Genomic DNA, 72,089 nt, shown 5'->3' with positions numbered 1-72,089 from the left:
TTGTACTCTCGTGACTCGTCCTGGTCTTCGTTACTATTTTTGCAAAAAAATATTTGCACCAAGGAGTTTCGATTTGTCTGTTGTGCTGGCCAGACGTATAAGACAGTCTAGCGTAAACAATCTGTTTAACAGTTAGCCAAATCTTAAAACAGCTCAATCTTGCCGATTTAAATGAACAAACATAAAAAGAAAGATTTTCAAGCGCCAGGGCCCCCTGGTGGAGAAACGGAATGTGAAAATTTCACTGACTCTCAACTCATACCGGTGGAATGAGAGAAGAGAGGATATTTGTTTCATGTGTGACAGAGGTGAGAGGGAAACTGTGGAGCATCTGATGATGGAATGTGAACTGTGACGCATATGAGCGGGAGAGACTGGAAATGATGAGAGTGATACTGGATGAGAGAGGTGAGGGTGACGGAGTGGTATATGAGAGAACAGGAGATGAATGGATGGCAATGATAGCGGGCTTGTCAACGGGGGTGACAGCCGCTATGACTGAGAGTGGAAAGCGTTTTCTGGAAAGTGCATGGAGAGTGAGGGAGAGAAGGAGGCTGGCAAGAGTGGAGGCTGGGGGACAGTAGAGAGCACAGAGCAGCAGTATAATAAAGATAGAATAAATAACCATAATAATCCAATATAACGCAGATGAACTTTATATATGAACTTTTTTGTTAACATAAGAGTGTGAACTTTTAATTTTTTTAATGCTAGTAAAAGTTTTTTTTAGGCAGCGTGTATGACCGATTTAAAGGTCATGACCATAATTCACCACGCACCCCAATTCCAATTCCTAGTCACTTAGGGCGTTAGAGGCCATATAACTAACACAATTGTAAAGTTACATAGGGCAAAAACTGAGATATAGCAATAATAAACCATATGAATTTCCTCTTGAGTCTTGATTCCCTTTCACCTAGCTCTCATCTTACCCTAACACAAACTTTCACACCCTCCTTGCTCTTATAGTTTCCCTTTCTACTAACAAATGAAAATGTGATGCGTGGCTGATGGCCGTTGCAAAGGCCTGACTCTGAAATGTTTTTCTTCCCTTCAGAGTCACCACGCCCCAAATCCAAATTTTCGATTTGTCACTTGTGCTGGAAAGACGTATAAGACAGTCTAGCGTAAACAATCTGTTTAACAGTTAGCCAAATCTTAAAACAGCTCAATCTTGCCGATTTAAATGAACAAACATAAAAAGAAAGATTTTCAAGCGCCAGGCCCCCCTGGTGGAGAAACGGAATGTGAAAATTTCACCGATTCTCAACTGAACTGCTTTGTATCTGCCGGTGACGAGTGGGCCGAGGCCGAAATGGAGACAGCAGTCACCATTGCCACTGGCCACTTCTGATGTTGCCCCCTGCCTAACTATTAGCAGACTGCCAGATGTGGGCAGCGATCATTTCCCACTTTTAGTCACCTCCCAGCTCTCACTCAAGAACTTGAACTATGCTCCGGTCCCCAGATGGAAGCTTAGCCCAGATGGGCTAAAAAGCATCTCATCATGTATTTGTCCAAAAACCTTGACAACCCCAGCAGCAGTGGATGAGCAGATAGCAGACTTCTCCACAAGAGTGATTGATGCAGCCTCCCAGACTCTCAGTTCCACATCTGGCCTGAAGCCTACTCGACCTACCTCCCCATGGTGGAGTGAGGCTTGCCGAGTGGCAGTACTCGCCAGACGAAGGGCCCAAAGAACAGTCATCCGTCACCCATCTGTAATTAATTTCATTGATTATAAGAGGAAAACTGCAGAAGCTCGTAACTGTATACTAAAACACAAACGCGAATACAAACGGCGCTTCCTTCAAGAAATTAACTACACGGTTCCACTTTCAGTTGCATGGCGAAAGATTAGAATACTCCGAGCACACCTCCCAGCTCCAGAGTATCCCCTTGTTGTAAATTGCCAACCAATTACAAACACTCAAGACCAAGCTAACTTGCTGTGCCAGGCAATAAGCGCCTGTGGTCAGACTGGCAGGACATGCCCCACCATAGCTATAACAAACCCTCCTTCAGATGGAAGAAACCTGGACACTGAGTACAATAGGAACTTCACTATGGCTGAAATANGCACCAAAGCCATCCAAGCATGCTGACAGTCCACCAGAAGAACCAAAAGGTGACCACAGTTCAACTCTTACATTACTGAACAACCTCAGCAGTGTACTTAATGATTTGTTCTCTTTAAACCTTTCACTAGAATCAGAAAATAAAAGAAGATCCATTATTGCTGGTGCTCTCGCAAAACATTTCAATTTACCCTCTGAATTGGTGACCAAGACTATGAGATGCCCTCCGGAGCATGGTGAAGCCATAGATAGTGAACCCTTACCTCAACCAGCCTCCCCCAGTGCAGGGGCTGTATGTTCTGGTGATGATCTTGCTGATGTCCTGAGTGTGCATGATTTTGAACTTGTTCAGTCCTCAGATTCTTCAGATACAGACTTTATAGCACCTCAAAGCCACTTGCAGAAGGAAAGCTGGCCAACAATCTCCACTGGAAAAGGGAAAAAGAAAACCGGAATTAGTACACAGAGTAGCCCTAAAAATTGCCAAGCCTTATCATCCACAGCAGCTGGTGAATCGAGGAGATCAACTCGGCAACTCCGGAGCACTTCCCAACTTACACAATAATAAATGGCCTCACCTTCATCACCGTTCTCCATCATTTTACTAAACTGTAATAGTTTATACACCCATTTAGCAGAAATCAAGCTGATGCTGTATACACAGAAACCCAGTGTTCTGTGCCTCACTGAGACTTGGGCAAATGACAAGTACTTGCCTACTTTTGTGGGTTACACTCCCTATTGGTGTAACAGGAATGGTAGGGGTGGGGGTCTCTGTATGATAGTGCATAGCTCACTGTGCTTTAGGCGCCTAGACCTGCTCCCTCATGCAATGGGAGTACTGGAAGCACAGGCTATAAGCCTGACGCTCCTGAATACAACAGCATTGTCCATTCTGAATATATACAACCCCAATGGCTCAGTAACTCACCAGGAATTTACTCACTACATTCAACAGCTTCCCTCGCCACACCTGGTGGTAGGAGACTTTAATGCCCATTCACCCATTTTGTCTACAAGAACAAACGAATCAGATGCTACTGGACGGGCTCTTGAGGAGCTGCTGCTGATGGAGCCGCTGATCTTGATCAACCCAATAGATCTATACACCTACTTAGATTGTCGCACCGGGAGACCGGGCTGCTTAGACCTGGTACTGGCCACTTCTGATGTTGCCCCCTGCCTCACTATTAGCAGACTGCCGGATGTGGGTAGTGATCATTTCCCACTTTTAGTCACCTCCCAGCTCTCACTCAAGAACTTGAACTATGCTCCGGTCCCCAGATGGAAGCTTAGCCCAGATGGGCTAAAAAGCATCTCATCATGTATTTGTCCAAAAACCTTGACAACCCCAGCAGCAGTGGATGAGCAGATAGCAGACTTCTCCACAAGAGTGATTGATGCAGCTTCCCAGACTCTCAGTTCCACATCTGGCCTGAAGCCTACTAGACCTACCTCCCCATGGTGGAGTGAGGCTTGCCGAGTGGCAGTACTCGCCAGACGAAGGGCCCAAAGAGCAGTCATTCGCCACCCATCTGTAATTAATCTCATTGATTATAAGAGGAAAACTGCAGAAGCTCGTAACTGTATACTAAAACACAAACACGAATACAAACGGCGCTTCCTTCAAGAAATTAACTACACTGTTCCACTTTCAGTTGCATGGCAAAAGCTTAGAATACTCCAAGCACACCTCCCGGCTCCAGAGTATCCCCTTGTTGTAAATGGCCAACCAATGACAAACACTCAAGACCAAGCTAACTTGCTGTGCCAGGCAATAAGTGCCTGCGGTCAGACTGGCAGGACATGCCCCACCATAGCTATAACAAATCCTCCTTCAGATGGAAGAAATCTGGACACTGAGTACAATAGGAACTTCATCATGGCTGAAATACATCAAGCTGTGCAGAGACTATGTCCCACTACCCCTGGTGCAGATAGAATCCATAATGCCTTCTTAAAATCTTTAAGCAATGAACAACTCTACGAACTGCTACTGATCTTCAATCAGAGCTACTGCACAGCAGGGTTGGTGATTTTTTTTTATTTTTTTAAAAGAATAAAAAAAATCAAAAATCAATGATTTTTTTTATTTTTTCATGATTTTTTTTATTTATTTGATTTATTTGATTTTTTCAACTTTTTTGTCTTTTTGAAGTATTATTTTTATGTTGCAATTAGCCTACTAACAATAACAGTATATGGATCATAATGGATAGCTAAAAAGGGCACTTATTGCCTTCAATAATGGCCAACAGGCAAAGGTGGTGTTTACCACTTACTTAGGGATTTTTGGGTAAACAATTATTGATAAGTCTATTCATTAGCTTTGTAAAGTTTGTATGGAGCAAGGAAATGAGCTAAATATTGACCATTTAATTGGCTTCAATATACAAAATAAAATACTTTAAAAAAAACTTAAAAAAACACGTTTTTCTTGTGGACTAAAAAATAGAAAATAAATTATGGCTCGCCCCAAAAAACGTGTGTCGGGCAGATTTATGAAAAGCGAAAAGCACACAACACACGAATTTTGGAAATTTGATGGTGAACGTACAGCCCGACCCACGTTTTTTGGGGCGAGCCATAATTTATTTTCTATTTTTTAGTCCACAAGAAAAACGTGTTTTTTTAAGTTTTTTTTAAAGTATTTTATTTTCTCCTTTTTAGTCCGTTACTAAACATGAAAAACGTTGTTGCGAGCCCATTTGCTTGCCTAGACGTACGTATCGATGATACGCAGCGTAAGCGCCTCCTCGTCTATAACGTCAGCGCCCGCACGTCATACTATATATATACTATTTATATATACTTTACTCAATTAAGCTAATTTAGGTCTCTAATTGCTAGTTTTTATGATTTTATCTGAAATTGTTAGGCGAAAATAGCCTGCATGCCGAATTTCAGATCTCTAGAGCAATCAGAAGTGGGCTAATTTTTGTTGTCAACGTTAACAACAAACAAACAAACAAACAAACGTGAAGCTAAGCTAAGAAAAACGTGTTAGAAATAGAAAAAGCCACTGTCTAATGACACTTCAATTCAATGGTAGAAGATTATTGACACCACTTAAAGTAAATAAGAGGATGCAACTCGATGATCGAGTTCTCTTGAAAAAAATTGGAAATGATTTTTCATGTGAGAATTACATTGTTCTATTAAATTTTTCAATAATTTCATAAGATTTTTGATATAATGATAGTAATTAATTAATGGCTACTTCTCAATACCATCAACTGGGGTGAATTCGGCCACCGGGGTGACTTTGGCCAACGTTTATGATTTTGTTTTGCGGCCATCTGTTTCTGTTGTAGTTGTGTTGTGTGATTGGAACAAAATGGTATCCAATGTAGTTTTTTCTTATCTATTGATTGGAAACTGTTTTGTTTCAATAATTTTATATCCTGCTTAACCAACACAATCTGAATGCCACAGTACTGTAAAGAAAAAAAAAAGCCGAGTGCAAACTTTAATATTTTGAGATACGAAAAGAAATTTGGAATCAGATTTGTTTCACTTATTTTGGTATCTTGTATAATGATTATTTCACTGGCTATACATTTTTTACCAAATGTAATATATATGCTAGAAAAATTGGCTGACCAAAGTCACCCCATAGTATATGGGCTAAATGGGGTGACTTCGGCCAGCCAATAAATGTTTAGAATAATAGATTTTCCTTCTTTTTTTCAGACAATATGCACAGCTATAAACGTAAATTAGATTCTGTGCCATATAGGATATATTATGTGGAGTCATTTAAGAAAGCATTGCAATTGATGAAAGATGGTGTTAGGCTGTCAGCTTAAGAGAAGCTGCTAATATTTGCAAAGTCCCTCGTTCACCTTCGAGCGACCGATGTGCTGGCCGTAATGCGAAAAAATTTAGGACAGTCTATGGTACTCTTTCACCTAGCGAGGAGTCAGATTTAGTATCCTACATTATTCTGCTTTCAGACTGGGGCTTCCCATTAGATGGTATGGATCTGCCTTTTATGGTTAAAAATTACCTTGACAAACAGTCGCACTTTACGTAAGTTCAAGGGTTGCACCTCTATCAAGCATCATTGGTTTTTTGAAGAATGCTCAAGATCCCATGGGGACTAGATTTTTTTAAACTTTCACATCCAGCTGCCATTGAAATTGACAGAAAGCAGCTTTAATGAAGCATATGATTCGCAAATGTGAGTTTTACCTTTGAGTTACAATTTTTATAATACACAGTGGTATTGATTATCATTTTTTAAAACACCCTACATGGCCGATGTCACCCCGCTAATGGTTGAATTTGTCCATGAAATCATTTTACTATGTTTTTTTTTACTTTGTTTTAACACATGTGGCAGAAGTCACCCCATCGCGGGGGTGACATTGGCCAACCAGCTAATTAAAAAAATAAATTTATTTTTTGATAAGAGTGACATCATTTAGACATGACATAGGTATTTAAAGAAGAACCTTTCAGTAATATATTTACAAATTTACAATCACCAGCAACGCTTCATTCCTATTTTGTAGGAATTTGATCAGCAGAAACTAGTGTAATTTGGCTACTACTACTAGTGTGTAACTAAACTAGTGTGTAACTTATTTAGATGTTAATAAATAGCTTTGTTTTTAATTGGCTTCTCATCTGTAAGGGGGCTAAAAATTAACTTTCAACGTGCTGAATGAAATCAAATGATAAAATAATGATGACAACGCATGAAAAATGATAACGTCAATACATAATTTAGTTGTTAATTATCTTCTTGTTGTTGTTGTAATTTGACAAACTCATGCGTGTGCATATGGTAAAAAGTAGCATTAATTTGCTAAATAATATCAAAGGGAACTACTGTAAAATGGGGTAACTTTGACCACTTTTTTTTCAAAACAATGCCATTTTTTTACTAGATAAGTTAAACTTGAATTGAAACATGCAAAATACAGGTCTATACTCTAGCTTTACTCACCATAAATTGCTGGCTCCTGCCTCTCATAGTTTTGATGTAATTTCAAAAAAAGTGATGATCTTTGTTACCCCAGCTCTTGGGGTTTCTTTGACCGGGTGGTAAAATCAATTTTATTTTTTGGTAAAATAACTCCAAATAACTCTAGGTTGTGGTGCATTGTAGTAGAACTCTTCTAGTTACATATGCAAAAGACAGATTTTAGGAAAGTGTCATAGTTTGCAAATGGGGGCCCCGCCCCCCAATGGGCAAAATGTGACCACCTAATGGCAGCCATGACGGGGTAACATTGACCCGTTTGGAAATTAGGTTAAAATTACCATATATAAGACTCTGTAGAGTCTGAAACATAAAGAAAAAAACATTAATAGGTGTATAGGTCAATGTTACCCCGTCACGGCTGCCATCAGGTGGTCAAAGGGGGTGGCGCCTCCCTTAACTGGGGGTGGCGCCTCCCATTTGCAAACTATGACACTTTCCTAAAATCTGTCTTTTGCATATGTAACTAGAAGAGTTCTACTACTAAGCATCAAAACCTAGAGTTCTTTTACCAAAAAATGAAAAAATTGGAGGGGGTACTCTGACAGGCTTTAAATAATAGCTCTTTTTCGTGGGTCACATTATTAATTTTTTGACCTATTAGATATGCAAACTTTTTAAATCTTTCTATTGTGTTACGTAGCCTCAGTATTAGGCCTTTGATGGCCATTGACAGAATGTTTCTATGTCAAATTGTTTTTGAGTTTTGGGGGTTTTTATTAAAAAAACAAAAAGTGGTCAAACCCTGCCGGTCAAAGTAACTCCATTTTATGGTACTTTGAATAATATTGAAAAAAATATCCATAATTTTATTAGGTCAAGATTGGTTTCGATTTAACAAAAGTAGGTATACATGGAACATTTTCAGTAGAAATTTGTCTCAGAACTGTCGATTCGGTCTATTAAAATTCAAGGATATAATCATTGTGATAAAATTATTAAATGAGAGAATTATGAATAAATAAATATTAGGAAGGAAAAAAAAACACTTGAATTGCTTTAATTCAATAGTTTTTAATTTAAATAGCAATGAGTTGTTGGGCTTAGGTTATAATTTTGGTATCTATATATTTTCACCCTATCGTTGTATGTGCCATGACTATTTACATTGATTGACACATTATTTTGTTACAGATTGGCAGCCGATAATTGATATACATAGGAGATAAAATGTATATTTTGAAAGCAAAAATATGAATATAAATTTAAGGCTTGCTACTGAATTTCAGGACAAAAACACTTTCAAGTGTTGTCTACCTTATCATCCTTTGTTTATATTCCGTTACATCTATAGTCCACAACTGGCGCGTAATTAATTCATGTAACAGTTTTGATGTCTTTTGACTGCTAAGTGCTGTTCTTACTCTGATCTCAAGTTTCTCCTCAAGTGGATTACTGATAACTGAGTAAAATAGTCTTCATTTGCTGAGCATTGTAACTTAGTAAGTAATATTCATTCGTGATCATTCCTGATTCCATGTATAAGTAGTTTATAATTGATTTATTTTCTTGATCAAACTGATTGGAAATTTGTAGTTACCGGTACTAGTCAACTAGTCATTCAGACTCATTCTACTGCAACTGCATAGCAACTACTTATACTTTTGTCTAGTCAGCCACTTTACTGACACCTAAATTTTTTAAGCGGTAACCAACTATTTCCCAAGTTACCACTTACGGTTACGAGAATACCACCACCAGTGTCAGTGACTATTTATTAAAAACCTAGATTATACTTAAAAAAGCCTAGAATTGAATGAAAAAAAACCTAGGTTTGTCCTAACATGTAATTCATAGTATTAAATCCTTGTTGTTCACATATGAATGAGCAGTATGGATATATAGAGATGAAAATAAATTACAATTAAACATATTTCCAATATTTTTGACCAATGAACAGGGATTTAACATATTATAATTATCATTCCTCCTCATCCCCCTCATAAATAACAGCTTTATCAGCATGTCTCGCATCCAGTAATCTACTTTCATATCTGCTGTAAATGGCTTCATAGCGTAAGTCTTGTAGCAGTTCTTCCTTTCTTGACAATAATTATTTATTGGTTTCTGCTTTCAATGCACCATTCTGAAAAAAGTAGATTAAGATCAGTTTGTTAATTAAAAACGTAGAAACCTAGCAGGAAGAAAAAACCTAGATTTTTTTTTTTTTTTGCTTTGCAGTGTCACAGTGTGCCTGCTAGAGCCCTGGGGGGGGGGGGGCTAAATGCCCAAGGATTTCCTTAAATTCCACTCTGATCCAGTGTATCCTTAGTATTTGTTTCTGATGTAACAGTTACTCCCAGCCTTGCCCCAGGTGACAATGCCAGGGTGCAGAGGGTGCTAGGCTGCAAGCAGCATTGCCAATATATGGATTTTTAGTCCAAAGCATCGCCAGCCATTTTCAAGATGCGTTGCAGGGTAATTTTTAATAAGAAAATGCTACTAGTAACTTTGATAGTATAGTATCCCTTACTCTCCACACACTGCATCCTGATCCATCCAACATACCAGAAACCTTACTGTGTGTGCTTCTGGTCATCCAGAATTGCAATAATTTTAAAGTACCTTCTAAAATGCAATAATTTTAATCCTAATGTGTCTGCAAAATCTTCTAAAGGCGTAAATTTTGCTGCTGATGCGTTGCCAAAGGTCTTTTGATATTCACTGACTGACTTCCTGCACCCAGCAACAATGGATGGCAAACTAATTTTTTGCCAACTCACTTTCAGATGTGTTCATAACTTCATAATTCACATTCACTTTTTGTCAATTTACTACAACATGATGGCAAGACCAGTATGGCATGTGTTATACATTTTCAAATTCTGTTTTGTTTGGTTGTTCTACTTTTGATTTGATTAATATTTTGTTTCACATTGGCAATTCAAGTGGCTTCTGCCTTCTGATTGCGTTTTCTACAACAAGAAGTAAACAATAGTGTTAAATGATAATACAGCAATCCCTTGATTAGCACGGTTTTGAATATTGCAGTTTTGATTAACGCGGAAAAAAAATTTGCAACCTACCTTTAATCTACGTGGTGCCAGTTTTGATTAGCGCGACTTTTTTTTCACAACGCATCATTTTCACAACGCACCATATATATATATACCGTCAACCGGGGCTACTTGGGACAGTTTTGAGCGTTTTTTGTTAATAACTTCTTACGATGAAACATTTCATAAACAAGTTTAGGCTCATTTTATAGCTCTCTGCGAGGGATATCGAATGGCATCGTAAAAAAAATCCATATGCTATTCGTAAGGTGCCAGAAGCAAAAAAAGAGTGTCCCGAGTAGCCCCGTTGAACGGGGCTACTCGGGACACTGGGAATAAAACTTCATTTTAAAACACTTGAAGCATGCAGAGCGTACTCATCCATTACTAACAGTACTCTGAAGTCCGCCTCTTTCATTGTAGATGATGTAGAGGTAGAATAAATGACATTTTCTGTGATTTTTACTTGTTTTTCCTTTATTGATATGATATTGCCATATACATTAATTACCGTATTATTGATGTGCAATTATCGTATTATTGATGTGATATTACCGTATCCATGAACATGCCATTGAGCATTTACAACAACCTTGTCCACTGCAAGCTTCGTATCAGCAGCCTTATAGCATTTTTTTGTATCTGTAAGCTTACAGGACAGCTCGTAATTTCACATCATTTTAATTGGGTTAAGTGAATTTACTATAGTAAAAAAGATTGTGAAAAACATACCTGAAACAGAAAGGAATGTTTTAGTGACAACCAACGTATCTTTTGGAGAAATAAATCGTAGTTTAGGTCAATTACTTTTCATTCTATGATGCCTGGTGCACAATTCTATACATGACATGCTATGCACAATTTTGTGATGACTGATGATGCACTAATTTTTCGATAAGTGAAATTTTTTTCGCTGAGCAAGGAAAATGTGATCAATATTCTTTGTTTTTAATCAATTTTTTTCGCAATTGGAGCTTTAGCTAACTGAGGTTCTACCGTAAATGCGTTTTTGGAGGTGTCTCGACTAGCCCCGGGGGGGTGGCCCGAGTAGCCCTGCCGTGCGGAAATGGCCGCCATTTTTTTTTGGAATGAGATAGGCAAAATCTGTCAATTACGTTTTCAAGCCGACACCTGGGTGCAACTTTTATGTAAGTAAAATTTTTTAATATGGCGAATATTTTTTTTGCTACAGACCTTAGCAGAAGTAACTTTTCAAAACAGCGTTTTTCACCATTTTTTCAGGAATTTTTCAAAGCTAGTAAATGTCGTATTTTTTGACTTCCTTTATACTACATAGATAGGAAAAATGTTGACGTTTACGCCACTATATTTAGTTTTGCAATATTCCAATTAGTTTCGCTACTATAACAGTTTTACGCCGTGTCGGAGGTGCGTCCCGAGTTGCCCCGCCAGTCCCGAGTTGCCCCGGTTGACGGTATATGTATGGGGTGGAGCTTTTGGGCACAACCAATTGCAGATTACCTTACAATTCCATCAGCCAATCACAGCTGGAAAAGAGATAACCATACAATCCTATCTACCAATTTCAGCTGTAAAGGGACAGGATAATGTAATGAACTGAAAGTGGAAAGTTCCTGGTCTTTCCAAGCTTTTAGATTCTGTTTTCTAATATGCTATCTGTACTGGTTAATTTAATATCCCTTTAGAAATCCACACTGGTGTACAGTATTGAAATCTATCTGTGATGTGAAAAGTTTTCTATGAGTTACAGCCATAAGAGAAAATTAATAGCAAATTAAATTAATGTGCCACAATTTTCTTTGTTGATGTTCAACAATAACAATCAGTTTTCCAATTTTATTAAATTTAATAATAAATGAAGCACATTTAAAGTCTAGAATGGCCTACAAAAAATTTCTAAAAATACTTGCTTTATGACGTATCATTTGTGACGTCTCCCATGCATTACATGTTGCATGCATTAATGTTTATGTTTAATTACTTATAGTACCGTATATACATAATATCAGATTGTTTTGGAACATTAATACTAGCATGCATTTATTAAGTACTGAATGAAAATTCAAGTAAAAATTCAAGCTTGTGGTCTGTACTTTTCCATTGGTTTAACCAAATGAAACTTTTCCATTAGTTAAACCAAGAGATGTGTTATAATCAAGTATTTGTCCAATGGCCTTTTCTATTTTTATCAGTTGAATTGTGTCACAGTGTTGTTTAATTATTTTCTGGTAAAATTTAATTATATCATTTGCCTTTTGTTCAAGTATTTTTGAATATTACTGAGTATTTTGTTCTAAAACCTACATAAAAAATCTTCAGGAAGTGCAAGCAGTTTACCATGTTACCTTATCAGTCATTTACTGATTAATGGCACAAAGAACCATATCTTTGAAAAATATGTGTAACTAAGGTCAAAATAATTTTAAACTGATGTTTTCCTATGCATATCAGTATCTGTTGCACAGCTACTATGCATACCAGTATCATGTGCATGTGCATCTTTATTGTTGGTGCATGAGCATCTTCATCATTGGTTTCTTTCTCAAAGGTAATTTGTTCCAATATTAATTTAGCTTTTTGATCTCATTGTCAATGAGTTCATTGTCTGTCATTTCAAAAACTACATGAAGTTAGGAAGTTAGATGTCTGGCACAGTAAAAAACAAAAAAAAATGATGTGCTTTGGAAACTAGCAGATGTTGCTGCCAACATGCAGAACAGCTCTCAGTGGTAACAATTTATATGATGTTTGCTTTATGGCCTACCTAATTATTCTAGATCAAAACAGATAAAATATTATTGATCAACACCAAGAATAGATCTAAGTTGGAGAATATCTTGACACACAAGGCTTTGAGATTTGCAGTTATTTTTTTACAGAGGGTATTAGAAATGGAGGGCATTTTCCTGTTTACCCAATATGATTAGGGTTAAACCTCTCTCTCCTCTTTGCAGCTCTTATCAAACCCCTCCCTCTTCTTTACTGCCATCTTTTCTCAAAGTTAACTTTTCCTTATCTCCTCCACATAAGATGCACTCTCCCAAGCATGCATGAACATGGCTGTCACAGATTGTTGAAACAATTTAATAAATTCTAGAATATAAAAATGGTATATCAATCTGAATAATGCATGAAAAACTCTAAGTATTTAATATTTTGATAAATTAAATGAGAAACCTTAATGTTTGAAATTTTTAAAACCTACATTATAATCTTCTTGAATTTAATCATTATCTCATCTTGTGAACTACTTTTGCAAATTCAGCAGAATTAGAACTTGAGTCTGAGAACCAAAAACTAGCATTCAAGAATCAGTACCAATCAAGTATTTAGAAAGAAGTTTTTTTAATAATAGCTCATTGCATGTCCAATTCTAAATTTTTGTCAAAAACTGTGAGGTTTATTGCATAAGATGGCACCTAAGAAACGTTCTAGAGCTGCAACTCGCTGCAAGCCAGTGTTGACAAACATCACAAACAAACTCACAGTGGATGATGAGAAGGAGAGGCTAAGAAGAGCATTAATTATTGATGACTTCAAACGCAATGGTAAGTGGTTGATAAGTTTAATGTTTACGGTACTACAAACATATTTCAACATGAATATCCATTTGGTCAGCAAGATTTTTGTAATTATTGAAATTCAGCATGGTGTCATCATGAATTATTTTCTTATACCTTTAAATTGAAATGTTGAACTGGGTAGGAAAAATTTAAACCTTGTCAAAACATGGTGTGTTAAGTATTTTGTTTTCTGGGCTAAGAGAAAAAATGGACATCTGAATTTTAGAAAATACCAATTTTCAAGGCTAAAGAGTTTCATTAATAAGTTTCACACTATATATTTACAATCCAATTTTATTTTAAGACTATATAGTTCCAAGTGTTGTGTTACAAAAAAATTGAATATGATTTTGAAACGCTCTAGCATTGGTAATTAGTTTTTGAAATTATAATTAAGAATGATTGGTGTGCATTGAGACTAAATATATATAAGGATACAGCTATTGGTAATTTGCTGAAATTTGAAAAACTAGCATGAACATTAAATGCAGAATGATAAGGAATAAATCCATTTCAAGGCACATAGCAGGGAATCAAAAACTGGTACATAAATTTCTTCTTCAGTTAAATGAAATTCATGCTTCATACATTAGAGTTCTTATTGTTGTTGTTGACTTACTTATTTTTGATTAAAATCCTCCATCAAGATTTTAAATTATCAATTTTTCTACTGCTCCAAAATTTGAAAAGGGTTTTCATTATCTTTTCATGCTTGTGCAGTTATGTTGAGAGTTGAGACCCTCAAAGAAGAGCAGACACAATTGGAAGTTTCTCTAATGAAAAGTTATGAGATATTCCGACAACGATTACTTCCCTGGCAAAACGTGACTGTAAAGCAGCTGCTTGAGGTAACTATTTTTTTCTTGCTTCATTATAAGATAACTTCTTGGTATTCATTTATTACAAACTTCATCACTTGTGTAAATTTTGTATTTGATTTGCATGAATGAGATTTTAATTCATTTTAGTCATGTTAACATGTCCATTGTTTGACTGATTTTCTAAATATTCATGTTCTGCAAAGTAATCTCATCTTGGGTTTTGAAATAACCTATAACTATTACTAGCGAGCCAAGTCATTTTTGTCTTCTTTAGAACTTTTGTTTTATTTTCGTTTCTTTTCTGTTTTGGTTTAAAAGATTTCTTGAGAGTTTTACCAAGAAATGGCATTATATGATGTCTCCAATTACATACCTTCATTTGTTGCATTTTTTACATAGTTCTGAACTACATTCATTTATATGTGGTATGGTATCAGCAAACTTATTTCCTATAACAATTATGAAGACCTGTATAAAGAAATTATACCGTAACTACTGTTCAGATAATAGTTTCATGTCATTGATTTATGAATTTTTCTGTATCAATCTAATTTATTTGAGATTAATTTGTATATATTAATTGATCTGAATATGAAATATTTCCATCAGTCAGAAAAGAGTGACACTGTAGATGGTCGACCAGCACCAACACCACAGGCCTCAAAGCGAGGTGCTGTAATGCAGCCCCAACAGGAAGGCTTGACCTCAACTGCTGGCCTCAGGGGTGATGGTGTTGGTACATCAGCTGCAGACAGCAATCCTCAAAATATAGATCTTTCAAAGAATTCCAATATATCTGAAAGCCAGCAACATGAAATGGCAACTTTTGCAATACCTGAAGCAGTTCTTCCTAAAGCTGCTCGAATGTCTGATATCTCAGCATTGATAGCAGAAACAGGCACTAAATTTGCCACTGCAAAGTCACGCAAGAAAAAAGCTAATCCTCCCATTGCTGCTGCTGCTGCTGCTACTCCCTTACCTGCATCTGCTACAAGATCAAGTAAGAACTTTAGAAGTAATATTGTAATATTGAAACTGCTACAAGTGTACAAGTTGAAACCAGATCAGCCGCTATACTTTTTTTATTTTTTTTTCTTTTTCTCTCTTCTTCTTCTTTTTGCCACACATTTCCTACTACACACAGCAATCCCCCAATTGTGGCCTTTTCCTGTGTGTATCATTCGTGTTTAAAACAATCTTACATTAGTTTTACCTAGCCAAAAACCCTAACATAACCTAACCGAACTGAACACAGCCTGACATATCCTACCTGTCCTAACCTAATCTTACCTCACTTAACCTTACTTCACCTAACCTTACCTTGCCTAACCTTACCTAACCCAACACAACCTAACCTAACTTAACCTATCCTAACCTAACCTAACCTGAACTAACTTTGCCGTACCCTAATCAACCCTAACTTAACCACCCTATGTGATTGTCGCCATAGGAACTTGTTCCTGGCTTGAACCTAAACCTGTCTCTTATACACATCTAGATGTGTATAAGAGACAGACTCTGACAGGCTTTAAATAATAGCTTTTTTTCGTGGGTCACATTTTTAATTTTTTAACCTATTAGATATGCAAACTTTTTAAATCTTTCTATTGTGTTATGTAGCCTCAGTATTAGGCCTTTAATGCCCATTGACAAAATTTTTCTATGTCAAATAGTTTTTGAGTTGTGGGGGTTTTTCTTAAAAAAACTAAAAGTGGTCTAAGTTACCCCGCCGGTCTAAGTTACCCCATTTTACGGTACGTGATTATACAGCAGCAGCATATCAAAAGTGGAGAGTATAAGTTTAGCGTCCGCTTCGCTGGCTGTAGGCACACAGAAAGTGAGCCGCTCCTGCCGAATCAAAAGTGGAGAGTATAAGTTTAGCGTCCGCTTCGCTGGCTGTAGGCACACAGAAAGTGAGCCGCTCCTGCCGAACTAGCTTTGTGGATGTTACGTACTTGTAATTATTTTTCATGTTGGTAAATGGAGTTCTATGCTGCTATTTGTGATACATTCTTATGAATTTTTATTATTGTTAGTGAAAATATTTGTGTCCTTTAAAAATTTGCACTTTCTTTGAGTACTTGTCTCTTCAATTCAGATCTCACTCTGTTCATATTCATGAATTAAAAAATTTGTCACATTCCTGAGATGTGTTGTAAAATTCCAATATTGTGATGGTTGAACTTCCTAACTCCTACTCTTGTGATTGGAGCTGTTTCGCTTGTTCCTACAATTTTCGCCACCTATCCACAGCAATTTTTGCAAGACTGCCACCCCTCCAGAGTGGGGATCTTGCCCTGGTTGCCAATTCTAGATCCCGCCCTGACCTCTAGTCACATGGCGAGCTTTTGGTTGAGGCCTTACTTGGTAAAACCCAAACGAAATATTATTGGGCTTGTGTCTCTAATTCACTATATGCTGGATTGGGTATTTACACCCAGAAACTTTTATTCTGAAATGCTGTGCCTATCTATCAAATGTTGCCAAGGCCACAAATCTTCACTGATTGCTCTGAAACTTTGCATTTGTGAACGTCTGAGTGCACATGAAAAAATTTTTTGAGCCAAATCAAAAGTTTTTTCAATAGTTCTGGCTTGAAAACCTTGAAGGTCAGGTTTTTGGCATTGAACTATTGAACCCCTTGGTCTTGTGCTCCAAATTTATGTTACTAAGCTACTTGGTCAATGGGCTACTGGTTCATCATGAATAATTTTTTAGTAGGACCCATATTTAAGAAGTTGTAAAAAATGTATATTATGAAAAGTTCAATAACTTGTAAAGACTCAAAAAAATGTATGTCATATCAATAGAAAATATTGCCTGGGGTCTTGTGCATTCATGAACAAAATTAAAAAATAAACTCATATTTGTTTATAATAAAAATAAACCTTTTGTTTATTTTTATTAAAAAATATAAATTACTTCTAGCTTATCAACCATCATAGCAAGTGATCCAAATTTTTGTTTTAAGCTAATTTGACCAGGGCCTACATTTAATTACTGAGGACTTTTTCATCAGTGCATTTTTCAATGGGGTTCTGTCTATATGTAATGCTCAAAATTTCATCAATAACAAAATTTTTGGTTTCAGTCATATGGAGAGAAATTATTCTTATGAAAATCAGGGATCCAATGCAATATGTTTGGGAATGAATGGGACTCAGAATTTTGTTTTAGATTGTTTTATTTATTCACATACAAGTCAAAAATGGTCAGGGATAGAGAATAAAGTCACTTGGGAAGAAAATATTTTAAATAAAAAATTAATTTGGGTCCATAAAGACTCTTTTCTCCCTAAAACATCTAATTTGTGAAATATTTGGAAAAGAAACGCTTTGTGGATCTAGAAGAGTATTTTTGAAGTTGGATTGGAGTTGAAACTCCACAGTTGTGGGTGCTGTGATTTAATTTAGTTTTTTTAGCATTATTACTGGGGCTGTGTGTGGTTCAGAGTAAAAATGAGAAAGTGGACAAACAATGCATTAAAAGGCAACTTTTTGCTATAAAACTAATTCTCTAAAATGAACCATTTGGCTTGATATGGTGCACACTTTGGCACCCTGGACTGCACTCAAAACGCATGCCAGGGCCTTGCTGATGGTTATTAATGATGCAAAACTAGGTATCATTGGCACTCATTTTGTATGTATCAAATTTTTCCAAAAGGGTTTCCAAGACTGTTTTTTGCAATTGAAGAATCACTGTTGGGAAAACTGTTAGAAAATATATATTCCAGGCATCTGACAGAAAACTTTAGTCAAAAAAGCTTCCCCTGACATATTCTATAAGATGCCATTGGAAAAATATTGTCATTGCTTGGACTTTTCCCTCAAAAAATCAAAAGGAACCAAAAAATCGTCCAAAGTCAGTGTTATGTCTAGAAGTAAAGTCCCTGATTGCCAAGACTGCACTAAAATACATTTTCCAGTCATCTGACAGAAATCTTCATGTGTTGAAAAATGCTTCCTCAGATGTGTTCTATTAGATGCATTTGGGAAATTTTGGTCATCCTTTAGGTTTTTTAAAAAAATCCAAAAACTGAAAATGACCAAACAGCCATCATATTCATACATGACTTATACTTTCTGCTCAGAATAAGTGCTTTAAATTCTTCCAATCGCAGTTTACCTTATTTGTAAGCTAGAAGTTTTACTCTTTGTTGGAAGGCAATTGGCCAACCATGGCCTTGCTCTTGAGTGTTTTGGGGTTTTGTCTGCTTTATATCTTCATGTTTTTATATCGCGGGTAAACATTTTGTTTCATTCAAACTTTTTTTAGTAGAGTATCAAATTTGTCATCATGAACATCAGCAACAGTGAGCTGCACACACACATTATGAGGAGCTCCATTTTTCCATTCATGAATCCCTTTGCATTTTCCTGTGCACATGAAATGCTTAGCCTTAGCTACCTATATGTGCTGGTACCTCAAAATAGATGAATAAAATGAGGAACATTTTGTCTTGTTTTGGCTGGTCTTCTAGCAACTTTTGACTCAGAACTTGTGTGCAGGTTCTAGGTTACGGCGAGGACCTACCGACGGTCCTGGCGCTTCCCTCGGGCCCCCTAGCATGACGCGAGCCCTACGCGCTAAAAAGGTATGCTTTTGCATCGCATTTGAAGTACCAGTATTGTTAGTAGTCAGCCTCTCTACAGGTCAACAGTCTGGCCGGTATAGTACCAACACGTGTAACTAAACGACCTCAGGAGAACAAACAGAGGAAGAACCAAGCAAAAATATATTGAATACAACTCAATGGTACATGAAGATGAAATGTGAAAAATAGTTGGTTAGTGATATGACAGCCCAGGGCTGTCATCACTGACAGACATCACTGTCTGTCAGTGATGAGGTGAACCTAGCTTGAGAACCAACATCATCAGTAGCCCAAACTGGATTGAGCAGAACGGAATAAGCAAGGATAACTGCTAAATGAACTCAACTGGGCCGAGATAATAATGACTGAAATAAATCAAACCGAAATAGCAAAAAATATGACTCAGTTCTCACTGCAGTGAGTGACAGAGAGCGCATTTTCTCGTTGACGAAAACGTGAAGTCACGGACAGACGGACATGGCAAGCACAATACCTAGTGCATTTTTTCCATAAATGAGAAAATGCGCTAAAAAGAGAAATAAAGTTTTTGAAAATTGGTCCTGGGTCAAGCCTGGTCACGCCCTACAAGCATGTCCGTGACAGGGAACCAAGAAGGCGGAGGTCTAGCTTGTGAGTAGCAGTGGGGTAGATTCAACTGGCACGTTGGGGCAGTACCAGCATGAGTTTATAGACTGGACGTGACAGGTATCCTTACTGGCCTCTGAGCTCAGCTCAAGTGGCCCAAGACTTGAACCACAATGTGGCTCAGTTTGTTCAAAGCTCGTCAGACACTAGTCAAGCACTGGCCTCAATTTAGTCCAGAACCTGCTCCAAATTAGCCACTCTGCAAAAGTGCAGGATCAAAAACACATAAAACTGATTCACTAATAAAACACATGGAACACTTAAGCAATCCTTACCTAATACAAAACTATGAAACACAATTTTGAGGGATGATTTAACAAACATTTAATAATTAAAATTTAGGACTGATATGTGTGGCGAGAGTATTCCCTTTACTCACCTATTCAAGAGCCAGGACAATGTTAGTAGGTCAGTGACAGGACAGCAAGGAAGTCTTCATTGCCAGAAAGCAGGCTCATGTACAGTAGGCAGTATGAGTGGTTGGCAAGTCAGTATAAGCACCAGATAAGCAGGACCATGGGAAATTTACTCTCTCCAAAAACACTTATTCACATTCCCATGCATTAATTAAACTTTAACTAGCTGTCACTTTATTAGTATTAAAGAACTGGGGACAGAATTAATTGAAAAACGTAATAAAATAATTCATTTGCCTGAATGCAGCTCCTAACAGTATCATCAGCTGGAATGAAATTTGTCTACAATATTGGCTCATGCACTGTCCCATTCAACATCTAAGTGAAGGATAATATCTTGTGGTCTGTGGGCATAATGTCATTCTGACAATAATACTAATAATTTGCTGTGCGGACATTGTTGCAAATAAGTTATGTATTATGACCATAGAGAATAAACAAGGGTTGGGGACTGTAAGGGTACTAAACCCTTATAAAAAAGGTAGTGCACTGCGCCAGCTGGCGGGCCTCTGCCGTTTGGTCTTATCCGCGCTCTTAATGACTGACTGATGTCTGTGCAGGCTTGTGACACAGCGATGTTCGTGACGCCGGCGGGGCAGCGCGTGTGCGCCAACAAGCTCGGCGCCCAGCTCCTGGTCACGCCCAAGTTTGACCCTCGCTTCCCTCTGCCCCCCAACACGACGTTGCGCCGCCCTCTGCCTCAAGAGGTCCCCATGTCCGTCACCGGCAGCCCGCTCAGCCTCTCACCTTCGAAGCCTAAGCTGAAGGTATCGTCACGTGGTGTGTGGGTGAGACGTCTAAGTAGCGTGGCATGCGGTGTGTGGGTGAGACATCTGAGTAGCGTGGCATGCGGTGTGTGGGTGAGACATCTGAGTAGCGTGTAAATCCCTATGGTAGGGATTTCTCTATGGTAAATCCCTATGGTAGTTAATATTTCAATATTGAACTATTAATTCATTGTTTAATTAAATCTTCCAAGATTGCCAAGGGTTTTCCGGCTCACTGACGCGTGAGACTGTACGATCTAACGTGTTACGTGTGAAGAACTTGTTAGGTATGACGCGTTGCACATTCATGTAAGGTTCGCGAGAGACCTCGCAGTAACGTCACGTAACACGTTCATGACTATGAAATCGAACGATTTTCAAAAGAAGCAAGTAGTTTCAATTTGGACAAATATATTGAGGGAAATAAATTGTTACAAGTTTTTTTCTCTAATGCTATATAATTCATTTGCATGTAGGTATTTTAACCTCTTTAATTTGTTTTGAATGAAGCCAATGCTGGCAGCCTTCCACTTGAAGACTTTTCTTGATCATTGCCGATAATAACAGGTGATTTATTAATTCAAAAAATTTACTAAATGAATATCACATTCACGGATACGCTCTCGAAAAAAGCTGATTCGAATAATTATGGTAATCCTGGCATAACTCTGTACTGCCAGCCAAATTTCAGTTGCCATTTGCTCAACGTTTGCGTCTTAAACCGTTATTTTAGGTCAGAAATACTTGCACGTAATGGAGTTGAAGGATACTGGTATCTGTTCACCTTCCATCCGCTTGCTTCCAATGGATGGTTTTGCGAATTAATTGAACCAGATTTAAGATGCGCCCAAACAAGTCTAAGCCTATCATTTTAGTCTGATGTGATGTTTTATTTGCAGGAAATCACTGCTGAATTTCTATCAATGTTGGAACGTGAGGTTCCAAATATCGACCGTACCGAGATGAAGAATTTCAAGTCCGTCCTGCAGCGGCACATCGAGTCCAAGCCATGAGAACCACATTACCACACGCATCCCGTTGAATAATAGTCGCTTATGAACGAAGGAGTTAAATGGTTAAATATTTCTTGACTGTCGAATTTGGATCGAAAATGGTCTTCGTTTATTGAAGAGTAAAGTTGTTCAAAGATGAACGGAAAAATCTACAGTTTTGTAGAGTGTGCGTGATCAGTTGAGCACGGTTTTTCATTACCGGGTTTGAAACGTAGCATGCTACTTAATTTTTCTAATTAGCTTCGAGTTAGGACCTGGAGAGATGTAGAAGATTAATTAGGAATACAATCGTCTGGTGATGTTCTTACATGTTCTCCTAGCACTTATGCTTACTGACATTATTGAAGATCGACTTTCTGCCAGGCATATTCCGGTTGTGCCGTCAACCCTCCCTTTTATTCAGATGGCAAAATTACTTCGTGAAATGTGTTGAAGTAAGCTTGCTATTGAAATAATTTCAATTCAGTGCCTGCATGCCGCATTGAACTAAATGAACATTTTTACTTGAAATGGAACCGTCGACTGTTTAGATGTAAGTGATTAATTTTCGTATTTTATTTCTTAGTGATGCTGGTAAATATATTAGCCGTATTTTCGGTCTTTATTTCTCACCTTAGACAATTTTAAGCCAAAAGCATGCAGTGTACAAGACAAGATTTTTCTTTCACGCCAATCAATTTAATGTAAAATACAGCAATTAATAAAGAATCCAGCCTGATACCGCACTATGGCAGACGACTTGAGCCTTGTAATCCATTGGTGCGACTCATCAGCACTTCAGATTAGTAGGCGATTGTCGCTTCGTTTGCGACGAATTTGTTGAATTTCGAGTCGTGCCACGCGACGTACCTACGTCTAGGGAACTGGCACAAGACAGAGATCCCCTTCGACACTAACTTCCACGTTATTATTAACGTCTGGCGTGATATCCAGGCATGGATTTGCTTTTATCTCTACAAAATTGCATAAAAAATAATGACATGAACTCAATCTGGAAACGTCCATTGCAGACCACGCTAATCCATTTACCAATAGTACATGATGACATCAACCCAGACGCTAACTATCAAAAGTTTGTTTCAATTGCTGTATTGAGCACGATATGAAGTACAAGCTTAACCCTCTACCGCCTGATGTCTTTATCCGGGAACATAACTTTCAACTCAAATTATACGTAAACTATTGAGTGTAGCAACCTGAGGGCGTTTGCACGCAACAGAGAACATTTTAAAATTGTCGTACGTGGCAGCAACCATCAGTGCAAGTCATTTTGCGCTCACTTGAACGTATCTTTCTGGGAAGTAGGCTTGTGCCAATATTGCTCCGGTTACTCATGTCAGGCGGTAGAGGGTTAAATCATTTCAAAGGAAATGCTAAGCGTGGCACTCATGCTCTTCATATGAACAATTTAGCTCGACTCAGGATGAAACAATGAACACGAGTTCATTCGTTACTCACCACGTTTGGTCACTCGTGCCTAGGAGAGCATGAATTTTCGTAACATTTCTCTTCGAACATTTACAATCTCGAAGGTAGATCTATGACAAAGCTTATACAAAACTTTAGCATTCCGGATGAAAGTTCATTAAAATACAAGAAAATCAGGTACGAGCGATGAAAAGTGCACGAGCTATGCTCCTCATGGCAGACACTGATGACGGGGAGTGAACTACGGAAAATCTTGCTCTGCAATCGAATACTTGGCCCTGCACATTACTAAACCACGCAACCCCTCGCTTGAGCTTCTCCAGAATTGACAACGAAATAAGAGACCAAGGACAGCACTATAAATTCAGAAAATGATAACTCTCGACCTTATCAACTGACACTTTATGAGATGTTAAGTTAAATAAAGACGTCCCGTAAGTGATTTAATTGTCACAACACAAACACTTGACCATTAAAATTGATCAGGCTACTTCAATTTATTAAAGGAGTCTGAGCGACGCCTTTGTTTTTCACTGAATTACAAGCGATCTAAACAGCCTCTAGCAAACATATGATCACGAACTTGATCACTTCGTTGCTCCTAAACTAAATCAGTATGATCGTTGCAGCAAATACGAAATGAAATTTTTTCAAACTGCATTTTTTCGTGCTCTAGAATGAATCGTTTGGAAAAGTTCTGTATCAGATCGAATCACAGCTGATGATTGCAATGAAATTAATATAATTGACGTCAACATTATTTTGGCTATGGAATTCTATGCATGAAAACGCTTCACCATTGCACCGATTTAAATTTAACTGCGAGTTGCTGTGGAAAATCAAATCCGCGATGTGATGTCAGGCATGCTGAGTACAGGACAGCCAGTTTTTTAATTATCGAGGAACAGAAATTAGTTAAATCAAGATGAAATTAATTGACCCCTTTTAGGAGCAAGATCTCAATTAACTGCTCTTTTTCTTAGCACCACCTTCTTCTTTGGCTAATAATTCCTTCTCTGTTTCTTTCATTTTCTTTTCGTACACTTTCTTTGAGTCGCAGAAACCAATTCGAGACTTGCCAAAGCTGTTGGGGCCAGCCGAAGTTGGAGTATCTCTGCAGAAATTATTTTTAGGTGAATGCAATTCCAATCATATGAAAAATAATCAATCAACAAGATCTGGAAACTAAACATAACAAAAACTTTGGCTTAAATGTGTATCCTCAGCAAAATGCTATATGATTCATAATTAGAAGTGGAACAAATTTGAAACATCAAATTTACACTTGCCTGCCAATATTCTTCATGCGCATTTTGGCCTCTGGCGGCATTTCTTCCTCCTCCTCCTCTTGGTCATCATCTTCAAATGCAGCAGCAACTCTGGTCATGGTTGAGCTCTGCAAACAAATTCAAAACAATTGTTATGGAACAAATCTTGATGCTAATAAATAAAGTGATGGTTCTTAACAAGTAGAAACTGTGGGGGCAATCAGACAGTACATTCCTCTAGTACAGATGGAATTCGTGGTACCTACTTTTCCTAATAAGAAGCCAATTATATCATACAATGAAGGGCTGCATTTTTTTCCTATTCTGTATTCTCACACCACACTCTAATTAAGCTTAGATATAAGAGCCTTTTCTTAAATTATTTCTACAAAGCATTGACAAATGCATAAAAATAGAGTGGATATATTAATTTAAATTCAAGCACTGCTGAATACCTGGGACTTTTTATTAGTTTGTGTAGATAAAGACCCTTGACTTTTACTGAAGCCCATTTTCAAGCCACTTGATAAGACTTTGTTCCCAGTCTGCTGTACAAGTCCAAAGCTTATTTTCTTGGCAGGCTCAGTATTTTCAGAGTCAGATTCCTTGACTCTCTTGAAAGATGTTGTAGTCTCTTGTTCTTCAATAGATCTTTTGCTGGGTTCTGAAGGCATTTCTGCAAAAAATACATTTATTACTGGTTTGGTACTTGGTGTAACAAATTACTTTCAACCTAATACCTTGTAAAACAAGAAAATCATAGAAAAACCAATGACAATTAATAATTTTACCAATGATGGGGCACTCAACTTACCATTGATTTTTTAATTTGTTGAAATAGTGAAGAACTGTTGGGTAAAACTCAATGAATTAAACAGCACTCAAGGCATCATATTTCATTAGAAGAGTTCATAGTTAAATTCTGCATGCATAAAGAGGGCAGATCAGCAAGCATGAACATAACACCAAACTGGAATATTAGGCAGAATTTAAAAACAAAATGCATGTAAAAAATGCGTACTTTTTATTATTAATTTTCTTGTTTTTTTATAAGCCAGATGTCAACAAGTCCTCAATTCAATTGTGAAAAATAACATCAGCTGCATAACAGTAACTGACCGAATACAACTTTTGATTTACTACTGAAACAAAAAGATCAATAATTTAATCATGAAAAACAATCCATGTAAAAAGTCCAGACCGCTGTAAGAAACCAATGTCATTTACAAATTTTCCTGCTTGAAAGAAGGTTGTAGACTTCTCTAAAATGTAAATTACATCGGTTTGACTAGCACGACATTGAGCCGCAGACTCACATGCCATCTGCAAGCTGGAGGACCAAAGAATCATATATGAGAGGCCCACAACAAGTCAATCATCTGTGCCAAATTAGAGGCCTGCACCAGCATCGTCATGTGGTGCCCCGACGGTACAAGACTGAAGACTGTCAATAGCGGAGGCTCTCATCATCAAGGATGAGTCTCCTGCTATCAATTTGCAAACCGCCAGATTCGTCAGGATGTATAAATAATTCTTGGAGTAATTTCATTCTTTATTTTAAACCATATCTACGATACTTTCTGCATGAACTTATGTCATATCCAAATTTCAATTTTAAGCGTTGTAATAACTCTTCACTTGCTTGATAATGAAGAAGTATTGGTAGTATATTTGAAACATTGCATTGCAGTAAAATGTCATTTGGTAATCTGCTTTTTGATCTCCAAGCAAGGTGAAGCACCTGCAAAAATTTTGTTCAGCATATAGAAAAAAAACAATAAGAAAATTGTTAATAAAAAGTACGTACGCTCTGGTTTTCAATCAAACCTGTACATACTGTATAAATGAAGAACATCTGCCTAATTACAATAACATATATATCCTAATATACATCTTTCTGTCAATTCTGTGTTGCAACTAAAGCTTCCCTGTCACTTCTGAGTAGCAAAATTCATTAATAAAGTTATACTTTTTACATATCTTATAATTACAAAAATCTCATATACCGTACAAACTTATTAAATTTTGATTAAATGCAAAAGTACTAATCTGGAAAATCCAGCAAAATTTCTAACAAATTTTTATCAAAAAATATTGTTTCCATGATATTTTCGAAAATTTTGAGCAAAAATGCACCATTTTCTTAAAATGGCCCTTGCTAGGTGCTAGCTAATAGCTATTAGCCTAGCAATAGCAAATAACATGGTACTGATACCACACTCAACATGATGTATGTTTTTGGGGAATTTTCCCGTGCATTATGACTTTTTTATGCTATTGCTGCACACAGTTGCCGCAACTTCTGGCCTCTGGCCATCCCTGCTCACGCGCGCAAGCGTCTGCGCAGCGCGCAGATACATTTTGTCAATCGATAAGCAACAGAAAACTTATAATACTCAATATGCATTTTATTATCCATCAATAATCTATGATTTTCCTTGATATGGAAATTTTGTGAAAGTAAAAATCTAGAAATTTATTTTAGAAGAAATTTTCTACAAATTTCTTATGGGAACATCATTTGTTTACCTTCCGTAGACTGTCCGGACGTGAGGCAAGTGGTGAAGAACCAAGTCCTCAGAAATTGGGCATATGAAGTACGTACCTTCAACTCGGGACAGTTTTGAGCATTTTTTTGTTAATAACTTCTTACGATGAAACATTGCATAAACAAATTTAGGCTCATTTTATAGCTCTTTGCGAGGGCTATTGAATGGCATTGTCAAAAAAATTCCATATGCTATTCGTAAGGTGCCAGAAGAAAAAAAAAAACAGTGTCCCGAGTAGCCCCATTGAACGGGGCTACTCGGGAGACCTTGAATAAAACTTCATTTTAAATCATTTGAAGCATGCAGAGTGTGCTCATCCATTACTAACAGTACTCTGAAGTCCTCTTCTTTCATTGTAAATGATGTAGAGGTAGAATAAATGGCATTTTCTGTGATTTTTACTTGTTTTTCTTTTATTGATATGATATTACCATAAACATTAATTACCGTCAACTGGGGTGACTTCCCCTGGGTTTTTGATTTTGTTTTGCAAACAAAAACGGGGTCCTAAACGCTGGGGTCATAAACGCCAGGGTTGTAAACAAGGTCATAAACGCCAGAGTGACTTTGGCCATCGTTTATGACCCCGCTTTTGTTTGCAAATCAAATTCAAAAACCCAGGGGCAGTGAAGTCCCTCAGTTCAGTTGATGGTACTGTATTATTGATGTGATATTACTGTATTATTGATGCGATATTACCGTATCCATGAACATGCCATTGAGCATTTACAACAACCTTGTCCACTGCAAGCTTCATATCAGCAGCCTTATAGGATAGCATTTTTTCTGTATCTGTAAGCTTACAGGACAGCTTGTAATTTCACACCATTTTAATTGTGTTAAGTGAATTTACTATAAAAAAATATAACTCAGTACTCACTGCAGTGAGTGACAGAGAGCGCATTTTCTTGTCGACAAAAACTTGAGCTCACGAGAGGACGGACAGACAGAAAGACAGATGGACATGGCGAGCACAATAGTGCATTTTATCCATAAATGAGAAAATGCTCGAAAAAGATAGTGAAAAACCTACCTGAAACAGAAAGGAATGTTTTAGTGACAACCATCATATGTTTGGAGAAATAAATCATAGTTTAGGTCAATTACTTTTTACTCTATGATGCCTGGTGCACAATTCTAAATATGATATTCTATGCACAATTTTGTGATGGCCGATGATGCACTAATTTTTTGATAAGTGAACTTTTTTTCGCTCAGCAAGGTAAATGTAATCAATATTCTTCGTTTTTAATCAATTTTTTTCTTAACTGGAGCCTTTGCAAACTGAGGTTCTACTGTAAATGCACTTATGGGGGTGTCCCAAATGGCTCTGAGGGAGGGGGGGTGTCCAAAGTAGCCCCGTCGTGCGGAAATGACCGCCATTTTTTTTGGAATGAGATAGGCAAAATCTGTCAATTACGTTTTCAAGCCGACACCTGGGTGCAACTTTTATGTAAGTAAAATTTTTTAATACGGTGAATATTATTTTTACTACAGACCTTAGCAGAAGTAACTTTTCAAAATATTGTTTTTCACCATTTTTCAGGAATTTTTCAAAGCTAGTGAATGTAGTATTTTTGAACTTCCTTTATACTACATAGATAGGAAAAATGTTGATGTTTACGCCACTATATTTAGTTTTGCAATATTCCAATTAGTTTTGCTACTAAAACAGTTTTACGCCGTGTCAGAGGACTGTCCCGAGTTACCCCGCCCATCCCAAGTAGCCTCGGTTGATGGTAAGCAAATATTAGTATTAAATCACAAATTTTGCTTGTTCTATATATACTATTAGTGCACTGATAGGGTTATTAAAGGTTCTACAGTTAATGAAAGGAGCCAGGAATAATTTCATCATTCTAATTAATGGAAAATAGTTTTGACTGCAAAATCTTCTTTAAATAAAATATGTCTAGGCATAACTGTCATCAGAAATTCCCAACATAATGGTATAGCAACATCGTCTTTACAGACTTTTACGCAATGCTGATAGGCACATCATCATGTGTCATGTGATATGTCTCTTGATTTTATTAATGTTTGTAGTTCGTATATATAACTAACCTTCAAAGTTGCAAAAAATGAGAACTGATAATTGAAAAAAAATTGTGGTCTGTATTTTTGTATTAAATGGGTTTGCATAGCACATCCATTCAACCAGCCGGGAGGATGTCAGGAACGTAACATATTCTCAACATTGACATACGGGTTTGTACTACGGACTACGGTATTTGCCAAAATTAATCCCTCATTAGAAGGCACCCATGGTCAGGAAGGTGCGGCATGTATGTCGGAGGTTCATTTTGGGATGTATGTCAGTACGCCAGGGAAGAAAGTGCCAATATGCCTGTTAAAAACAAAAGTGTAGCCCTCACCAATGACACATGATTGATACGGGCACACGCGATTTATGATTGATGTGGCCGATGCCTGACAATTGTCACAAACATGTGTGCTTCATGATCAATATAGCCAATGCTCAATGGTCAACACTGATGCATGCTTATGCGATCAAAGTGGTTGATGCCCAATGATCAACACTGATGCAAGCTCTTTGCAATCAATGTGGCCAATGCCAGATTATTGACACAAACACATGCGCTTTGTGATGGATTTAGCCGATGCCAATGATCAACACTGATGCATGCTCTTTGCGATTGGTGTGTCCAATGCCAGATGATTGACAGAGACACACGTGCTATACAATCGATGTGACCAATGTCTGATGATGAATGCTGAGCAGCTGACGCAGATGCTTGACAATCAATGTGGCATAACAAGCAACATAACAATTTCTCACAACACAAAATAACACAAAATATGGTAATGCTAGCTACATAACAAAACAACACATTGCAACACAAAATGTCACTGCACAACAGCACTGCACTCATCACAACATATCACTATACAACACATTATAATACACCATAACATGACATCACATTATGACGTAACACATTATAACACACCATAACATGACATCACATTATGACGTAACACACTATAACAAAAATATCTGCACAACAAATTACAACACATAATGCAACAACATTACATAACTCCACACTGTAACACAACATAAGATAACATGACACATTGTAATGACATAACACAATGCATTATAACGTAACTAATCAAGATACAACACTATACATTGTAACATACCATAGAACAACAAAACAAATTTTACCACAACATATCCTAATAAAACATTATATCATATCATAATATAGCATCAAAGATTATAACACAATCAAACATGATACAAAACATTGTAACACAACATAACATAACACAAGATACTACATCAGATCACATTATAACACAACCTAATATAATAGAATGCATCATAAAAAAAACAAATTATAACACAACAGAAAATAATATAACACAATATATTATGTTGCATTATAATGTGTTGGGTTATATTGTGACATGATACCATGTGTCAAGTTGTTATACTGTGCTATGTTATGATGTCTTATGTTGTTATACTATGCTATGTTATGATATATTATGTTGTGATACTGCGCTATGTTATGATGAGTTATGTTGTGATACTGTGCTGTGTTATGTTGTTTTACTATGCTATGTTATGATGTGTTATGTTGTGATACTGTGCTATGTTATGATGTGTTATGTTGTGATACTGTGCTATGTTATGATGTGTTATGTTGTGATACTGTGCTATGTTATGATGTGTTATGTTGTTTTACTGTGCTATGTTATGATGTGTTATGTTGTCATACTGTGCTATGATATAATGTGCTATGTTGTTATACTGGGCTATGTAATAATGTGGTATGTTGTTATACTGTGCTATGTTATGATGTGTTATGTTGTTGTACTGTGCTATGTTACAATGTGTTATGTTGTTATACAGCGCTTTGTTATAATGTGGCATGTTATGTTGCTATACCGTGTTATCTTATAATGTATTATGTTATTTTGATATAGAAGGCACTAGATCACATTAGAAGGCACAAGCTTGCATTAGAAGGCACAAGATGTCATTAGAAGGCACAGAAGATTGCCTTAGAACACACTAGTATGCAGTAAAATGCTCAGAACCAGATGCGGACATACGCTGTTAGGGGCCACATGCTGGTATATAAACTATTTAGTAATTGTTATAAGTGTCTTGTATTAATCCTCTCTTTCTATTGTCCCAGTGTGTGATTACTTGAGCGACAGCCAGATAAATTCAGATTAGTGTAAAATCACATTCATTGACAGTCTGACTAGTTGAGTGAAGCAGTGCAATACTGATCTGCTCCTATTTCATGCTGATGAATGTTATCAGTAAATGTTTGTAAATATCATCAATCATCCCTTTAAATTGTTCTAGAGTTTAGTAGTAGGTAGCTAATGTGTATTTATGCGTTTCAAGTGCATGTATGTGTTTCAAGTGTTATTGTTGGATAGGTTTTATGTGTTCTTGTTCCTGCACTTTTGCAGAGCGGCCAATGTGGGGCATATTCTGGGCCAACGTGGGGCATATTCTGGGCCAATTTTGGGCGCATTCCGGCAAGTTCTGAGCTAGTTTGATGCCAGTTCTGGACGAGTGACAGGCAAGCTTTGAGCTGACTGAGCTACATTGCAGTCAAGTCTTGGGCTGCTCTTGAGCTACTCGAGCTGACACTAGAGGCCAGCGTGGATGCCTCTTTAAGTCCTGTCCAGCAATTCATGTCAGAGCTGCCCTAACGTGCCAGTTGAGTCTACCCCACTGCTACTCACAAGTAAGACCACCGCCGTCTTGTTTCTTTGGTGCGGACGCCATTTGATGAACCAGGCTTGACCCAGGACCCGTTTTGAGCCCTTGATTCCTTGGTTTCATTATTCTTGATTTGATTTATGCTACGGATCATTATTCTGGCCGAGTTTAGTTTATTTACCATGTATCATTATTTATTCTTTACTGTTCAAACCAGTTTGGGCTGCTGGCTATTAATGTTCTCATGCTAGGTTCACCCCATCCCTCATAGCCCTGGGCTGTCTCATTACTAACCAACTAATTTTTCACCTTTCACCTTCATGTACCACTGATTATCTTTAATACATGTTTGCTTGGTTCTTCCTCCGTTTGTTTCCCTGAGTTTGTTTTGCTTGGCTTCGCGTGCTGGTACTATACCGGCCGGACCGTTGACCTTTAGAGGGGCTGACCCCCAACAACGCCAGGACAAGCCCGATCACCCAGATGCCGAGATGCGGACCTATGCGTTGCCAAGACAAACCAGATGCTGACTAACGCCAGGGGTGTACACCAATAACATTATTTTAGCTCCTTGTACACCAGTAGAAGGGCTTGGAGCCTCGTGTATGCCGGATGCGGATTAATCCGCAGAAAATGCCACCATCCTGGGTATGGGAACTTTGGGAAGGCACCTATCTCAAGCCATGTGGGTTGTCACCTTTTACTATTCAGTTTTGTAATTCACTTCCAACCGAATTGTGATCTATGAATAATCAATAAATATTCCTGACTGTGCCGACTCTTAGAACCTGAGTTAACACGTTAGAAATCTAGTCAACTTGATGCAGATACCTATTCATTTGTGTGTGATAGCATTGCTGCGCATTCATCTTTAAACAGCTTTAGGAGCACTGCGCACGGTGCACTTTTTTTACCGGCATATTACGGTGCAGTGGTGAGTGGTGCACAGCACAAATTGATAAAATGACAATAAAAATTCCCACGCACCTGGCACATTTTCCTGACCATGGTACTGATGGTACACCTACACATTACTGTTTATCATGGTACTGGGCTACTGGCACCTGGCAGCACCTACCAGGCTGCCACCGGCCCATCTGTCAGGGTGTCAGCCAGATGAGTGATGACCTCATTGATCATTGGATGGTTTGACCTGACAGTCTGACACCTGAGTCACCTGACACCTGACTACCTATCTAATATCTATACGTACTACAACTGTACAACAAATGTTGACAAGATTTCTGGCAACAGGCAACTGGCAAGTGTTTTATTTAAAGAATATAAAAATTCATTAATAATGGAATTTTCTCATAGTTTCTGCATTGCAGGTAACTTCAACATTGCATGCTGCATGCAAAGAGGCAATGCATAATTGCATAAAACACAAGTGGCTGTCTAACACTCTAGCGCCACTGAGTCTGAAAGTTTAGTAAACAATCAAGGGTGTGCAGCCATAGACCAGCAAATTAACGCTCAAATCAGCCCTGGAGCCAACATCAACCATCTAAATGCTATAGATATTGTCATACTGGCACCTAAGCAGCTGTAGTCAATTGACCTATCTCACCACACGAACTTTAAACCAACACTGCTTCAGCACACAAGCTGCTACTCCACATAGTTAACGGTCAATACGTTGTTCTCCAATGCTTTATAACCCATACCATCACTTCTTACACAATACACATGCTGTTATCCCAAGTGCCCGCTGACCACACTGCATTGCCACAAATGTGAACTGTACCAAATGGTTATGCGTCATCACCTTACTTACTCCGCAAGACGTTAACCAGGGTTGGTGATTTTTTTTATTTTTTTAAAAAAATCAAAAAAATAAAAAATCAATGATTTTTTTATTTTTTCATGATTTTTTTTATTTATTTGATTTTTTTTATTTTTTCAACTTTTTCGTCTTTTTGAAGTGTTATTTTTTATGTTGCAATTAGCCTATTAACAATAACAGTATATGGATCATAATGGATGGCTAAAAAGGGCACTTATTGCCTTCAATAATGGCCAACAGGCCAAGGTGGTGTTTACCACTTAGGGATTTTTGGGTAAACAATTATTCATAAGTCTATTCATTAGCTTTGTAAAGTTTGTATGGAGCAAGGTAATGAGCTAAATATTGACCATTTAACTGGCTTCAATATACAAAAACACTTCAGGAATGCAGATCTGCTAAACATTGAAGAGTCACATAACAGATAGGTAGCTGATAGCACAGTGCACAGCACTATATATAGATCTACTAGTTTTATGTCCTATAAATCTACCAGACTCTACCCCGACTAGTAGTGACTGAGTGACTGACTGCACTGTTCCCATTTAATTCAGACCAATAAACCAATACTAAACCTAAACTGAACGATAACCAAACAAACCTCATACGACTTGAAACGAGACTTAAGTTATGAGAAAAGTTAACACTTTGAAATAAACATGTGCATAATTCAGATATTTTATATCCATTCACTGCATTTACTTATTTTATATATTGTCTTATAATTGTAATTGTTTTGTTTCTAGCTTTCACATATTTGAAATTGAAATTAAATATTTTAATTAGAATACTCGTATTAGGGTGGAAAATCTTTCTAATTGCCTAAAAGGTCAATACAATTTCAACCTCTCAATTTACAGAGTGGGGCAGAACCAATTGAGCAGTTTTGAGGTAAAATAAAAGAGTAATGGAAGTACATAAAGAAGAAAGTTTATTTTCCTAGAGGTTAGCATGACATACCATTTAGAATACTTATGTTTTGAAAACAATATCTGAAGATGGGGGCCGTTAGCTGCAACACACTGTTGGAGTCGTTCTCAGAGGAGGCAAGGAGGGAGTAACCGTACCAGTGAATTCCGATCGCTATGCTGCAATGTTTAGTAGGTAGGGAGGCTGTACCAGCATTCTTTGCCTTTTATGCTTTGTTTCAAATGAGCATTTAGTCTTAAGTCCATTTACTAATACTTGTCTCCTTTAAAACTCCTCAAATCCTATATGGAGCTACCTGAGAACTGTTCTCTCTTAAGAGAGAACTGACTAGCTTCCCGTACCAAGAAGCTAAAAACTTAACCAAGAAGCTCTCAGGCCCAACGGTCATCCCATCAGGCAGACCTGTGGCTTTATGTCCACGTGGACCCCCCGCAAAAAAGAAGTTCCACTTTCAGAGCTGTTAAATTGTTAGGTACCAATTTAACCCAGTTTAGGCAAGGGGCTTAATGGACTAGTTTCCAGTGCTCATATAAGAAGAGAAGAAGTCAGTGTCGTTCATGGTTCATCGTCGCATCGAGTCCGAGTAGAGTCAGTAGACTTCTCTAGTGTCTATCGCAGTAATCGCACTTGATTTTATAAACTATAATGTAAAGTTAACCGACAAATAATTGTCTATAAATCACATATTGTTTGATCACATATTGTATTTATACTTATATATGATGATGATACCATGACACCACTAGTATATTTAGCGAAGGGTCAGTCCAGCGTCTCCGATCTCTGTCAGTCCGTTGGCCCGTCGAGAACCGGTAAAACCCAACCCAGCTGGCTCTCTCGCCCGGCTGAGTTGCCCCTCCTCTTCCCTTAATCATTTCATGAGAAGAGGCGGAGGCGGTTGGTAGGCCAGCTGGCCAGGTAGGATAAGGAGTACTGGAGTAGGTCTGTGGGCCAGCCAAAGTTTAAATTTAGTCATTTAAAATTCTAGCATTGTATTTCAACCACTATGCAGAGGGTGGATGCAGCGTCGGCAATAGAGTCAGTAGACTTCAGTATCATCAGTCATCATTGTCAGTATCATTTTTAAGCCCAAAGCGTCGCCGGCCATTTTAAAGATGCGTCGCCGNCAGCGTCGGCAATATATGGATTTTTAAGCCCAAAGCGTCGCCGGCCATTTTAAAGATGCGTCGCCGGGTAATTTTTAATGAAAAGCCATTTACGCTGAGTAATGACGAACTATTTACAAGCCACGAACTTATTACAAGGTTGCATGCACGTGTTACCCTAAATAACTAATTTTACCCTAAAAACAGTCCGGTTGTACAGCAAGTGTCAACTGAATAAGTAATAAAGCAGTCTGACCGCTCTAATGCGACCAAAACTACGCAATCAAAAAAATGTTGTTTACATTTTTTGCGGGAACTCATCGCAACTGATTTCCGGACAAGCTTCGCTGCATCGTAATCTATCCAACGTACCGGAAACCTTACTTTTTTTCTAAATAGTTGGCTGAAGACTGAGAAATATATTAAATGCAAGAATTTCAATCTAAATGTGTCGGCAAGATCTTCTGAAGGCGAAAATTTTGCCAATAATGCGTCTCCGTAGGTCTTTAAATCTTCGTTCACTCTCTGCACAGTGGGTTGACTGTTGAGTACTTATTAGTTTTAAAGATAAATTCACAATATGGAGATGAGCTGCTACTAGTTTTATGGAGTTTAATGTTTCTTGCTTTGTTTACATTCTACATCCCATCAGGTTATCAGTCATTCATTATTTGTATTTTATTGTGTTCTTTCTGTTGCAGTTAAATCTACTCATCTCCACCTGTGACCTGTCCATGCTCCTTACATCCAATTAACTAGCACATTTTCATTACACTTTCCAAATTAATTTAATCAGTCTTTTGCAATTTTATCAAGTTATATGTTTATTACTGTCCCATATTTTAATTCATTATTTATTAGAACCAGTCTTTCATTTTCCTTCATTCAGAATAGGGTTGTTGCCATTTAATTAAAATAAGCAGATAACAGGTTTATCTCACCTGTGGTACGAGACATTTTAGACCCGGCAACAGCGTGCAACCTCACAGTCACAAGAATCCAATAAGCATCAGAACATGTGACGTCACAGCCACTGGAATCCAATCAGCGTTAGAAAGCTAGAATGGACCGCCCCAAATGCACACAATGTTAATGCACTGATGCTAATTTAATGCGTAATGCTACACTTCTCATTTCAAGTGCGTAGTACAATAATGTAGTTATGTCATTATTGATAGAAATTGCAAAGAATGATATCTTTACTATGTATATTCATTCACAAATACATGAAAAACTACCTATGATTCAATCCACAAATACAAAACTGACCACCGATGCAATAAGCTGAGACATGGAAACTCCTTCCAATACGATCAGGATTACCAACCTGACAAAAAACATAAACAAAGAAGGAATGGTAGCAGGCTGCAGAGACACCAACCATCAATATACTCATCCAAAAAAAATGATAGATACGAATTCTTCTATATTACAAATTTATCAGTGTAGTTCACAATATTTCGAGGAGTTCTTCTCAGTTTAAGAATAAAGGCTAAAACCAAAAAAGTTGCATAAAACATTTTACTGAATAAAAGTCCTAGATAAATAAAACAGAACGTTTCGGGCTATGCCCATCATCAGCTAGTAGAATACATCTGGAAGTACATGGAAATCAATTTTAGTAAATAAATTTGGAAAATGATGAGGAAATAAAGGAAAAAAAACAACTATTGACCTAGAATTGAAAGAGGAAAAGAGCTGGATTGGTTATTCAATTTAGGTTTAAGTTTATGGATGTAAAGAGACTCTAAAATTCGTAAATCGGTTTGGCTGCTAGCGTTACAAAGAATTTTAAATTGATCTATGGACATGGGAGGAGCAAGTGAGCATTGTTCTGTATGAAGTCTGACTGATGAATGAGGCGGCTGAGCAAGTGGACGCTCAGTACGGAAACTTCTTCCAGCGTGTTCGGCAATTCTGGTGAAAAGTGCTTGTGCAGTCATACCGACGTAGCTAGATGCACATTGTACACAACTAAGAGAATACACCAGAGAAGACCTAGATGCTAAAAGAAGTCCATCTTTGTAATTGAAAAAAGAACCTATTGTAAATTTATTTACCAAAATAATATTGAACTCTATACCGATGAAATATTCCGAGAGAAGCCTTTCGATATCAGTTTTCACACATTCAGATTGGTGGCTGAAATAAGGAAAGGACAGGTAAATTTTTCTGAGGGACGGGCCAAATGTGATGGATGGTGGGTCGTACCTTTTAGATAAAATATTTGAAATGAGTTTGTCAATAAGAGAGGATGAATAGCCGTTGTTGCGAAAAAACTCTTTGAGAAATACAAATTGGTCATGTAAAAACACATAGCTTGAACAAACTCTAAAAGCTCAGGACAACAATGTCTTCACAGAATTTATTTTAAACCTAGAGGTACAGAAACTGTAAAAACTGAGTCCTAAACCAGAAAATGAACTCTTTCTAAAAACAGAACATTTAAAACTATTGCCATCTCTATGAACCAAGCAGTCTAAAAATGATAATTTGTTATCTACTTCAGGTTCCATGGTAAACTTGATATTCGTATGTTTACTATTCAGATAATTTAGAAATAAAGACACGTGAGATTGGCATCGAAAGAGTAAAAAAGTGTCATCTATATACCTTTTGTAAAAAACAGGTTTAAAACTAATAGGGCAGTCATTTAACCATATTGTTTTGTGGAAGCACATAAAAATATTTGCAAAAGTTGGCCCTAATGGTAGACCCATGCCAAGACCCTCACACTGTTGATAAAATTTCCTATTGAACATGAAAAAAGAATTCAAAACTGACAGTTCAAGCAGGTTTTTAAAAAGTGTCTTTGAAAGTCTAATTATAGTAGCACCAGGATTAGTAAATAAGAGTCCCAAACAGATATCAATAGTTTCACGTACTGGAATATTTGTAAATAAATTTTTAACATCGAAAGAAGCCATGAATAATGTATTAGCATTTTTTATAGTCGAAATTTCATTGGAGAACATATGAGAATTTTCAGTTGTATATTGATTTTGCATGTATGGAGACAAAATAGGTATGCGAAATTTAGCCAAATTGAAACTAGGAGTATTACAAGCTGAAAAGATTGGCCAAAAAGAAAATGCTGTATTGAAATTAGCCTTATGAACTTTAGGAAGCCCATATGGAATTCCAGGACCTGAACCAGAAACAAATAGTTGGCTATAAACATCATCGGTAATTAGTTTGAGGGCTTTAACCTTACGCAAAAAGTTGTTAATTTTGTCTCCTACTCTCAAAGTGAAAGATATTGAACTCCTCGAGATATTGTGAACTACATTCATTCACGCTATGGCAAAACTGGACTAAAGTTGCTTCATGAATTAGAGTTTACTGAAAGAAAATTATTGAAGGTTCGCTTGGATGAAACCTTTCTAGTGTAAGAATGAAGGCTAAAACCAAAAAAGTTGCATAAAACATTTTACTAAATAAAAGTCCTAGATAAATAAAACAGAACATTCTGGGCTATGCCCATCATCAGCTAGTAATTTACTAAAATTGATTTCCATGTACTTCCAGATGTATTCTACTAGCTGATGATGAGCATAGCCTGAAACGTTCTGTTTTATTTATCTAGGACTTCTATTCAGTAGAATGTTTTACGCAACTTTTTTGGTTTTAGCCTTTATTCTTAAACTGAGAAGAACTCCTCAAAATATTGTGAACTACATTCTTTCTAGTTTGTTGTAAAGTGCACTCTATGACACCTAAGTTTCTACGTTTCAAGCTTACAAGCGTTGCTTGCACGACACTGCCTTGTACAGATCATGGCAATCAAAGTTAATACTCAGTAATGAAATACGGTGCAAAATAACTACTTTAACTACTTTGCAACCTCAGTTGGACGCTCTCCAGGCCAATGTTAGGCGTACTTTCTCGCCGTTCGATGCTATCCTTGTGCGGAGGTATGTGTCGACGAGGAATGAAGAATTCGTCCACGTGACGTCGCATACCCACAAGAGGAAGCTTGTGAACCTTGGCATCGACGGAGGAGTTGAGTCATGTTACCCGGATAAAGTTATTTTCAATTTTAGTTCCGTTCAACTGTCGCTGTTGCCGGGGTACTGTCTCCCGCCACGGGTGAGGCAAACTCGTCTCCTACTTTTGGAATTTCTTTGGCAACAACCCAGTATGAATTGGAGAATGAAAGAATAACTCTAATTAAAGTAATTATTTAAAACAGGATTTAGTATTACAAATCTTTTATTACAAAATAAGGGCAGAAGACCCTGAGGTAAAATAGTTCAGGCTAACAATAAAGACTAAAGCAAGGGCATGAGCGCCCATTACTTGCAAGAACCGGTGTAAAGACAGTGTGAAATGAGATAGGTACCCTGAGCAAGAGGTGAGCAGGGTATGTGAAGTAAAAATGAATTCAGAAGAATTCAGTAAAAATATGGGTTACGGAGCATGGGCAGGCAAGGAGTTGCTGAACAATAACTGAAAGGAAAAATGAAAACATTTGTCAGCAAACAGCCTACTCACGCCTATTACTGTAAGAAAGTTGTTAAGATAAAACAGTTGCCAAGCAAGTGGACAGATGCAGCTTAAGGTAAACGTGCACCGCAAACCACCAACCAGGCCAAACATAAACCAATACTTCCCTCAATCTCTTAGGACTGTCTCTTATACACATCTAGATGTGTATAAGAGACAGGTTCTGTATAGTGCGATTCACTCTCTCCACTGCCCCATTGCTGGATGGGCAATAGGGAGTTGTGAGTTTGTGATTAATGTTAACTTGTTGCAAAAATTCAGAGAAATCAGCAGAAGAAAATTCAGGACCATTGTCAGTCAGCAAGTTACATGGAATACAGGGAAGAAAGGGCAAAATTTGATTGTTGAATGCATTTATAATGCTAGCACTTGTCTTACTTTTAATGGGAACTGCAGCAACCCACTTGGAGTAATGGTCTACCACCATCAGACAACCGACAAAACCACTTTGGGTCCGTGGCAGAGATATTAGGTCAGCCGCAACTAGTTCAAATGGCATACTGGTACTGATCTTAAGAGTAGGTGGGACAACCACGTTTGAAATTTCCTTGTTTATCTGACAATGATGGCAAGTACTACACACATCTTGAACAGTTTTATAGCGTGCAGGGTGCCACACAAGATTGAACAGAAAGTTCAACAGCTTGTCGCGGCCCACATGGGCAAGATTATGTTGTAACACAAGGGTTACCTCCACTAATTGATGAAAAGGCACCACCGGAGTATGACAATCACCACCAAATACAACAATACCATTGACAATTGACAACTCAGAAGCACGACGCACAAACAATCCAAGTCTTCTAGGCCACAACTTAGCTGGTACCCCATGGACTAGCTGCTTATGCAAACACTTCAATTCAGGGGAACTAGCCTGTAAATGTTTGATAGATAATTCATCTGTTATTAGTGACAAGCCAGTCACAGTAGGATAATTACCCCTGATCTCAAAACGCAAGTCATGGCTGCCCAACTCATGAACAACTTGTGGAGCCAGCGTAGTTACCGACATCAAACACTTAATCATATCATGATGGTTTCTTGGGATAAATCTTACAATTTCCTGTACTCCCTGCTTGCACATTCGCCTCCTCAAATAAATTGCCAGGTCATGCTCTCTCATGAAATCAATGCCCAGAAGAAAACAGTGAGGAAACAAGTCATCACTTACCACTGCAAACTTATGCTTGTTGGACATTTGGTAGGTACCTATAGAGAAACCCAAGCAAACAGTCTGTGTTATTGGTGTTTGTCTGCCTGAAAATCCCACGATTTCACACAGATTCTCATCAAAAATGCAAAATTCAAGTGACTCACCAATCCTCTCCAACACAGACATGGACACAAGGCTTATCTCAGCACCGCTATCCAACACAGCACATAATTCAAAGTTAGCTATAGAGATCCATACCTGCGGCAGAGAATTTATTTTGTGGTTACACATATTATTGCAATTATCAGTAGTCAGCAATGCTTCCACAACACCATCAGATTCAAGATCGCCATCAGAATCAACAACATTGCTTCTCAGGGAGTGCTGAGGACAACTCTGTGATTGCACAGTATATACCTTGCATTTACTAGCATTTGGCAAAGAATAACCTTTTGTCTCTATGAGAGGGTTAAAATGAATACCACTCACACATTGCAAGTGAACAGTTTCAGGATAATTTGCAAATTGATAAATAACAGGATCGTCTGACCAAAAGTACACAAATATGCGAACATGAAACAATGCTCTTTCAAGAGTTGAATAGTTTAGTTGAGTTTGAGTAAACGTCATAGATGCAAAGCCAATAATTCGATGGGAGCCTTCTTGCATTTGTGCCAAATATGCACCTGAACCATAAGCAGAGGCATCTACCCATAATTCTAATTTCAATGCAGACTCACTATAATCTGGATAAGCAAGTTCAAGATCTTGTTCCATTTCAGCTTTAAGCTTATCAAATGCATTTATCATGTCAGGTGACCATTCAAGAACCTTAGATCTCCTACCACCAGTCAAGCATGATAGAGGTTTTTGTGTCTCTGAACAGTTAGGTAAAAATTTTCTCTGAAAATTGATGAAGCCTAAAAATTCCCTCAATTCTCCAACAGTTGTTGGTCTAGGATAACTAGAAATTTTAGCCACATAAGATGGAGTTTTCTTGATACCAGACTGGCTTTTCAAGTGACCAAGATACTCAACTTCAGATCTAAACCAATCGCACTTTGAGGGTTTGATCTTGATGTTGTATGACATCAATGTCTGAAGGACTTTTGAAACTAGATTGAGGTGTTCAGTGAAGTTAGATCCCATTATAAGTATATCGTCTTTATAAGCAATAACTTTGTTTGATGGGAACGTACTTAACACCGCTTGGATCTCCCGTTGAAATGCAGATGGGGCATTTCGAAGTCCAAAGCTTAACCGTTTAAATTGCCAATGGTTACGTGGCGTTGAAAATGCAGTGTATGGGCGACTATTCTCCTCAACAGGAACCTGGTAATAGCCCCTTACGAGATCTAGGCGTGTGAAAAACTTAGTGCCATGCAGGCCAAACACAGAATCAGACAAATTCAGGACTGGAAACTTATCAGGGATTGTCACCTTATTGAGTTGCCTGTAATCAATACACATCCTAATACTACCATCCTTCTTCCTCACCGGGACTACAGGTGATGACCAGGGTGAGCTACTTGGCTCTATAATATCAAGAGAATTCAGTTCCTGGCATTGCCGTTCAATTTCGTCCGCCACCGGCTGAGGAAAGCGATGAGGACGTTGGAAAATTGGGGTTTCATCAGTGAGTTTGATCTTATGCTCAGTTACACAGGCCAATCCTATGTCCGTGTCACCTGAACTAAAAACGCTCTTATAATGATTCATCATAGTAAATACTGCAGTCTGCTGTTCTGGACTAAGTTCAGGCAATGAAATTTGATGCTTCAACTCAGTTACATCCACTATATGGTCTTCTGATTGAGGATCACCTGCAACCTGAACTACAGACGAAATAGACCCAACAACCTGACCCTTCTTAATGGCTATATCTGCATCACCTGCCACCAGCAATACCTGCCTAAAATTACTTTGGGCTATTCCTGAAAGTCCTCGAACCCTATCCAATAAGTTACTGTCAATATTGTTATCTGAATAATACAGCATATGATCAGGTTCAACAGCTGGGAGAGAGCAAGAACATGGGACAGCTTCGACTCTACCCGACTTCACTCTGACATCAGACAAAGCTCTGCAACAAAGGTCAATCAACATCACATTACAAGGTGTGCCACTAGGATCAAGAGATATTTCCACTCTACCCCCATCAGGCAGATGTTTTATTATAATACGTTCTTTAATTCGCAATTCTATGCCATTACTGGTCAAGAAATCAACTCCAAGCACCAAAGATACATTCATATTAGGAAGAGTAGGAAAAATAGAGAATTCGCAGTCACACATGGGGACATCATGAATATTCAATGCACAATTCACTTTTCCTAAGCACAAAAAATCATTCTGTCCTATAACGCGGAAGACACTAGTGTCATTACTTGGTGTTAATTTCAGGTCACTTGCCAACTTGGCTGACATAAGAGAAGTCACTGCTCCTGAGTCAATCACAGCTAAAATTTTTCTTTTTTCAATAGTCACCTTGACAGTTAATAGAGAGTTACCTAGTCCTATCAAATTCACTATCTTCCCTGGCAGGGTAGATTGTACTGAATTGCTACTCACATCAGAAGATGCATCAATCAATGATGCCCCAGAGATACCTGCAGCCTGGCACACAGCCCCCTTTGAGGCCGGCTCACTTTGAGCTGGGGAGTAAAACCCACACAGCCCAGGAGCAACCGATGAGGTGTCAATAGTTGGGGTTTGGTTGATCTCAGAAGTTACAGTTGGATGCCTGTCTCCAACTGCTGGAGACTTCACCAACCGTGCAGCACCCCAAACATCTTCTTTAGGCGGAGAGAGCGTTGGGTGCCTCAAAGTATCTCCGCTTACTTTGAGACAGTTCCGTTTCCCGGAAGAGGTCGATCATGGGGCTTGGCTTTTGTACGGTGGTTGGGATCATACTTAGGACACTGCTCAATAGAGTGCCCCTGTCCACAGATGAGACACTTCCTTGATGCCTTCCAGCAGTTCTCTCTGGAATGATTTGGGTTTTTGCAATAACTGCACCTAACTTTAGAATTTGTTGTTGAACGTCCAGCCGAGATTGGAGATGAGTTGGGAGGAGGCACTGAAGCTTGTTTTGTGACTTCACACGCTCCCGCCAACCCCACACCAGGACGAGGCTGGTACATTCCATGACGCTGACCTGAGAAAACTCTTGTCTTAAGCTGTGACTGGGTCTGGTGGGAATTTCCTGATGCTAACTGATCATGACGACCACGCACATCAGACCACATGACACTCTTTGCCTTCTCTTGCTGAAGGTCCTTGGCCATCTGCATGATAGCTGAGAAAGTTAAATGCCTCTTCCTGCCTCCTGTGGTGGCTTTCAGAGCTCGTTCTGTATCTAAAATCTTAGTGGCAAAAGATGGTGGCAAGGAATCCAGAAACCACTGTCTCAACTGGATGGCACATTCCTTCTTATCACTTGGGTATGCCAATTCTGCCAGCTGAATCAACCGCAGTGCATAGATATCCCAGCCCTCCTCTGGGTGAGGAGATGCAGATGCAAATGCATTCCTCCAGTACTTCCGACCACAAACTCTTTGACTCTTGTGGAAGTCTAAAAGTTGCTGTTTCATCTCACTGTTCCCGTGTATGCCGCGGGGGGATTAACTCGTAACCCACTTAAGTGAAGCTGAATTGGTCTAATATGGTGTAAGTAAAGAGTTGCCAGAAGTGTTCTGTTTTATTATGGGATTTTAAAATACAACTGACATGCCGATGAATGTACAAAGAGAATATTGCATATAGTGCTTTAGGTCTATGGGACTTGGTGCTTGGTAACTAGTGATATGGAATAGGGAGCACAGGACGGGCAATGGCGCTGAAAGATATAAAAATTACAAATGAAATATACTGCGCATAATGTGAATATGATGCAAGCAGGTTACAATCTATCATGCCTAAATTTAGATGTTAACTTGAGGCAATCATGCTATAACTGAATAATGAATAAACATTTAGTAATTTAGAGATTGATAATTTTAGTCTAGTAACTTAAATTGCAAGAGTTATTGAAGCAAAAATTATAATTAATAAACACAAAGCAAACAACATTGGAAATAGATTTGACGCAAGAATGCAAGTGAAGTTATATAGGTAAAACAAGGACCGCATAACCATCATGTCTATGAACTGAACACTTGAAACAAAGTTAACTTGATTATGGTAGGGTTGTGCTCACATAATACAGATAAATAATGCAACGGTTAAAAAGATATGGAAAATGCAGTATTACGGACGACGTACACGTATATACATTATCAGGAAGAGCTTCACTCACCCAACAGTATTGCAGAATTAACTTGATGCATTTAACTGTCTTGGCAGCATTTTAGTTACTTGCTTAAACTTGGCTTGAATGGAATTTTAATTATTACCTCTGTTCTGAAACGATATGAAACAAAAAGATGCATTGAGTAAGAAAATTGGTTAATGACACAGATGGGTTGAGTGGAGAAAAAGCAATAATGCCTTCCGGCAACATCACTATACTTAAGCTTTCTTCCACCTCGCACTCGGTAAACTGTACGCAAATCCCCATCCAGGAAATCAGCCAATTTTTGGGTTTGGTCATATGTTGTGCCAGAGAACTTCTTTGAGAAATAATTTTCAAAAGTAGTAAAGAAGTCTCTTAGGCTGATGTTATCCTTTGGGTCAAATTTTGGTGGAACCACTACTTCACGACGGTCAGCATACTTCCGACGACGATAAGTGGGGCATGGCATAGGTGGGTCATCATCATCTGAGCCATCAGATGGACTTGATGCCAAGCTGCCACCACCTTCTGATGACACTTCGGATGAGGAAATTCCTACTTCTTCTATCTTCAGCGATCTGTCAGCAGTCGGGTTGCTTTTTATTTTATTTCTTTTCTTCCTTGTCAACTTCTTTGAAACTTCTAAGCCAGTAATGTTGCTTGCTGGCCCCAAATTGCTAGCTGTATTCAACCTTGAGAAACAATCTGCTAATTCCCCCACAGACTTCAGTTCACACAATCTTGACCTCATGACTGGAGAACTGGGTTCCACTTCACTATCACTGGGGAGAACATGTATGCACCTCTTATCAACAGAGTTTCTGGACCAATAGCGATCAGATGCAATAGTGTCTAATACTGAGTTCCACTCATGATAAGTCAAACACTGATCAGCATTCTCAAAATTGGTAAGGAAAATGTCAGGAGAACTAGAAATTAAGAGTTTTAGGTGGTCAGCAGCATTCTCATTCCTATGCTTTGCAGCAGAGAAGCCACCGCCAAGCCAACGAGGAAAAATTGTCCAGCGCAGTTCATCCAGTACCGGGAGAATGCCAGGATTTACACCAATCCCAAACTTCCCATTAACAAAATCAGCTCTGACTTGTGGATGAGAAAACTGAGCCAGCAATGAGTGAATTGCTACAATTTTGGCTACATAAGTTCTCTCAGCTTGCAGGGCCTCAGTGCCTGCTCCTGGGGTTGACTCAGTCTTTGTAGTCAAGCCATTTGGTTCATCAGTGTCAGACATCCCCAGTGGGTTGGCAGAAGTTGAGCGCTCATTGCGGGCCCCATCAAGCAGATCAGCCCGTGCTGCAGTGCTGCCCTGCCCATGCTCCACTAAAGTAGGTCCTCTTGAGGTCTCAGAGGAAGCCATAATGAAGAATGTGAAAAAGAGGTTGGTAGAAAAGTGTGAGAGTGACTAAAAGAATGTACTCTAGAAGAAAAAAAATCCCGTCGGAGATGCCAATGTTGCCGGGGTACTGTCTCCCGCCACGGGTGAGGCAAACTCGTCACCTACTTTTGGAGTTTCTTTGGCAACAACCCAGTATGAATTGGAGAATGAAAGAATGACTCTAATTAAAGTAATTATTTAAAACGGGATTTTACATTACAAATCTTTTATTACAAAACAAGGGCAGAAGGCCCTGAGGTAAAATATTTCATGCTAACAATAAAGAAGAAAGCAAGGGCATGAGTACCCTGAGCAAGAGGTGAGCAGGGTATGTGAACTTTGTGAAGTAAAAATTAGTTCAGAAGAATTCAGTTAAAATATGGGTTACGGAGCATGGGCAGGCAAGGAGTTGCTGAACAATAACTGAAAGGAAAAATGAAAACATTTGTCAGCAAACAGCCTACTCACGCCTATTACTGTAAGAAGGTTGTTAAGATAAAACAGTTGCCAAGCAAGTGGACAGATGCAGCTTAAGGTAAAAGTGCACCGCAAACCACCAACCAGGCCAAACTTAAACCAATACTTCCCTCAATCTCTTAGGAGTTGTGGGAAGCAAAAGAATAGACTAAATAAGAATTATAACACTCATGAACATAACTTTAAAATCATCAGGTCAATTAAATGGTAAACAATTAAATGCTAAATGAATTCAGAATAAACATCAATAATTGAAAACAAAACTGAGGTGACTATGGAACCGCAGCATTAAGTTAGTTTTTAGAGAATCCATAGTAAAATTAATTGAGAATAATAAGTAATTCAGCTAAAGACATATTTAGCAATTAAATAGTTACTGGGACAGATTTAAAGCGCATTAACCAAAGAATATTGCATACATCCCTACTAATACTCACTCTTCAGAGTGACGCAGGAAAGCCTGTCAGTTCTGGCAGCATACTCCTTGTTGAAGTTAAATGAGGAATTCCCTTGCAGAATTGATACTTATAATAATGGAATTTACTTTAATGGAATTTACTTTAGCATATTGTCACCACTTAGTGCAGCTGAAACAAATGGAACAGAAAGACAAAGGTGAATGCATGTAAAAATAAATAGGTGACAAAAATTACTATGCAATAAAAGGCATGAGGGTTGAGTGACAAGGGATCAGAAGCCTCACGGCAACAGCATATGTAACTAGAAGAGTTCTACTACAATGCATCAAAACCTGGAGTTATTTTACCAAAAAATAAAAAAATTGGAAGGGGTACTCTGACAGGCTTTAAAAAATAGCTCATTTTCATGGGTCACATTATTAATTTTTTACCTATTAGATACCTATGCAAACTTTTTAAATCTTTCTATTGTGTTACGTAGCCTTAGTATTAGGCCTTTGATGGCCATTGACAAAATTTTTCTATGTCAAATCGTTTTTGAGTTTTGGGGGTTTTTGTTAAAAAAACGAAAAGTGGTCAAAGTTACCCCGCCGGTCAAAGTAACCCCATTTTACAGTACCACATAACTTTTTTGTTGTAAGTACAAAAAGTTGCAAAGTTTTGATAATCTGGCCACTGGAATGTAGTGCAGATGCTCATGCTCCTGTCTCATGGCCAAGCCACAGTTGAATGAGGGTTTTTGTTCAACAAGGAAATCATGACGCACATCATGAAAGAGCAAACGGTGGTTACCCTGCTTGTTGTAGTTGATCCTGTTGCACATGTTGGTGACCTGGACAAGATGACCATCACCAAGAAGATGCTGCTTGCAGATGGCAGTACCAAAGCAGCCTACAATGCTTATTTGGCAAAAGAGAAAGAGCAGAATGATAAGGCCTGAAAACCCAGAAGAGGAAGGCTCTGTTGGATGAGCTAGATGAACTGAAGAAGAAAAAGGCATATGGAGGAGGGCATCAAGGCGCTTTAGCAAGCAGCAGATAAATATACAGAAGTAATAGAGAGACAGAGGGATTTGAAAATTATCACAAAGTTCAACACCATGAGACGATCTCTGAAAACGAAGCTAGACTCTCTTGAACTGAACATTAAAGAAAAAGTTGATGAAATAGCTGCCATTTGATTGTTAGGGTAGTGGTGTTGAAGAGTGTTTTGAACTGTATTGACATTATCATGTACAATCTTGTGTGCATTACTTAATATATGTTGTGATTTGACACTATTTCATACTAACACCAGTATGGGCTTGATTTTCAGATACGTGTCATTTTTATTCCTCTGTGTCTGCCTGCTCTGTGCATTTACACGTTTGCTATTTATCAATTGCAGTAGACGATAGAATATGCAGTTAGTCTTATATTCATGCTAAACTTGTCATATACAAGTCTTGGAAAATTATATTGATGATCAATGATCATGGAGTCATGGAATTTTTTTTTAAATACCATTATGCACCCTGTGAGATTCATGCTGGAGCCTTGAGATTAATCAACTCCTATCTAATTGTTAACAAAAGTGCACAATGTGCCACAAAATTTCAAACATGAATAAAATGTGTAATATTACCAATATAGCTGAAAGACTTTATTAATAAGTAGAGAAATTCTGTACTAGACTAGAAGCCCAACTGGAAATTTCACTTCCCTGACTGCAGGCTGGAATTCTGGGATGGTGTTAAAGCTTCTCATTTTTGGGCTGATGCATGTCTATCTCCAAACTGTGGTTGGTTGTGATGTCATGTACTCCAGAGTCCAGACTGTGACTGATTTATTTTGTTGGTGGGATTGTAATGTCATCCTCTATAGACTGTGATTGGTTGGTGGGTTGAAATGCCATCCTCTACAGACTGTAATTGGTTGGTGGATTGAAATGCCATCCTCTACAGACTGTAATTGGTTGGTGGATTGTAATGTCATCCTCTACAGACTGTAATTGGTTGGTGGATTGTAATGTCATCCTCTATAGACTGTAATTGGTTGGTGGATTGTAATGCCATCCTCTACAGACTGTAATTGGTTGTGTGCAATATGCTCTGTGTTCTGGTTAATTTAATACACCTCTAGAATTCCAGCCTGCCTGACAGACCTACTAAGTTTCCTACTTGTAACAGAATTGGGCTTTAGCATACAACAACAGATTAAGAAGAAATATCTAGGTCTTGCTATGGAATTGATTAATTATCCAGATACACACTGTATTCTTGTATTTGTTGTTATGAACTTCTTTTTGTTTGAAAATTTTGATTTTTTTTCAGATTGAAAACAAGATAAACTGAAGAAGCATAATTGCAATGGATCCAAAGTCTGTAGATGAGGACCTTAGAAGTGATGTCATTAATTCAAAAATTAAAATCAGGCCTCTAGATAAGCTTCGTCATGAGGCTCCCTTTGGAGGACATGAGCCTGCTGGTGGAACTGCATCTAACATGTCTGATGTCACTATTGGGGACATAGTTGAGCATGGTGATTTTGTCAGCTCTGATGAAAGTGGTGTTATGCATCTTAAAATCACTAATGTTATGAGTGTGGATGAAAGTATTACTGGCTGCACTGTGTCAGAAGATGACAGGGATGTATTTGCCAATATCCAAATTGCATCTGTTACTACTATATTGGATGATGAGCATCCTGATTCAGTTGCTGAATCTAGTGCAAATCCTAGTCACTCAACTGCTGGTCAGGGCTCAGCTTCAGTCCCTTTGAAAACGTCAAATATTCCTAATTCTGATTGTCCTACTCTAAAACTGGTGAATGTGCGTGGCATTTCAAAGGACTTGCAAGATGGGACTGCATCTGTTTCACCCACAATTACTACCATGTGCATAGTAAGTATTTATCTTTTATTTGGTTCATATCTCAATAATGTGTACTTATAAAACTTGTGTCAATCTAAAAAGTTGTCACTATTTGTGCATGTTGAGTTTTGCAAAGTAAACATTTTATATATGAAAATTACTTATAAACATTCTGTTTTAAATTGATTCTATTTAGATCTTCATATGAAATTTCTTTTGAAATTTTATTGTCTAAACCACTTACCAGCCTCAGACATTTATTTAAAAAGTTAAATTAAATTAACTATGTATTTACCTCTAAATGTAAATTAATTACAATTAATTTGAAGTAGATGATCCACTTGCTAAATATATATAATCTGATATAATAGGAGATGATGATATATACATAAAACTGGCTGAGTTTTTTTCTTCTTCAGGCTTCATTGTTTGTTATGTGTTTATGTAACTCATCTGATTCTTTTTTGACTCAGGTTCCCAAGAGTGCTGCTGTGTCACTCATTGGCCAAGATAAAGCCTCTGAAGTGAAAACGTATCACAGCATTATCCGAAGCAGTGTTGTTGTCCCGCACTTGTGCTGCCATTGCTCTAAGGTACATGTTTGGTTTCATATATTGATTCATCCTTCTTGTAGATATATTTTTTCTATTTTTTTTTTTTTGGGTGGGAGATTTGACTGCCAATAAGCATTTTATTATATTGAAATTAGTAGTATGGTAAGACTTGCAGAGAGGTTTTAAAAATTCTTAAACAATGATCATCATTGATCTTATGTATGTAGGAACTTCAGTATGAGGAGAATTTTTCCTTCGGATAAAAGGAGATCAATAAAACTTAAACTGAACAGCCAAAACGGAACTTGTGAGGAGAAGTCTGACTGCTGTGAAAATATGATCTAAATAAATTTTTTCAATGAATGTAATAACAATAATTAATTGTTTCTTAATGATCTTTATTGGTAGGATATATACTGGTATTGTAAACTGAAGAATTTATAATTGTTACATTACAACTGTCATTCTGTTTTAGGTGTTTTTTATTAATAGCTAATAATCTAATAATAACAATGAGATTAATACTTGCACCATTGTTGAAGTGTTTATTTAACATCAATGCATTAATTATGTCATCTCATCTGTTAACTCTTTCAAAATATGAAGTTCTCAGGTAAGGAACTTCAAGTGGAAAATTGGATATGTGTTGAATTGATTGTATTGGGGGGGGCAAACCTTGCTAATTTTGGATAATGCTTTTTGTTTTCATGGAATGATTTTCAAATGGTGTTAAGTATTAGCTATGACATGGGTGAAGGAGTAATTATGGAATTTCAGCAACACAAGATAAATGCTACCACTTTTTAGCGCTTTTTCTTATTTATGGAAAAATTGCACTATTGTGCTCGCCATGTCCGTCCATCCGTCTGTCTCTGTCTGTGACTTCACGTTTTTGCCAACAAGAAAATGCGCTCTCTGTCACTCACTGCAGTGAGTACTGAGTTATATTTTTTTATCAGTATGAGATCAAAGTTGCTGGAGAGTAGGTTGCCAAATATTTTATGGGTAAAGAAACCTGAGCAAATGAAAAACTTGTGTGATTGTCATGACAGGAAAATCACTACAAAAGTGGGGCAATACATTTGACATCTAATACAAGGTGCATAGTTTTTTAAATAAAATTGGGTACTTGTTTATTTCATATAAAATTAGGTAGAGTAAATTTTTTTATTTCTATTTGGACTCAAACAAGAGTACAGCCTGGATTTATTTTATACATGTAATTATTTGATTAAAAATATTAAATTAATTGTCTAGGTTTACTGTTTTTCAGCTGTATGGGTCAAATTTCTATGGAATCAGATGACAAATCTACTGTGTTGCAATATTTATAATTTTTCCTTGTCTGATCTGCATAATTGATCTAATTTCTTTTTGTTGTTTGTAGAATTATTCTTGATAGATTTGTATGACCTTATTAAAGCAATTTGTTGATATGAATCGAATGTGAGTTTACAAATTACTTTGAAGGCATGAGTGTGAAGAGCTTCTTGGGCTTGCCAGTAATTTCCATCACTTGCTACTTGATGGTCTCCTTGTCCGAGCCCATAAAAACGTATGTTTTTTTTTTTTTGTTTTAAAAATATATGTTTTAAACATATGTTTTTGAAAATAAAAACATATACTTTCAACTTGCACAAATGTTTATGCAAGTTGAGCCTGTTTTTCTGTTTCTTAAAGATATATGCCAAGAAGAAATGGAAGAAGTTATTCACTGAGGTCACTTCATCCTTCCTTAGTTAGCCCTAACACCTTTCAAATATTTTATATAATGCAAACTAACTAAAATTCACATTGCTCTCAGTCAAATATTTCAATTCATAAAAACATTTTGATACCTATGAAATCAAGTGGAATAATGCAACTAAAATTTTACTTATTACTCTAAACATGATGAATGATTTTAATTTACAGAGAGTGAAATGTGACTTTAGAGTGCTGTCATCAAGAGAAAGTGGAGGTCCTGCTGATAGTTCTTATCTTTGCTCTGACAAATGCAAAGAAGAATGGCTCCTAAAGCTCCCAGACACTGCTGTTGTTGAAAAGCCACGCAAGTATTTTGAACGTGTCTGTGGGATGTGTGGACACGAGATCAACGATGTCAACAAAGGCCTCTTCTCTTGGGAAACCCGAGAATTTTGTAACAAACTTTGTTTAGGTGAGTATTAGTCTTTTGCCATTGAATATACTCTTAGTTGAATCCAGCTAGATTTACCATCAATAAGCAATGTTTTTTGTAGGGATTTGTTGTACTCGTCTCACTAAAATTTCTCTGTTGGCATCAATTATACTTATCTCATAAACCAAGTTTTTTTGACTGGCCTCAATGTTATTTGTCTCACCAAGAATGTTTTATTTCTGTTGCTATTTATTTTAAATATCTCACCAAAAATGTTTTCTTTCTGTTGGGACTGATTCCAATTCTTTTAATAAAAATAGTTTTATTAATTTTTTTAAGTTAACTTTGAAGACATGATCAGAAATTTTTCTTTTGCTAACATGTTGAAGAAATTCAATGAAATTATTTAGTTGGGAAAAAGTTGAAGATGTTTGCATAGTGACTAGTAACTACAGTTTAGATTTGGCCAACTCACTAATTTATACTTGCTCTAGGGCATATACATGTGATCTGGTGTTAATACCTGAATTTTGGTGAAGGTCATGCATAGGTACTTGGTCATTTAATTATTAATTGATTATGCTGCTTTAAATGTATGGCCTGGTTTATTGCACATAACTTTTAGTGTTTATTGTCTCACCTGAGGTTAATTAGTCATTCATTTTCCCTTTTACTTGCCTACTACTGACTGATACAGAATACATTCAATCATTTGTACGTTATTTTTTTTTATTTAATGTCATTTCATGATATAATGAAGAAATATGATCACATTCATAGTCAATCTAGAACTGATCTTGAGATATTCCTGATAGCCCCTGGTTACTTAATGGTTTCCACACTTGATTGTTGCTCTAAAAATATCTGCCAAGTTCTGCTCTGGTCTAAATCATGTTTTATGTCCTCTTAATATACATTACTTCATTCTTTGTCAATTCTCTAATCATTTCACAATACTATTCACTGTACTTTTGTTAAATATATCTGCTAATCCTTGTCAACTACTTTTTAGGATATAATATGAAAATAATTCTTTTCCATCATTGATTTCATGATCATTTTTGGCCTTGATGGTTTTATCTCTTAATTAAATCCTAAGATTTTTTCTCTTGGTGACACAATGTTTCTTGAGGTAATTTATCACCAATGTCAGATAATTTGTTATTCATCATCCGACGTTGCACTCATCAAGATAGCCTTCACAATTATTGGAACTGTTCTTTGTTAGCCCAGAACTGCCTTCAGTCCAGTAACTGCATTGGATGAACTAACATATTTTTTTTGTTTCCAGCGGATCACATTGGGTATGTTGGACAACATTGTCAACAGTGCAGGTCTACCGTACGTCTTTTGCACATGGGCAAATACTGCGTGAGATTTGGATCAGACATATACCAGTTTTGCTCAAATACCTGCTTGGAAAGGTACAAACAAAGTACACAAGTCTGCTGCTATTGTCAAAAAAATCTTTGCATGGGAGATAGCTCCTCTCAAGATTCTGTGGTCTCTATATCTACAAATAAGGTGAGATATTATGTATATCTGAATGCTCTTTATTGAATATATAAAAGGATCCTTGTGAACTGTTTTTTACAATAGAGTACCATAAATAAAGCAAAATAAGAGATATTGAACTTACCTAAGTTGACTGGCATTTGTTTATAGGGCATTGTTTAGGCAAGAATTTATTCCAAGTATTGTTCATGTTTCTTAACTTCTTAGTTAAAGATGATTTTTTTTATATCAAAAAAATTCTTATTAGTATGACTGAAATTAAGGGGAGCGTCTTGGGCACATAAAAACTTTTTTATTTATGGACGGATCACTTTGTAACTTGGTATACATATGTAAAACAAATTTTAGACTTTTTGTATGTGTAAATTGAAAAAAAAAATGGCCGAAAATATTAAATTCCTAGAAAACAGAAAAAAGGGGATCTTTTCAAAGTCTCCTCATTCAATTACTGTGCTACCTTGGGATACATATCATTCAAGTATTAAAAATCATATCCAGCAATTCATTGTAGCCTTTTTCCAAATTCTTATTTTTGTGGGAGGAGAGGATTTTTTGTCTGTTCTTAGCGCATTTTCTCATTTATGGAAAAAATGCACTATTGTGCTTGCCATGTCCGTCTGTCCGTCCGTCTGTCTATCCGTCCATGACCTCAAGTTTTCATCAACGAGAAAATGCGCTCTCTGTCACTCACTGCAGTGAGTACTGAGGTATATTTTTTATTTTTGCCCACCTTCTCCCCTGTTTGCAAAATGTAATCTAAACAATAACAAAATTACAAAAAAAAACTACAACCTTTCTCTAGATCTTTTCTTAACAAATTGAATGGTACGGTATATCAATGCTGTAGCTTAAAAATCATCAGAGGTTATAGATTTTTAAGATGGCGCATTTTGGAAATTTTTATTGTTAAGGGCAGCCTAATAAGTAAAATTTATAGAAAAAAAGAAGAATATGAAAAAAAATTGCTTGATATTTTAGCCCAAGAAGATTTTCCATTGCCAATTAGTTGCACTTAGTGTACCAGCACGCATTGTTAGACTTTTTCTTGTCGAGTTTAACGTAAATAATATGCTATAAATGTGGTTTTTGTGGTATATATACCATAAATACATACTTAATAATGAAAATTTTTAAATATCGTTATAGAATGGTGATTTTATATAAGTTCAAAAGTCAAAACAGCCTCACACAAAAATTACGCTACTACTATGGTAGTAGTAACTTTGTTGAATGCGTCTTGTTTGTAGCTTTCAAACGAGTCCAAACACTACAATTAACGATAATAATCTATAAATACAGATTTAATTTAGACAAAATGCTAATTTTATATATTTTTAAATTGCTTTATGCAAAAACTAGAGCACGCGCATACATGCGGTTAGATGCGCCTTTTCAGCAGCTAAATAATAAGCAAAATATATATATATATATTAAAATCCGAATTTATCCATTTTTTGACCCAGTCACTCCTCTTAATTCAGTTCATTACTTTGTTCATTATTAGTTCAGTCACACACATATTGTTAACCTTTACTGTGCATCTAAATAAAAAAATATATAACTCAGTACTACTCACTGCAGTGAGTGACAGAGAGCGCAATTTCTCGTCGACGAAAACTTGAGGTCACGGACAGACGGACATGGCAAGCACAATAGTGCATTTTTCCATAAATGAGAAAATGCGCTAAAAAGATTAATTAATTCAAAATTGGTTATCATAAAATGCTGGAAAATGTTGAAAAAAATCTAATTGATACCTCAAAATATTCCCAAAAATATTTTTAGTTTTTGGAAGCATTGGCATTGAATTGGGAGAACTGCTGTGAAGATTTCTAATCTAGGTAGATTTGAATATGTTTTTGAATAAAAGTTTTGTTGAAGACCAGAAAATAACTAATACACTTGTGCCCAAAATTATTCATACCCCTTCAGAAATATAATAAATTTCAATCTTAAAGAACAATAGGGGTCTTTTACTACTTATTCTTTCTAGGATAGGGTGTCATTATAATGTACAACAAATTTAATGCTAGAAAATATTTAGAAAATAACTTTCAACAATAATTATTTTTAATTTTGTGGGTAACTAACTGTTCATAATTATTCATACCCTCTTATTCCAGATCATTTATTATAATATTTAGGAAGAATTATTAATAAAAATAGTAGTGTAGTAGATACTCAATAATTGTATTTCAAAATTCGGTGTTATTAATCCTTGTACTATTTTTCTCTGCAAAGTCTGACAAATCATTTTTTCTACAATTTAGGGAGAAGCTAAAATTATGCTAGAAGTTTGAAGATGGTGAAGAAAAAAGGAACTTAGTAATGATCTCAGAAACAAAATTGTTAATTCCTGAAAAGATGGACTGGGATATAAAGGAATATCTAAGAAGTTTGATGTTACTACTTATACAATACAGAACTTAAATAAAAAAAAATAAAATAATTTAATACGGTGGATAACCTGGTTGGTCGATGAAGGAAGGGGAAAATGTCCCTAGATGTTCTAGAAACATAATACGCACAAACCTAGGATCAATAGCAAGGAAATTCTGTCAAATTTGGATGTATCTGGTATGAAGGTATCAAGACAAACACCTCAAAGAACAATGTGTCGTAACAGACTGAAGGGTTGTCGACCCAGGAAAACCCCTTAGCTAACATAAAAGCATGTGAAAGCACGTATGAAGTTTGATAAAACTCATGTTGATTCCCTAGCTTCATTTTTCACCAATATTTTGTTGACAGATGAGACTAATATAGAATTATTTGGGCATATGGATGATGCTTACGTTTGGAGAAAAAAACGATGAGTCGCATAATTCAAAGAACACAATCCCTACAGTTAAACATCGGGATGGCAATCTTATGTTTTGGGGTTATTTTTCTGCTAATGACCAGGAAGTCTGATTAAAGTAAACAAGATCATGAAAAATAATAATATCTTGATATTATCAAAATTAACATCAAACAGTATGCAGAAAAACTTTCTCTGGGTCCTGATTAACATCTTCAGCATGATAATGATCCAAAGAACATGTCGATAATAATTAAGAAGTGGTTCGAGTATTCTCACATCAATATCATGGAATGGCCTAGTCCAAGCCTTGATCTCAATACAATTGAGAATTTGTGGCACATACTAAAAACACAGGTGAAAAAAAAGAAACAACATAAAAATTTGAAATAATTGGAACAGTATGCCTAGGAAGAATGGACAAAACTTTGCATCGATACATGCAGGAACCTTGTTGAGTGTTGACTATTACACTAAGCATTTACAACAATTTATCATGAGTAAAAAGGCCATGATATTAACTATTGATTCAGGGTATGAATAAATTTGGTCATGAGTCAGTTTTATGTTTCCTTTGTATCTCTTTATGAAACTGAAAAAATAATGGTTTTTGGATTTTAAATACATGTTATATGGTTCATAAATGGTTTACATCTCTTTTTGAAGTTTTACATGATTATTTTTTGGTATCTTTCTCGTAATTTGTCGAAATGACGTTAGGGTATGAAAAATTTCAGGCACAAGTGTAGCTATCAACTTGACTTATAGCACCAACATTGTAATGTGATGGCAGTTTAGGCAATAGCTGAGGACCATTGATTTACAAACTTATAACTATGTCATGTCTTACAAGTCAATTTGTGATTGATTTAATTTTTTTAGTTATTTCTGTAATACATGACATCTTATTGTTCATCATTACAAAAATTTCAATTTTTGGCACTTATCAAATAAAAAATTTTAAGCATTTAACAGAAGTGCCAGAAGCAAAATTATTTTAAACAATTTGAACTCAAGAGGCCTGCAACAAAATTAGTATTGGAGGTTATTTATCTTCTACAATTGATATATATTTTTTGAAATTTAAAATTGTGTGTTGGAAATGGCCTACTGCTATTTATAGACAATAGTTGTAGGCAACACATTTTGTAAAATTCTTCTGCTTTCGTCCTGTTTGCAAACTTTGACAAATCCTAAATGTAATCTATGAGAGTATTTGTTTATGGTTTCTCACAGCTGCAGAAAGGCCAAAAATTTTAAATGTTATGAATAATGTATAAATGATGAAACTTTTATCATTTTTACCTGTGATTATCCCAGAGATTTGAGAATCCTGGATATCATAAATGATTTTTTAATAAATCATCGTGATATTAATTTCTAAAAAACCTCTTTAAACTTATGCTTAATGTGTGAGTCATCCATATTGCTTGCCAAGAACACAAATATTAGTTATTACTCACTTGAAATTTTAATACAAGTTTAAAATTTGACATTTACTTCCTCTATTTTATAATGTATAATGTTCAGTAGTATAATTTCCTCCCTAAGGGAGGAAATTTCCTCCACTACTGAAGAAAAGCAAATCCGGGCAGTTGTAATAAAACCAGCAACATGATTGAATAGTCCTTGTGTAATTACCATTCCAGACTTCAAACTCACAAACGTTACCAAATGCAGTAATTCTATTGCTTTTAATTTACTTTGCTATATTCTAAGAAAACTTCTATTTTGTATCTTTCCCTTCTTTTTGAAATTTTTTCTGGTTCACTCATACCTGTTCTGAGGTAATTTTAATTTGAGAAACTTTCAGGTTTGTGCTGGAAGCAGAAATTTAGTTAAGCAGTTAAATTTCAGTGATGAAGCCTGGTGTTGTCTTACCCTTGAAGTGGTAGATAATCTCTCTTGACACTGGACTGAAACATGGTTCAGCTACATTAAAATAATGTGTTGGGCTCCTTGAATAGTTCCCCATTAATTCACTGTCGCCTCATGTCAATGCTACCAGTTAACTTTTTTCTTTCTGCAGAAGTATTGCAGTACAAAATGCATGAAACGTGCACTTCGTAAGGACATCAACCAGCAGTTCTATAGTGAGCAAAAGGCATGCACTGTATGTACTGGCATACAAGTGCCCCGCTTCGAATTTCTAAAGGATGGTGACACTAGCTACCTTTGCTCCCAGCCCTGCCTTAATGTCTACAAGTTTGCTAACAGCCTTAAAGCTGGTAAGTTCCGCTTTGTTTCTTTAGTTCATTTGGTAGGTTAAGGTTATGCTGGGACTTTACTTTACCTTGATACTTTTGGATAAATTAGAGAAATTCTAACTCTCACCTAGATATTTTGCAGTGATTATCCACTGTATACATCCATGTATTGTATACTCCATTGTAAAATCGATTTTTTCATAAAAGTCTTTGGTTGAGAGGTCAAGATCAAAAGCAATTTTACTAATGACTCCTGACATGTAATAAATGATCATTGGTATTGGTAAATCCGTGATTTTGTCTTGGTTGGATATTTAAATGTCATCGGGTATGTCCCTGCAGTGAATTGCTGCCTTTGCTTACGGCTGCTGTGTGTGGAGTCTGTGACTCACTTCCTGTACCACAACAATGGCCAGCTGCGAGTGTTTTGCTCCACCTCCTGCACTAATGTCTTCATACTCTCCACACGTCGCATTGTTACCTGCTGCTTCTGTAAGGTTAGTAATGGATCTTGTACTGTGTAGACTTAACAGTTATATTGGTAAGTACATTCTGTAGGTATTGCAATGAACTATAAGTACCTCCCTAAGTGCAACACGATTCTATTGCACTGCTGTAGATTATATTTGAACTTCACTTGAATAAACCTAAGCTTTGCCTCACAGTAGTATTATTATTTTATTAAAACTGCATTTCTGGCAACAGAAAACGAGAATAGCCACAGTTATGGTGTAGGTGCACTCAGCTTGAGCTCATAAAAATAACTACCAACTTCCAAACCCTCATATTTCTATCACATTTCGCAAGAAAAATCTTTAGTTCAAGACAAAAAATAGTCATAATTCTCTCAACTATTAATTCGTAGTTTTGTGTGCAATATTTTTGCTTAATCATTTGACATTATCCTTGTAAAGATCTTGCAAAACATTCTCTTAAACTAAATTTCTAAAATTTCATTAGCTGCAAAAAATTATGTTTTATTCTAGAACTCTTTTGCAATTTATTTCGAGGAATTCCAAGGTTATATTGTGTTTCAAGTAACAAAAAATTTGAAACTTGGGTCAACTTGAGCTCGGCTAACAGAATTTATCAAGCTTGAAAAAAAATTAGAGAAATGAACAGAAAATGTCACGTTTGGTTGGCACTCACTAAAAAGAAAATTATCAAGTTGAAGGCTGAAATTTCGAAGAGTGGCTATGTGCTTTTCTAATAGGGAACTAACATCAGCAGTGTCTTGGATAATAAGAATTAAAGCATTAAATGCCATAGTCTCAAATGAATTATTGCTATCCATAATTATTCTATCCAAATTTTATTTTATAAGGATTACTTCCCTGATATAATGCCAGTAAGGAACAAAAGGAATAAGGAATGCCCAAGCTGACTGACATGGGGAAAGGAAAGCTGTTTATATTATCTAATGATTTTGTTTCAATGGCAGGTGAAGAAGTACAACTTTGACATGATTCAGTTTCATGAAGATTCTGCAGGAAGCTTCTACTGCTCAGTTTGGTGTCTTAACCTTCATCATCAAAAGTGAGTTAGTTTCAATTTATTCCAAGAATTTAATACTTTGTAGAACTGGATGCAATTCAGTCATATCGCTTCTGTTCTCGTCTTATGATTAACTTGACCTAACACCATGATGGTCTCGATCTGGTCTGAGGGATTCTTCGTGAATTTATTGCCTTCAAGGCGGCTGCACATAAAATTTTTCATTCTTTAATTAAGTTGACCAAAACCGTTTAAAGGTTCCAAAACAAGCTCTACATTCTGAAAAAATTTTCTATGTAATGAGAAATGATCAAGGTTTGAAGTATTCTCTGTTGTAGATAAAAATATTCGCGATTTAATAAATCTATAGTACTTGTGAATTTTCTCATTGATATTTTCTTATGTCCGATATACTTGGAATCTTTGATTTCAAAACATAACTTCGTCAGGACCAGTGACGAGGATCTGGCTGTGGATGTAGCCACCGGCGAAGGCCCTGTCACGCCGCCAGCACTTGGCAGCTCGGCCCCTTGTTCACCTCCGAGTTCTGATCCTGGCAATGCCGGTGTTCCCGTCAATGGGTCCGTGACTTTGGCTGCACCAGCTGCCTTCAGTACCTCCGACGTACGACCACCACTAGCGCCAGCAACTAAAAAACTAGCACCAGCAACTAAAGCTCCTCTGCCTACCACCACACCACCAGTGTCACAACTCACTCAATGTAACATGTGTCAAAACGTCTCTCCTGCACAGTTCCATATGGTCATGTCAGACAATACTCTTCGCAATTTTTGCTCCTATAACTGTGCCTCTCGCTACAAAGTTACGTTTGGTTTTCTAGTTTCAAATACAAAGAATACGAATTCTACTCCAGCGTCCGTCCCGATAGCCTCTGTTGCAAGTTCGCTTCCAGCAAGACATGAAACTCGCGCCGCGGCTCAGCTTCCCACCTCAGCGCCCCCAGCGGCACCCCCAGCTGTACCCACGCCTGAAGCGCCCGCGCGAAAACCTTTCGTGAATTCACGCCCAAAACGCACAAACAAAGGTGAGCAGCCATCTTTGAAGTGTTAGGCCCCTTCACACAGGGCGGCAAATACCGCCAGCGTCCTACGGTATTTACCACCAAACCTCGGCGGACATACAAAATGTGCACTGCTGTTGACACACGACGTATTTTAACGCGGCATAGAATTTGACTCCTGACGCCCGCGTGTGTGCTGCTCATAGAGGAAGCAGGAGATTTGCCGCGACAGTTTAACATCCTTGTGTGGTACAGACAGGCCGTATTTTAGGTGCATAAGAAACAGCACTGCCAAACTGATATTGTTACATAAATGTCGGTACATAAATATTGCTACATTATTATTGTTGCATAAATATTGTTACATTAATATTGTTACATAAATATTGTTACATTATTATTGTTACATAAATATTGTTACATTAATATTGTTACATGAATATTGTTACATTAATATTGTTACATAATTATTGCTACATAAATATCGTTACATTAATATAAAGATATACATTGATAAAAATATATTTCCATAAAGTGATAGAGATATATTGACATTATTTTCACATAGAGATATATTTCCATAAAGATATATTGTTACATAAATATAAATATTGTTACATAAACATAGAGATGAACTGATGATGCATAAACAGTACTGCAAGAATGATAGATTCCAGCGTTAAAAACCGCCTCGTGTGAAAGATTACATTGAATGACATTGAAAGCTAAACTGTCGCGGCAAATCTCCTGCTTCCCCTATGAGCAGCACACACGCGGGCATCAGGCATCAAATTCTACGCCGCGTAAAAATACGTCGTGTGTCCGTCAAGGTTTGGTGGTAAATACCGTAGGACGCTGGCGGTATTTGCCGCCCTGTGTGAAAGAGGCTTAAGAGTTAAATATCACTTGGCTCCATGGAGTTTTTATTTTTAATGCTGAGACCACAGTTCACTCAATGCATTAATAACAATTTAAGCGTTATTTTTGAGCTCGAGATGTGTATGGCAATTCAACACTTAGTTTGGCAATTCAAAGTGTTATTTCAAATTTTGTTCAATACTTTTGTAATAAGCTTTTTAATTTTCGACCATTTAATATTAATCTAATTAACTCAATTTAATCGATATATATTCTACAAGTTTGGCTTGAACCAGTCATGTTCTTCCCATTCTTGCCAACAGAATCTCCGTCTAATGATACATCAGTGAGCATGTTGCGTTCCTTCAGAGGAGCTTCGCCGCGCACCAAAGGGGCAGAATCTGCTAATAAAAATTTCACTGAACCAGTAAGTTCGAAGCTACTCCGCAAGAGCAGGTGAACAAAGATAAATATGTTTTTATGCAAAAATCTTGAAATCTACAGCTTCGGGTATTGTTCGTCAAACAATCTGTGCTTATCTGGTCAAAACTTCACCATTATATAGAAAATCATCCACTTTTCTGTTCAGATTTTTGTAATGACCTCGTGTGTCTTTGGCTGCAATTGATAATTTGCCTGTTGAACAACAGTACCTGCTTAGATAAGGCCGAACCACGTTTCTCAAACACAGGCCAAACGTTTTCATGGTAATGTAGTTTGGTTTAAACTCGATGCTACGATCGATATATATAATGTTTGTATTTGTTTCTTGTAATTCGTCGCGAGTAACATAACATTCTTTCCAACAGTTCCTGGAGCGAATCTTGGCTAGTATGGCACCTAAAGTGATGATCAATAAAAGCACCATGTGTGTACCAGTGGTGGCTTCCTCCGACTTCAGTACCACCCCCAATCCAGGTACTTTTGATTATGTATTGGGTATGATTTTTTTTTAATTCACTTGCATGATGGAAATTACTGGGCATCTTGAATAATTTATCTCATGTTGAGTCTTGATAGATATTTTCGAATCCGATTAAAATTTTGTCATCAGGGTGCTTCTAGGAGTTAGATCATGAGCAGTTTTTGCCTAAATTATATAGATTTATGTTAATGTTTAAATATAGAAAACTTAATATAGAAAAAGTTATCGCCAAAAATCCTAAAAATCTACATGGTGAAATATTTTAATGGTGAGGTAATATATTTAAGTGGTAACATGTTGTTAGATTCGCCATTCGTTGGTCAAATTAATGTCTAATTTTTATATTTCCTTGAAAAAAGTTTTTGAGCGGGGCTATGTTTTTATGTGCAGATACAAACAAATCCTCAAGTCGCGTAGAAAGAATATTTGTGCCGGTGCCTATACCCGTGTATGTGCCTGCACCGGTGGCGATGTACAGCTTGCCTATTCCTGTGCTCGTACCGGTGCCTGTGCCCGTGCCTGTGCCGGTGATCTTACCTCTCAAGGTAGGAGAGGGAATATATCGTACGATAGAACAACCCAGTTTTTGTATATATAATATATCGTACGATAGAACAACCCAGTTTTTGTATATATAATATATCGTACGATAGAACAACCCAGTTTTTGTATATAGAATATATCGTTCGATAGAACAACCCAGTTTTTGTATCTTAATCTCAAACTATTGATGAATAAGTAGTGCCAGCGTTCTGAAAAATATACGTATTAAATTATGTTATTATTTTGATCATGTGATTGTTTGGAAAAGATGTAAACTTTGATGTTCATTCCAACAACTATTTGATAGATCTTCAAAAGGTAACTTTCGTTTGTATAATTTTTTTTCTAAAAATTGTTTTAAAAATAATTATTCCATTAATAACCCAAATTTTTAGCACCTGTTAAGGTAGACATTTGATTGAACTACAATTTATCATAATCTCCTTCCCAGCCCGTCTTTCACTTCTGTTGTCTATTAGCCTTGCTTGTAGGATAAATTCCCAAACCCCAATCCATTTTACAAGTAATCATACCATAATAATGAATTCAATTCTTTGATAATTTGTTTACACTGCAATCATTTTAATAGAGGAAACTGAAGTTAAAGAATGAACTTCACACCAAAGAGAAATTAATGGATTAGGACTCTATGAAAAATTTCACTTGGCTTTATCCCAAAGTTTTTGCTCATTTTTTCAGCTCTGCCGGATCTTATTTGTTTATCTTGCTTGCTTAGCAGCATTTTGGAAGTCGGTAGGCGTAATTTATGAGCAGTGCATCAATATCAGATGTAACTGGATGTAAAAGTCTGATAATAGATTTTAGTGTTATATTTAGCTGATATTTTGTAATTGATCAAGTTACTAAAGTGGAAGTCTGAATAAATCATGAATGTATGAAACACTAATCCTAGAATTTGGCCCTTCTTAGTAGTGTAACGCTTAATTCGGTTCAAGATGTTCTCTGCTTTTTATTGATTGCCTGATAGCTGCGGGTTAAATTTGCCGTTATTGGAAATTAATCCTGTTGATATTTGAGGTTCTACTTGACCGACATTTGGCAAGTACTTTCTGAAATACGCAATAAAGGACAGTCTGACATACGCAGTACCAAATAAGATATTTTACATTGCATAATGTCAAGTTGTCATAATCACATCTTTTTATTTATATTTTAGAGCTACTTAACATAATTCTGTTACTGAAAATTATTGTGAATTTCTTCTTTTCAGCAGTCTGGTTTGCTGAAAGAATCTTCAATTTCTGAAGATGATGGATCATCGCTTTTTTCTATTGACCCTGGTGAGTTAGGAAATGTAGGAGGAAGTTTTCCCCCTCTGGGGCATATCACATCTGCTATTATTTAAAGTTGATCTAATTTTGTGGTTAACTGTATCTCTTGCAGTTCTCTGGACTTGTATGGTGTTTTTTTTGGGGTGTTTATGGCTACTGGGGTCTCTCAGTTTTAAGAAAAGGCCAAACAATTTTTCGAATGTGACATTGAAAAAGTTAAAAAAAATAAAATTAAAATTCTCGAAATTTTTTAGTAAGGCTTTCTTATGGAACAACATCAAGTCTTCTTTAATACATGGGTAAATGGCAGGAGGCCTAGAGTTTAAGTGACCACAAAAATTTTAAAGCAGATGTGGTTCATTTATGATCGTAACAATTTCTAATTTGATGCTACTCAAACTGGAATTGGGAAACTTGACAATTTTTCACTAAACTTCTCTGAAGGCTAAAAACCCTTGGCAAGTTGGTAAGTAATTTCAGAAACTTTATTTGTTTACTTTTGTTCACACTACATTTGTAACCTTTGCTACTTTTGTTCACACTACAGTTTTAACCTTTGCTACTCATGTTCACACTACAGTTGTAACCTTTGCTACTCTTGTTCACACTACAGCTACAGATTCTGATGCTGACGAGTCATCATCAGACACAGACGCTGTGAAGTCAACATCAGGTGCAGACGCTGTGAAGTCAACATCAGGCACAGACGCTGTGAAATCAACATCAGGTTCAGACGCTGTGAAGTCAACATCAGGCACAGACGCTGTGAAGTCAACATCAGGCACAGACGCTGTGAAGTCAACATCAGGCACAGACGCTGTGAAGTCAACATCAGGCACAGATGCTGTGAAGTCAACATCAGGCACAGACGCTGTAAAGTCAACATTAGACACAGACGCTGTGAAGTCAACATCCAATGCAGATGCGGCGAAGTCAACATTGAAGACAGATGCTGCAAAATCAACATTGGAGACAGATGTTGCCAAGTCAATATCGCTGACGGATGCTGAAAAGTCAACATCGGAGACAGGTTCTCCAAAGTCAACATTGGAGACAGATTGGACTCTGAAAACTGATGCTAAGAAGTCATTGCCATAGATTGATGCTGGAATGTCGTTGTGCCGGAGTGAAGCTCAGGAGACGCAGATGCTTAAAACATAGATTCAGGAGAAATAGCCTAAACTAATGTAGTTAAGTTTTCTATAGTATTAATTTAGAAGGAAATTTTCAAGTCATGAGTCTATTTGTTTCACTATGAGAAGGTATTCAAGCCGGTGAAAAAGGAAAAAAAAAAACCATATTTTCAGGTATTGATATCCTTTCGGAATATTTGTATCTCATCATGTGTTGTCAATCATGGAAAATCATTTAAAACTATGTTTGTGCTTAGCCGCCTGCAAGGTGACCTCGTGACAACAGTTTTTATTATGAAATTATAGACAAACTTAAGCTTAACTTGTATCCATTGCTGCCCGATTAGTTGAGTTAATAAGATCAATAAGATTGACTAAAATTAGTTTGTATTATTACTATTATTAGGATTTTTCTCTATAACTTTCTATGATTGTATGTTGGTTAAACTGAAAGCATTCTACTAGAGAGAATCACTGCAAAATTACCACGCACGCTACAGGCTATTTCACGGCCCTTCTTTTCCCCAAATTTAAAAAAATGACGCATAATTTACCTCCTTCAATAAAATCCTGTCTTTCGTGGGTGCTATGGCAATAACGAAGACTTTACCTACAGCTCTATACACACCAGGGCCGTCTGCAAATTGAAATCCTACACCGCTCTTTGTTCTGACTGGTTTTTCCTGACAAGTGTTCTAGAGCCTCGTCATACTGTAGCTCATTGAGTAGCCTGGCTGTGACAATGGTATACTTTCTTAATTTTATAACGGTTTTCGTTCAACTATAGAAACCTGTAATGAGATGGGTACTTTTTTTTTATTCAATTAGTAGCTCAGAACTATCTTGAAATTATCTTGACTAAATTGATATAATCATATCCGTGCTCGAAATTATTTATATTGATTACGTATTTACGTAGAGCCTCCGTATTTGTTACAGAGTCACAAATCAATCACTGATTATCAATTTATTTTAGCACTTACAGGAAATTAGCCATAGTCTTCTGACCTAGAAATTCGTGGTACTGATCGCCCAATCACGATCAGGTTAAAACTTTGGAAGATTCATCTTAATGCATTAATATAATCTTATATAATTGCTTTTCAATTTACTCTCTCAAAATTTTTATACAATTAAATGACGATTTTAACTTTTAAAATGTGTCAAATCGTTCTAGATGAATTCAAACCAGCATTATTTTTACGGTTACGTTGTTGGGATTGGATTTTATTTGTTCCAGTTAATTTCGGAAAGTATTGTCTACTGCCTTAGCCATTTTCAAGTTTGTAAGGAGACGGTTACAGTTCACTTTAGTTATGGTTGACTTGTCAAGTCACTTGTTCCAGGAGCATATATATATATTTCTTCACACCGCGTCTGCTGTTTGAGTTTGAACATGGTGGTGAATAATTGAAGGTAAGAAAAATGCACTGTAATGACAAATAATTCTAAATTTTATTAAATTTTCGTTCCAATTCTGAACAGGTCATTTTATTTAACACGTTCGGTTCATTGTAAAAGAAAATATGTACCAAGAGCAGCCATGGGTGTAAATTATACGTACTCGTCAGGTTGGAATTTGTACTCTTTAGGAGACGAGGATGTGACTGGGGTTGAACAGTTTGATTTAGTAGTATGGAGAGACGTGACATCTCTCCCTTGGCAGGAGCCCATTGGAAAACCAAATTCAGATATGAAATAGGAAGTTGTTAAAGTGTTCTGCAGCCCTTTGTAAAGTACGTCGACAATCAACTTGTCAGCAATGTCTCTTTGAGCAGCAGGCATGCGGCGCAATTTCGCTGCATACGTTTTGCCCAAGTCATCGTATTCATCCTCCGGTTTGTTCAGTACAGCGGAAGCCTTTCCTAGAATTTCTTTCCGTTGGCGCAGTCCTTCTTCAGCTTCTATTCTTGCTCGTTTTTTCGAAATTTTCCTTCTTTTTAGGGATGAAGAGTGAGATTCTGTGTTCAACGTCAATTCGTTTTGGACGTTGTTTACATCTTCGTTTGGTTCGGCCTGCATCTGAAATCATTTAAATTATACAATATTAATTCAATTGGGCTAGGTTTCAGTTTTCATCATTTTCTGATGAATGACAAAAATTGCACTATAACTTTAATAATTGTGGCACTTTTCCAATTCGTGAGTAACCTGTTTATAGGAAATTGCCGTTGTGAAACCAGCATAAGAAGTGCCTAACCTATAGAATTAAAAATATAAAAACTAGTACTAGCAATTCGCTTGCTAGTACTAGTTTTTTATTTTTAATTTTCAGTAACACAGCTGCCAGTCCTTGAAAATTTCACAACGGTAGATGTCGGCTTTTAATGGACGAATGTTGGATAAGGGGGATGAGGGTGATAGGTGAACCTAAAGTTGACAGAAAATGAAACGTGGTGACTTGAACCCTTATGCTTTTTTTCAATGTAATCTGCTCCCTTTTTCTTGCACAATAAGGTGTGGAAAATCGCTTCTGCTGTGTTAGCATCAAAATTTTTGCGTTCATCATACAACCATCAATCTCCTTCCTTTAAAAGCAGACGTTATTGTACTGGCTTGCGTTCTACCAGAATTCCGCTTTTAAACAAGAGAGCGAATGAGACGCCTTCACTCCAGTGCTGGGAAGGAAGAAATAGACGGCGCCAGTGTGGCAGCAGATGATTGCGGGGGACATTTCATGAAAGCAGGTGAACGCACACAGGAGTGTTTCATTGGCTTCGAAGCTCGTAGCTACTAGTTAGCAACCGATCGTTTCAGAAACTTCGAGTTCATGTGGAATATTCCAACGGATAAGAAAAGGTGCTCTCTAAAAAAAATAATTACTAAATAAATTTCCATTAATTGCACTCATGATTTATGTCGTATTTTGTTAACAAAAACTAACCAGTTGAAAACTTATGTCCGTATATAAATAAATTGTAGCTTCCCTGAAATTTTGGAATCTCATGTCACGTTAAGAAACATAAAATTAATCTGTACTTAATAATTGAAGACTCTTTCCAACTTCCATTACATCGAAGACTCGCGTTTGACTCAGTAAAAAAATGAATACAATTTATGGCGTCTATCAAATTAAATTTGAATGTAACAATTAAATTTGAATGTAGTATTTGGTCCAATCCCTTTCTCGTGCAAGGCCCTAACTATTTTCCCACTAGTGATACAATATTCGGTCCAGCCAGGTAAAATAACGATACGATAGTCGTTAAATATCATGGATACGCTCTTGCATATGTACGGTACTAACAAACAATCGGTTTCCAAGTGACATACCAATATAGATATATAGACATATTATCTATGTATTATTAGGATTTTAGAAATTTTTCGTCGTTACAAACTTACCTCAACCATACAGAATTTTTCTTCAAAAGTTTTGTCGAGAGCAATCTCTTTGTTCTCGTCTAAAATGCTCTTTGTGTGTGCAGGCTGCTCATGCTCTGCGGTGAATTTAAGGAGTTCGAAGTACCATAGAGTTGGAGTGTACATACCATCTGCAGACGCACCACTCCTCGTGTTGTCGCGAATTTTCCTCAGTTCCTTTCTGAATGACGCTCGAATGCTATCCACCTTCTTTTTTACAAAGTTCAGGTCAGCATTCGGTATTTTTTCTCTTGTTATTCGAACAAGATGCTCCCAAGCTCCACGCCGCTGTAATTTGTTGGAATATTCCCCACTACGAACCTTCCACAAACACGGCAAATCCCGATACTCGTATATAAATTTTGTCAGGAAATCGGGGCTCATAAATGACTTCGAGTCAGCCATAACTGTACACACCCGATCAGCTTGCCGTCCGCGAACCAACTAAACAGACGAGTCTGGTCCGAGCCGAGCAGCACAGCGAGCTGTGGCAGGCCCGGCTCGGTCAGCGCCCCATACACTAGCGTATCTGACTCGCGAGTCCGGCTAGCTGATTCCGACTCTCGGATCTGATCTGGCGAGATTTCTCCATACACCTACGCACTTTGCTCGCAGCGCCAAGTCGTGAAGATGAGTCATCGGAGGTAAGTTGCTGCTGCTGCCATCATTTTGAGTGAGCTCGGAGGAGTGAGAAAGCAACGGAGAAAACGATCTATATGGTCGAAAGGATGGCTTGTCAATCGACAAAGATTCAGCCATATAAATTTGCTAAATTTCATTCGCGACGATAGTCGAAACGACTATCGAAACTATTTAAGGATGTCTGCAGAAAACTTCAATGTCCTTTTGGACAAAGTCAAACCCTTCATAGCAAAACGAGACACTGTACTTCGGAAAGCTATAGCAGCAGAGGAACGGCTAATTGCTACTCTACGCTTTTTAGCCACCGCACGGTCGTTTGAAGACCTAAAGTTCTCCACCATAATATCACCTCAAGCATTAGGCAGAATAATTCCAGAGACCTGCCAGGCTATCTACAACAGCTTGAAAGGAGAATACTTAAAGGTAAGAAAACGGCATAACGATGAACTGCGTTTATTTCCTTTTTATTCCATTATTTATTGTAGATGAAATTTGTGTTAAACAAATTAGTTAAATTGTACAAAAATGTATACACGCACATCAGTTTGAATTTCTGAATATTATTATCATCAAAGTAGAACGTGTTCTCGGCCTCTTCGTCATTTGATTTTGAGATGGAGGTTGAATAATTTGTTATAGTAGTTACATAAGAAGACGCTGCATCTGTCTCATGACAAGGAACAGCTGAATAACTACAGTGAGAAATTAAATGGTCATTTGTCAAAGTGTTCTGTAACCCTTTTAAGAGGACGTCATTAATCAACTTGTCAGCAATATCTCTTTGAGAAACAGGCATGCGGCGAAATTTAGCTGCATACGTCTTGGTTAGGTCATCGTATTCATCCTCCGGTCTATTTAGTACAGCAGAAGCCTTTTCTAGAAGTGCTTTGCGTTGGCGC

The 72,089-nt window shown here is 37.1% G+C and overlaps 4 protein-coding genes across 6 annotated transcripts; 2 read left to right on the top strand and 2 right to left on the bottom strand.

The window, feature by feature from the left end:
* The first annotated feature begins 13,294 nt into the window (after positions 1 to 13,294).
* Positions 13,295 to 22,461, top strand: LOC108674408. Its single transcript, XM_018162350.2, has 6 exons — positions 13,295 to 13,594; positions 14,330 to 14,457; positions 15,040 to 15,430; positions 18,942 to 19,027; positions 20,649 to 20,855; positions 21,755 to 22,461. The coding sequence occupies exons 1-6, from the start codon at positions 13,459 to 13,461 to the stop codon at positions 21,866 to 21,868; spliced, it is 1,062 nt and encodes a 353-aa protein (XP_018017839.1). The 5' UTR covers positions 13,295 to 13,458; the 3' UTR covers positions 21,869 to 22,461.
* A 1,184-nt stretch (positions 22,462 to 23,645) lies between these two features.
* LOC108674409 (PEST proteolytic signal-containing nuclear protein) lies at positions 23,646 to 25,582 on the bottom strand. Its single transcript, XM_018162351.2, has 4 exons — positions 25,379 to 25,582; positions 25,020 to 25,240; positions 24,586 to 24,692; positions 23,646 to 24,410 (listed from the first exon to the last, which is right to left on the bottom strand). Exons 2-4 carry the CDS (start codon positions 25,236 to 25,238, stop codon positions 24,260 to 24,262), a joined length of 477 nt encoding a protein of 158 aa, XP_018017840.1. The 5' UTR covers positions 25,239 to 25,240; positions 25,379 to 25,582; the 3' UTR covers positions 23,646 to 24,259.
* Positions 25,583 to 50,176: 24,594 nt separating this feature from the next.
* Positions 50,177 to 68,667, top strand: LOC108674401. Of its 3 annotated transcripts, XM_047880955.1 has the most exons (14): positions 50,177 to 50,754; positions 51,198 to 51,317; positions 53,193 to 53,436; positions 54,689 to 54,921; positions 59,742 to 59,940; positions 60,262 to 60,416; positions 61,361 to 61,455; positions 61,863 to 62,458; positions 63,616 to 63,719; positions 64,102 to 64,210; positions 64,608 to 64,669; positions 64,721 to 64,762; positions 65,992 to 66,061; positions 66,666 to 68,667. In XM_047880955.1, the coding sequence occupies exons 1-14, from the start codon at positions 50,221 to 50,223 to the stop codon at positions 67,148 to 67,150; spliced, it is 3,048 nt and encodes a 1,015-aa protein (XP_047736911.1). In that variant the 5' UTR covers positions 50,177 to 50,220; the 3' UTR covers positions 67,151 to 68,667. The 3 variants fall into 3 exon arrangements, with proteins under 3 accessions (XP_047736911.1, XP_018017831.1, XP_018017830.1); XM_018162342.2 differs by having other exon boundaries at positions 64,608 to 64,762; positions 65,995 to 66,061; XM_018162341.2 differs by having other exon boundaries at positions 64,608 to 64,762.
* Positions 68,622 to 71,002, bottom strand: LOC108674402. The gene is made up of 2 exons (XM_018162343.2): positions 70,531 to 71,002; positions 68,622 to 69,207 (listed from the first exon to the last, which is right to left on the bottom strand). The coding sequence occupies exons 1-2, from the start codon at positions 70,951 to 70,953 to the stop codon at positions 68,740 to 68,742; spliced, it is 891 nt and encodes a 296-aa protein (XP_018017832.1). The 5' UTR covers positions 70,954 to 71,002; the 3' UTR covers positions 68,622 to 68,739.
* Between the last annotated feature and the right edge of the window lie 1,087 nt (positions 71,003 to 72,089).

Source organism: Hyalella azteca, unplaced genomic scaffold (assembly GCF_000764305.2).
Source record: "Hyalella azteca isolate HAZT.00-mixed unplaced genomic scaffold, Hazt_2.0.2 contig6663, whole genome shotgun sequence".
Taxonomy (NCBI): Eukaryota; Metazoa; Arthropoda; class Malacostraca; order Amphipoda; family Hyalellidae; genus Hyalella; species Hyalella azteca.
The sequence above is the reverse complement of the archived record's forward strand: the minus strand, read 5'-3'. Positions and strand labels throughout refer to the sequence as shown.

Coding starts and splice junctions, on each gene's coding strand:
- LOC108674408 (XM_018162350.2), top strand. CDS start 13,459: ATGGCACCTAAGAAACGTTCTAGAGCTGCAACTCGCTGCAAGCCAGTG. Junction 15,431..18,941: donor TGCATCTGCTACAAGATCAA/GTAAGAACTTTA, acceptor ACTTGTGTGCAG/GTTCTAGGTTACGGCGAGGA. Junction 20,856..21,754: donor CTTCGAAGCCTAAGCTGAAG/GTATCGTCACGT, acceptor TTTTATTTGCAG/GAAATCACTGCTGAATTTCT.
- LOC108674409 (XM_018162351.2), bottom strand. CDS start 25,238: ATGCCTTCAGAACCCAGCAAAAGATCTATTGAAGAACAAGAGACTACA. Junction 24,693..25,019: donor AAACTAATAAAAAGTCCCAG/GTATTCAGCAGT, acceptor ATTTGTTTGCAG/AGCTCAACCATGACCAGAGT. Junction 24,411..24,585: donor CGCATGAAGAATATTGGCAG/GCAAGTGTAAAT, acceptor TAATTTCTGCAG/AGATACTCCAACTTCGGCTG.
- LOC108674401 (XM_018162341.2), top strand. CDS start 50,221: ATGGATCCAAAGTCTGTAGATGAGGACCTTAGAAGTGATGTCATTAAT. Junction 50,755..51,197: donor CAATTACTACCATGTGCATA/GTAAGTATTTAT, acceptor TTTTTGACTCAG/GTTCCCAAGAGTGCTGCTGT. Junction 66,062..66,665: donor GCTTTTTTCTATTGACCCTG/GTGAGTTAGGAA, acceptor TTCACACTACAG/CTACAGATTCTGATGCTGAC.
- LOC108674402 (XM_018162343.2), bottom strand. CDS start 70,953: ATGGCTGACTCGAAGTCATTTATGAGCCCCGATTTCCTGACAAAATTT. Junction 69,208..70,530: donor AAAAATTCTGTATGGTTGAG/GTAAGTTTGTAA, acceptor AAATGATTTCAG/ATGCAGGCCGAACCAAACGA.